Raw genomic sequence first — 72,089 nt, 5'->3', positions numbered from 1 at the left:
GCTTAAACGCTGTAATGTTTAATATAAAATAGATAAAGATTGGGTTAAAAACACATATTAGCTAGTCGGTAACGCCGGGGGAGAGAAAGTGTTACGAACAGCCTATCAAACTAATGGAAATGTCACGATGTTAGACATAAAGGAGATGTGATGCCTTTATCCTCGTTATGGGCTCGATGCAGTGTTATCTATTGCCCAGAATCTGGACCGAAGTCCTCGCATTTTCGTCGAGCCGTGCATATTATCGTATTAACACCTGTTGTTAGAGTTTTTAGATTGTGCTCATCTAAGGAAGAATTAAATGTCCAAAGTCAGCGTGATTTAGAAAAAAAACCAGTTTGCATATTTGATTAAATTTAATATCCAGTGATTTAATATCACATTAATGACAAACTACACCATTAGACATGCTTTAAAGTATATGCCACCTAACACTGGCACTATGGTTAAAACGAACATTAACTAAGACGTTAAATCATTCTTTCTCATTACTTTTTAAATTCTCCCTATGTCTCTATTACACTGGTACACATCGCGCCATCTGTCTGCAAGTTGCCCGACACATATGTCCAGAGGGTTTTAGAACACAGCAAACTTCCAAATAAATAAAATAAAATAATTACCATTTTTGCTTGAGAATTAATAGTAAACAAAACCTAATTCAATTCCTTTTAACAAGATCCCTTTGATCTATAAATTGAAGCAAATATGGGCGCCAACAATGTGTCATTGGTGTAAACTTCTCAAGGTCAGTAAAGGGTAATTTTGTCATGCTTCAGTCCATGTACAGGAACGCATGGTTTCGCATCAACGGTAGCGGTACATGTATATTTCAGATACATTCTGGTGTCCGCCAGGGTTGTGCATGTTACTCCCACTCTTTGCAGTTTATATTAATGACTTTAAGAAAATGTAACGATTTGACATGTGCAATTAATATTATGTCAATTCTTGCTTTACACAGATGGCATTGCTCTGATTGCTTCCCGCGTGCAGGGAATATTAGATGGTATTAACTAGCTGTTGGTCAAACTGTCGGCTTGTGGCTAAAGGTACACTTTCGTCCATTATATATCCGTAGATCAGTTATTTTCAATGAAGGTCAGGATAGTCTTGATGCTAACCATCCCATAAGTACCATGACTTATGATTTCATGACAATCTTGATGCAAACTTTGTCGCAAAGGAAATCGTCAAATCAGCCAGTAGTGCGATTGGTGTCCTTTCTGTAAATTTGTTGGTATTTTGGATTATGATGTTATAGTACTTTGTATTACAATTAAGCCTAGGATCAGCTATTTGTGGAACTAGAAGGGTTAACTGTATCGATGCTGTTCACAATAAGGCTTGAACATTGTTTAGGTGTAGGAAGCAAGAATCCAAATTTAGCCAACCGAGGTGACATGGGTTGGTCCTCAACATCACATAACTAAAAAAGAATAACATTTTTAGTGTTTCGACGTTCAGTGTATGTTATGGACCAAAGAAAGACACGTTGCGTCCTTTAAAGATGTTCCCTTACATCTGACAGTCAGAGATAGAGTTTAAGGGATCTTGAGCCGAGTTGCATATTGCAATGTTCGTTGTCATTCGATTACCAGGACTGGATTAATCAGTGATAGCCGACAATGGTAATACCGCCTGTTTAAGTGTGGAGACATACGGCAGTATTCCATTCACGAGTCTCAGCGAGTACATTCCGATTCCGCTTGACACTGAGTTGAATAGGTTTGCCCGCCCCAAAGAATGGGTAAACGTAACAATGATTTTTATTCTGATATAAGATATAATCTTTTGAAAGATATCATATTCACAGCCTAGAACCTTCAGTCGACAAGCAGGTATTTGTTATGAATAGTAACGCTTGTTTTAAACCCCGCCGCGTTCCCCCCGGAGTTATTTATTTACGAAAAAGGATAATAATGTCTTCTGTGACTCAATGTGTCATATTCTTTATCCTTTTTTAAATTATTGTTTTTCAAGGTTAATCGTGCCTCGTAGGCCGACAGGCAAGATGATTTACTTCATCGTGTTTTAATTGTGTATTTTATATAATGCAACACGTGGCACGTTTATAAATATATTTATTTTTCTTCCGTATACCCCGTGTATAGCATAGCCAAGTGACACATTCATGCAAATAAGATAACAGGAAACAATTTTTTTTCATCACCAGAAATATCAAAGAATCAATGTTTCTGGTTGTAAAACTGGCGGAAATATTACAATTAAGTTTGTTTTGTTTTTTATAACTTCGAGTCCGGTTTCAATGAAAATACGCAGTCATGCCGACTAAAATGTATTAAGCTTTATTGTGACATCTCCTCCCGCGTGACATTCGGGAATGAGAGCGAGACTTGATTGAATAACTAATGTTGTAACATTGTATCACAAATATAATCCAATGTTACAGAATAAATCACAATCGTTGTTGTTACTGTCAGTAAAGTTCAAATCGCCGATACCACTCCGTCCGAACTTATTCCTTGGAGAATTAATTTACTCCCAAGAAGTCAAGGGTTGACTAGCATATAGTCCCTGAAATATACTCATGATCTCGTATAAGGTTAAACAGAAATAATTCTATATAAAGAACCCTCGAGTATTAAGGAACCATATGACAAGGTTCGTTCATCCTGCAATCAGGCTGCTCATGTGTCAATAGAATGTCAAGACCATGCCCCAGCCCGGGATAGGTTAAAACAAGAATTGCAGATAGATCCGCTTTCTCCTAGATAGATCTCCTAAAGCCTAGAGATGCAATAGCGAAGACCAAACTAACTCTATTTCTGAGAGATGGACAGCTACTCGAACGTATATAAACAGAACAGCCAAGGATAAAAATGATATTATATCAATATAAGAAAATAGAAATCAAATCAATACAAAAACAGAAATTATGTGAATACCAACCTCACAATAGATGTGTACCCTACTCACACACAGGAGTCCCAAAGAGGGACAGGTCAGCCGAAATTGCTTAGGCAGAAGGCGCCTTCTCAAACACTTAATGCAACAACAACAACAACAACATTAAGGAACCCTCATGTTTCTTGAGTTATTTCCTAGATCTGAAAAGGGGATGCGTATTGAGTGCTAGAGCTGTAAAGGGGATGAGCGTAGGCTCATAGAGCTGAAAAGGGAATGAGTATGGGCTGCTAGCGCTGTGAAGGGGGTGAGTATGAGCTGCTAGAGCCGGGAAGGGGGTGGACTTAGTCTGTCATACAGACCCTGAAACAAATTTATCGAATACAGCCCATGCAAGTCTATAATGTTTGGCAAGTCTAGATTACTGCAGTATCTGAAAATGAAGAAAGTCTCTGGGCTCCTTTTTATTATTTTTTTATAACTATAAGTTAACAACTGATTTTTTTCTGTAAAATATGTTCATTTCAGAGACTAGATGTTAGTCTTTGGGTGAACGTAGGGGATGAATATAGGCTACTGGAGCTGAGAAGTGGATGAGAATAGGCTGCAAGAGATGAGAAGGGGATGGGTGCAGTGCTCTGCGGTCTGTTAGAGGTTCAGAGCTAAAAATATGTATAATGTACGCAATGGAAATATTTGAATAATGTTGATGTATTTGTTTCTGAAATGGGGAAAAATATGGTGAAAATGATTAACAAAACTCACCTCTGTTTTTGAGTGTTTCTTGATATGATAAATACTAACCGATATCTTCATCTCATTTATTACAGTTATAAGTATTATACAGAAAAGAGCAATGTACAGTCAATGCAAAGATGGGCGGCTCGTGTCTGTCCGGATCTGGGGGAACATCACAATGCGTCATATGAGAAACTTTAAAAAAAAAACACATTTCCTCGGTGCAATATACATCAAGTTACGTCGTTATTGCACCGTCTCCGAACCACTTAGTCACGTCATTATACATGTAACGGCTCTCTGTTCGCTTAATTTCTCATTTCAGTTTTAGCGATTCCTGATGACGGCGGGCCCGTGCCCACAAAGTACATTCATTTCCGCTGCGTCGAAAAACATATTTATGAATATAACTCTCATTTTTCTGAGCAATTTTCTGTCAGAGAGACACAAGTATCCTCCATTTTGGTCTAAATTAACTCAGGCGTCGGGCTCCTAAATTCGCAATGTATCTTGCGGTGGGGGGATAATTACACGCGCCGCTAATGCTCCGGAATATGGCATCGGTCCGGGGGATTACCAGTGTCTTTCCGGATATTAATTCGTTAAAACTCTACACGTTGTATACAAAGCAGTTATACGCTTTTAAAAGACGGATTGCTGTTGTAATTACCTCCCTCTGCAAGCATTACTTCCAGATTAACTCTCTTCCCTCGTAAATTAATACCCGCAGTGACAATGTAAGTAATGGGGAACGTCGGTCGCACCGAGGCATCTCCTGTTTTACGATACCTCGTTTTCATATTCAGATTCTACACGCTCGAATACGAGGACATCACAAAACATTTTTCTGGGTATTGTGACTATTAAATAACCAACTACACACTCATAAACATTAGGTATAACCAACCCATGACGTCATATGCACAGGTATTTCCTATAACTATAACTAGATGTATACGAAACATTCCTTCGCCGAAACAATTTAAGTAGGAAACAAAACAAATACCAAAAGGATTCACTTGTCAAATATATCTAGGTATTGTGACTATTAAATCATCAACTACACATTCATAAACATTATGACGTCACATGCATCGGTATTTTCTGTAACATGACTTACTTTAAACATCCAGGGGAAAAGATAGCACTGAATATCAGTAACATGCTATATGCTATAATATATACAGCTGGGTACACGACGACAGGCCGAGCCTTCAACCAATAGACTGTGAGAATTTACGATTAATTATGAGGTTTGAAAATAAAAATGTGTAAACATCTCTACTGTAAAGGTTTTATGTTAACAATGGTGATTTGGCTTCATTTAAAAATGGATTTATAACGGACCTTCTATTATGAAACCTAAATTCGACTTAAAACAACTCAGAATTGGAAACTACTGGAAAAATATAGCAACAACAAACAACATCTAGTGAAGCGTCGTTCTATTGAAGACGTTTGGGTTTTAACTTCGGGTTCCATTGGGTCAAATTCAAGGTCAGTACAACATTAACCGTTATGGTTTGCATGCCTGAATAATCGTTAATTGGTTGCGTTGTTAACATGAGCGGTCGGTAGACAGGAACTCAGTCATTTTCACACTGGTGGTCGCCATTTCCGTCTCGTCAAAATCTCGCAGCTGAATTGCGAGATAAGACGTGATCTCGTAACAATCGCTGTGGGGAGTTTATTTGATGTAGTTTTTATACAGCGCAACAGCTGTCACTGATCAAAAGATGATGGGAGACGATTATGAGCGAAGTAACGTAAAGACGTTGCTGTGTTTGATGTCGCTGGGTGATTAGATGGATTGACTGATAACGCGACGCTCTTGCTCAATGCCAGGAACGCCAACTCACTGAGAACTACGTTAATCACTATCTCCGATTAGTTACAATAGATGCCCTTTGTATTGTCCCGGTAAATGGTGCATCCCCAATTGGCATCCCCATGAGAAGGAAAAAGGATACACATATTTACTTATCTCAGTATACACGATTGTCTCTTGTACGAACAAATTACGAAATAAGAAGCATACGACTGAACAGAAACTGGTTCATTCAGTAAAAATATAACAAATAATGTATTCATCAAATGTGAAGAACTAAAAATAGTTTTTGTTTCAAACGATCTGGTTTTTTCCCCTGTCTGTATCAGTTATATACATTCACACCGTGGTTGTGTATTATTACGTTCATGGAATCTCCAGCGGAGTAAACCTGTTTATATTGGGTTAAACTTCACACACGAAGAGAATCCTGTTGCATCAGTCGGATAATGAACGCGTGAGTTTGGTTTGACGTCGCTTTGACCTGTTCTTCAGTTGTGTCACGGCATGTCGGAAAGAAAAACTATCAACCACAACAAAATACATCACTTGTTTTAATAGGCAACTACTGGTTATACACGGGATCTAATCCGAAATCCACCTCCGTCCACAGCCACCGATATATTTCACGATGTTATCTTATCATAGCAATAATTCTCCAATTTTTCCAAGCGGTGGTCCAGTCGCTCACGATACTAAATGTTTCAGAAGTCTACTTCAACTATTCAACACCACACATATACAAAACAGAGGTGTCTAGATTGCGATGATAAAAAATACACGTTCGATCAAAATCTATCTGACGATGACAAATACATACAGGATAATGCTACACAGTTATCTCCCCTAGGTAAATATGATTGATTGTAAACGAGCATGGCGACGGTTAGGTCCTATGATCTCGGGGGCCTCTTTCAACTATTGAAGTGGGTAGGGCGACAGCTAGGCAGGCCAAGTAAGCTGGAATGTAGGAAAGCTGCCAGCTGTAGTTGATATTGGTAGCTGGCACCATTACCTCATTACACCAACACCGGTGATAAGTGTTAGTTTTAAACGTTAGCAGTAAAGCTCTTTCTTCTTCATCTTCAGTGCAGTCAATCAGGAACGGTTTCAGAGACAGGCATGATTCTAATAATGAAGGACAAACCTCAAAATGTGTGATTTACCGTCATAAAACCAGTACAAGTAATTTCCGTTCCTTAATGGCTGACCTACATGGAATGCTATCTGACTACACGTGCCTGTGTGGGACTGTTAAATCATATATGTGTACTTGACCCCTCGCGGGCAGTTTTGGTGCGATCAGTGTTGGTGTTCAAAGTGAATGGGTTGGTTTGAATGGCTACAAGAATGGTATTCCGGATGTTGAGAATTGAACCCGGGTTTCCAACGTGACGAGCTATGTTTTCACAACACGACTACCCATTCTCATGTCGTATGTTTTATTATAGACAAAATGATACAATTTTAGTTAAAAAGTAAGCTCCTGGTACAGAAATAGGTAAATAGCTAGCTCCCAATAGATAGAAAGTTAAGTATCTAGCTCCAGAGAAATAGATACAGAATAAACTGCCTAAGTACATTTCCCGGCTGAGTGAAACGTTTTCTTTGGTCCCATCGAAATCCTTTATAAACTGTCATCACTAGAGTTCGGACTGCATAAGTATAAACATTCAGATAAGTAAAGTGTATTTCCTATGTTAAGCTAAGAGCTCGTAAAAATTGAACGATCATTTACACCCAGACCGCTGCCAGCGGCATCAGAGGTTCACAATCATTTCAACAACATAATACATATACATATAATTATAGAACAAATAGAAACTCATCTTTGCCTAGCATGCAGTCATATGTGCACTGATTCACCAAGGTAACAGTATATGTACAATTCAATAAGGGCAGAGGTATTGAGAGGTTAAAACACTGGCACGGGTATTTTACAAAATTGGGACACTTTTCTCAATGTTCCTAATCGCGAATTATTGAAAAGAAAATTCATGTTATACATATTGGGCTCAATGAAGTAAACGTTGCTTTCTTTCGTTAAAAACTATTTGTATGGTTAAAACTTATTTTTCTCCATCTCCCAGTTTCATTAGGTAGATTATCTTTACAATGTCTAAGCTTCAGTAAGACTCGCCATACATTTTCCCTTGGTAGTATTCAAACAGTAATGTTTATATGATACCCAGCATTGTACCTTTGGAAGGTTATCTCTTGCACTTATCCAACACTGTTGGTTAATGTCATTTAATTTTGCAAAACTTAATATGTTTTAAATAAATACGATTGTTTAAACCTTGTGAAAGCCATATATAAGTCCACGTTCGTCAAAAGTTCGTTTGACATATGTAATCCATTTATAAATAGGTTTGTCATTAAACTGTAACTTGTATACAAGAAGGATAGTTTAGATGATTTCCAGGGGAATAATGTTGTTCTCAAACATATCATTCTCATTTTAACTATGTTTGATAGATGAAGTCTTCCAAGTTCCAATGTACCATGAAATTTGTAACACATATACTTAATGATTTTAGAAAATGTAAATGACACTTTCCATAGTGTAGATGTTGTCAAATCCCCACGCCTCGCATCCGTAGAGAAGAACTGGCATTACCAAACTGTCGAAAACCTGAAATTGACACAGTTTTATTCTTTCCGGAACCATAGGCAGATTGGATAAGTAAAATAACCGACAAGTAAAGTCGTTTTTCTTGATCCCTTGAAATTTTACTTCAGTGGATTTCACTGTAGATAGTTGTATACCTAGCTATATATTTACAGAGAGAAAACTGGCATACTTTTGATAGGACCTGACAACACTATTTATGAGAACTTGGCCGAATTTACTCTATTGATTACAAGGGGGTAAACCGTGGTTGATCGCAAATGCCACGAGCAATTGTGTTGTGTTGTGAAAGTTGAAATGCATTTAATAGTTGATATACTTTTCCCAGGATGACGTAAAAGTGACATTTTGTTTATTACAAATCTACTTCAACTACATTCGTGACCGATTTGCACAGACAACGGAACCAAAGAATTCTTATAACAGTCAACTCATGATGCATTCCCTATTAATCTCCACTGTGCCAAAGCACTTCAGGTTCCTTTACGCAAAAGATGGAAAAGTCCGAAACAAATAAGATCGTTGTTTATAAAACATAACCAATGAAATAACAAGGCTTCATTTCGAGAGGGTTCAGTGATGAAATATTAGCTTTAGATGAGCTGAAGATCGACATGTGTCAAACCACGCTATCCACACAGCAACTCTCGGTCAGTATTGAGTAGGAATACTTGACCCTTTGTTTCTCTGCGACCACTAATGACCACTTGGATTAGACCCTTACGCCGGCGTTGTTCATTCATAACACTCGGCATCGTCATGGCTGTACATGTCCTAATTAATCATTGTAATACTTGAGCGTCATATGGTAGACCTGAACTGAGCACTTGAGCTGTAACGTAGACGTGAACAGGCACTTAGCCGTATAAACAGGCGCACAGACTTGTTCAGCGCATAGCCCGGGAACCAGTGAACTTACGATTTTACCTAGATACATTTGACAATGTATTTTGGTAATGTAATAAAGGTGTTTCGTATAAGAGGTTTACAGACCTGCGTCATGTTAATACATGCATCCTAATTTTACCCTTAGCTGGAGTCATTTGTGGTGAGTCTTTCAATTATAATACCACACTTTGCATTTCAAACGCTAACGTTCTAAGCCAAATTTAATGAATTTCCGTGTTCAACTATAGTGATATTAACCGTCTCCATAAACAACTTTCATCCGAATAATGTCATCAAAACAGACTTACGCTTTTACTCCTTAATTGCTGTTTTCACCTGCTTTCTAGTCAGAATATATGTAAATAAACTACATGGAAATCAAAATAAATGTTGAGTAGGAGAATTATTGTATAGGTGTCTCCAGTGAAACATATGTGTTTGGCATGCTTAATTTACTTTGACAATATCTCTCACCGAAACTGACACTGAGAAAGCGGATGCAGAATTCCATAACTGTTCATCTGTTGAACCTTTAAGACAGCTTCAAAATCAGAAAAATCTTCTCTTTATTCCGACAAGGTAAAAAGCTTAGCGCATTCTGGCGACATGAGGCCTACATCGACGTGAAAATGAGCTACCCTTGTTCGCAGATGAACTTGGTCGACCCCACTTATGGTTGTCGTAATTTTCAATCAGAGATGGCGAAGGACCCGGTGTAAACAAATATAATTACGACGTCTGCCGCCAGTCAACAAAAATCTAGATAAAAAACATGAAGATAATCTTAAAACATCTGCAGAAATAACTAGCAGTTGCCATGGGTGTTAAACAGTTAGATTTGTCTGTTTTAACATTGTCTTCAAATGGGGCCATTTCATAGCCGAGGGAGGTAACGGGAGTGTTCACGGTTTTAACATATTGCCAGATAGACTTGCAACCAATAGGCCCATCACATTCAGGTGTACCTGGATTCATAACTGCGGAACAAGTTATTACATAGCTCCACCAGTCAGCATACTGCTTGTGTTCAGCCTACATGGGGCAATTGTCACGTTGCATGACGTGAACCAACCATCTATTCCACACAATGATTGACTTGCCACTGCAATACAAGCAGGCGATTCACTCGGATGTCCCAATGCCGCCGATCTATCATTGCCCATATTCTTCTTATGTTATTAATTGTTTATTTTTCATTTTAAATTCTTTAATTATTTGCAAATATTTACCAATATAAGATCCTTGGGATCCTTGGGATAATTAGGATAATGACGTCATCTTAAATATTGTTTTATCCCTACATATACATTAATGTTACACATATATATAAATCTATATTACCCTCACATATCAATCTATGTTCCCCTCACATTTAACTCTTTGTTACAATTGTATTTAAATCTATGTTCCCCTCACATATTAATCTATGTCACCCTTACATATAAATATGTTCCCTTTACATTGAAATCCTTGTCACCCTTACACATAAATGCATCTCCCTCCCCCTCCTACATATACATCCATGTTACACCTGTATATATATATGTCACCCTTACATTTATCTTTATTATACCCTTGTATTTAAATATATCTTCCCCTTACATTTAAATCTATGTTCCCCTTGTATTTAAATATATCTTCCCCTTACATTTAAATCTATGTTCCCCTTGTATTTAAATATATCTTCCCCTTACATTTAAATCTATGTTCCCCTTGTATTTAAATATATCTTCCCCTTACATTTAAATCTATGTTCCCCTTGTATTTAAATATATCACCCCCTTACATTTAAATCTATGTTCCCCTTGTATTTAAATATATCTTCCCCTTACATTTAAATCTATGTTCCCCTTGTATTTAGATATATCTTCCCCTTACATTTAAATCTATGTCCCTCTTGCATTTATATCTGTGTCACCCTTACATCTAAATCTGTTATATGAATCTTTCACTCTCCGAAATTAATGGAGGAAATAAAGATAATTCATTCATTCATTCATTCATTCATTCATTCATTCATTCATTCATTCTTACATATATATGTATGTTACCCCTACATACAAATGAGTGTTCATCTTACATATCAATATATGTACTCCTTAAATGTTAGTTCGTGTTCACCTTACATTTAGATCGATTCTCCCCTTACATACAAGTTTTTGTCCACCTTACGTATAAGTCTTTGTTTAACTTACATATATGTATATGTGTTCATCTTCGGTCTCGGGGAAAATAAACTTACATAAAGGGTACATGAATCATAAATCATAAATCCTACAGGGTGCGTGTGTTGATATACTCGCTATGTCAGTTTACGTTCCCCGAGCACTAAATTCATTTATATTCGTCTTACGAAGACCATCATACATGGTACATCAACCCATCCTCCCATGGGATCGGTGGGCAACGAATCTATCCTACCGTTCACCTAATTATAGTGCATGTATGTCTTATGCATGCATGCTTAGGTCCGAATCGGTAAGAATACCACATTTAGTTTTCTGTCGTTTGCTATAAATGCTTAACTTTGAGTTATTCCCCATAGGTCTATTTCATTCGGAAAGTATCCTTAACATCTGGAGAATGGCGTCTTACATAATTAATGTATGGTTGGTATGTTGTAAATGTAATGCCACCAGTTTGGCAATTGACCGGGCAACAGAAATGTACCTTACATGTGAGAAAAGGCACATTGCACATAATAGAATGGGTTTCAACCATCAGCATCCAACATCCATGTTTTTTGTTTTGTTTTTTTGTTTAACGCCGCACTCAGTAATATTCCATCTATATGACGGCGGTCTGTAAATAATCGCGTCTGGACCAGACAATCCAGTGATTAATATCTTGAGCATCGATCCACGCAGTTGGGATGCGATGACACGCCCCAACCATGTCAGCGAGCCTGACCACCCGATCCCGTTAGATAGATCGAAGAAATATTTACAAAAGAAAGTATACAGTTGAAAATTGGACTTGACCTAAACATTACAAACGTTATCAACACGTCACTAGGCTGAAAACAGTCCCTCGAAACACTGCAAAATTAAGGTCCAAAAACCCAACTGTGATACCCATATCAAATACATCACCATCGAATAACCAACAATTTCTTGTTTGTTTCATTCTTAGCCACCATCAAACACGGATGTATTCTTTTTCTTGTCCGGCTGTATATTTGTATGATTCTCTGCTTTGTTTGTTGCTGTCAAAAGGACCCTCAGGCCAAGGATTCCATAGTGGTGAATATTCGCAACAATGTATTTGCAACAATTAATGTATCTATATGTAAGGCTGACATAGATTTCAATGTAAGGGTAACATAGAGTTGTATGTAGGAGTGACATAGATTTAAATGTAAGGGGAACATAGATTTGTATGCAGGGGTGACATACATGTAGATTTAATTGCAAGGGGAACACAGATTTATATGTAAGGGGAATATAGATTTGTCTGTAGTGGAACAAAGAGTAATAGGTTAGGGGAACGCACATTTATATTTAAGGGTGACATAGATGTATATATGAGGGTGACATAGATTCAAATGTAAGGGTGACATAGATTTATATGTAAGGGTGACATAGATCTATATGTTGGGATAACACAGATTTAATTGTGAGGGTGACATATATATGTAAGGGAAACATGGATGTATATTTAGGGGTAACATGTAGTTATATGTAAGGGTCACATATCTATATGGAGAAAATAGTTTTCTATATAAGAGGAACACAGAGGAACATACATTTATGTATGAGGGTACCATAGCTTTACAGGTGAGGGAAACGTGGATTCATATGTAGGCATAACGTGGATTTAAATGTGAGGGGAACATAGTTTTATAATCATAAGGAAAATTAGATTACATGAAACCCCCCAACCACATATGTATGGGAAACAGTTTTATAGCTCAGGATACTATAGAATCATATGCAGGGGCAGTAACATTGATTTATAATGGGAACACAAGCTTTACATGTAAGGATAACATTGAATTATTGTGTGCAGGTAACATGGGTTTATATGGAAGGGGAACTTATGTTTATATGTAGGGGAAATATAAATTTATATGGAAGGGGAACGCGGCCTTATATATTGGAAGGGTGGATGTGGCTGCAGTTGATGTTACATTCGGTGATGGGGGCTATTGTGAATGAAATAGATGTGGCATACAGTGAGAGTGTGCAGTAGATGTGGCATACAGTAAGGTGGCTGTTGTCGTAGATAAGGGTGTTGTTGTTGAAAATGTGAGGGTTGTTATTGTGGATGACGGAGGAGGTAGTTGCTATCGTAGTTTAGGGTGTTGTTGTCGTAGATGAGGGTGATGTTGTTAGCGTTGTTGAGGGGATAAAAATTGTTGTCGCAGATGTGGGTGTTGTTGGATATGGGGGTGTTGTTGTCGTGGTTGAGGGTGTTGTTGTTGTCGTAGATGGATGCGATGTTGAGGTTGTCGTAGTCCAGGCTGTTGTCGTAGATGAGGGTGATGTTGATGTCGTGGTTGAGGGATTTTTGTGTTAGATGAGGGTGCTATTGGATATGGGGGTGTTGCTGTCGTGGTTTAGGGGTTTGTTTTCGTAGATAAGAGGGTTGTTGGTGTCGTAAATGTGACATACAATGAGGAGGTTGTTGTTGTCGAGATGAGGGTGTTGTTGAGGTTGTCGTAGTTCAGGCTGTTCTCGTAGATGAGGATGACGTAGTTGTTGTAGATGACGGGGTGTTATCGTAGATGAGGATGTGAGTGTGTTGTACACGAGGTTGTTGTTGTATATGAGGGGGTTGTTGTTGTAAGATGAGGGTGTGGTTGGTGTAGATGAGGGTGTTGATGTAGATGAGATGGTTGTTGTCGTAGATGACAGTGTTTTTGTTGTTGTGGATGAGGGTGTTGGTTGTGTTGGTGGGGGTGTTGTCGTTGATGCAGGGATTGTTGTTGTAGATGGGGGTGTTGTAGTAGTGGATGAGGTGGTTGTCCTTGTCATAGATGATAGCGTGGTTGGTTTAGATGAGGGTGTTGTTGTTGTCGTAGATGATGGTATGGTTGTTGTTGAGGGGGTTGTTGTTGTTGTAGATGAGAGGGTTGTTGTCGAAGATGAGGGGATTGTTGTGTCGAAGATGAAGGGGTTGTTGTTGTCGTGAATGAGGGGGTTGTTTGAGTTGTAGATGTAGCGTGTATACAGAACAAACCAAATGGGTGTTATGTTTTCATATTGCTTTGAGGCATGATATCATTAATCAGAACAGAACATAATACCTGGTATCAATTATGTATGTTCTACCAGAAGTCAAAGAAAAAATAACATCGATGCAGTTTCCGTGCAAGCGAATTCCTATCAACAAAGTAAATATACATATACATATAGTCAATACGAAACAGAAATAATAACAGATAAAGTTCCACTTTTCCCACGTGGCGTTGGCTGCACCCTATCTCATACACACACGTGGCGTGTTTACTATTGGCTTGATGAAACAGATCCTGAAACAGTCTCCTCCCAGACCGTTATCCAGGCACCAAGGAACCGACATGTCTCTCACCTTCACCGCACACTCTCCACAAACCACGCCTTAGTACATCCAACCCCCACCCCTACCCCAGACCCTTCTCTTTACTCGTGCTCTGTTGCTTCCAGGGTCTCCTTCAATCATTTCCCTGTCCATTATTTCATTCTTGTCTCAGTTCTACACTACGCTAGATATCAAGTGTGCGCTGTGTTATATGTTTCATCCCAACCTTATTTTCACGTACAAGACCCGTGGTACCATACTCCCTGATGATATGTACAAGACAGGCCATTGGTACCACCTTTCCTTCCCTGATGACATAAACAAGACAGACCCATGGTACCACCTTTCCTTCCCTGATGACATAAACAGGACAGACCCATGGTACCACCGTTCCTTCCCTGGTGACATAAACAAGACAGACCCATGGTACCACCTTTCCTTCCCTGATGACATAAACAGGACAGACCCATGGTACCACCGTTCCTTCCCTGATGACATAAACAAGACAGACCTATGGTACCACCTTTCCTTCCCTAATGATATGTACACGACAGACCCATGGTACCACCTTTCCTTACGTGATGATCTGTACAAGACAGACCCGTGGTACCACCTTTCCTTAGGTGATGATCTGTACAAGACAGACCCATGGTACCACCTTTCCTTCCCTAATGATATGTACAAGACAGACCCATGGTACCATATGCCCTTCCCTAATGATATGTACAAGACAGACCCGTGGTACCACCTTTCCTTCCCTAATGATATGTACAAGACAGGCCCGTGGTACCACCGTTCCTTCCCTAATGATATGTACAAGACAGACCTATGGTACCATGTGCCCTTCCCTGATGATATGTACAAGACAGACCCATGGTACCACCTTTCCTTCCCTAATGATATGTACACGACAGACCTATGGTACCATGTTCCCTTCCCTGATGATATGTACAAGACAGACCCATGGTACCACGTTTCTTTCCCTAATGATATGTACAAGACAGACCCGTTGTACCATGTTTCCTTCCTTAATGATATGTACACGACAGACCCATGGTACCACCTTTCCTTACGTGATGATCTGTACAAGACAGACCCGTGGTACCACCTTTCCTTAGGTGATGATCTGTACAAGACAGACCCATGGTACCACCTTTCCTTTCTTGATGATATGAAACGAAAGACCCATGGTACCACCTATAGGTCCTTCCCTGATGACATAAACAAGACAGACCTGTGGTACCACCTTTCCTTATGTGATGATCTCCTCAAGACAGACCGTGTACCTCCTTTCCTTATGTGATGATCTGTACAAGACAGACCCGTGGTTCCACCTTTCCTTATGTGGTGATCTGTACAAGACAGACCCGTGGTACCACCTATCCTTCCTTGATGATCTGTACAAGACAGACCCGTGGTACCACCTATCCCTCCTTGATGATATCTACAAGACAGACCCATGGTACCATGTTTCCTTCCCTAATGATATGTACAAGACAGACCCGTGGTTCCACCTTTCCGTATGTGATGATCTGTACAAGACAGACCCGTGGTACCACCTTTCCTTCTCTGATGACATGTACAAGACAGACCCGTATACCTCCTTGCCTTATGTGATGATCTCTACAAGACAGACCCGTGGTACCACCTTCTCTGATGATCTGTACAAGACGCATCCGTCATTCCATATCACCTTCCCTGATGATATGTACAAGACAGACCCGTTGTACCACGTTCCTTCTCCCTCAGATTGTCCATAGATTAGACAGACCCTGTGGTCCAGCTCTCCAGAAGCCTAGGATGATCTGTACAAGACAGGCCGCTGGGTATTTATTCTCCTCCGCGACAGACTGATCAGAAGGCAGGTTCATGTCGCCATGTTGTTTAGACGGGGGAAGCCGCCAGAGGGCGTTCTATACAACTACTCAGGCGTGTTTGGACCCAATCTCGTCAGTTTGGAGTTGCCACTTCGCTCGTAATTGAGGAGAATTTTGATACTTTTGATTTGATTTCTTTTCTTCTTCGGAGCATAAACTAAACGAGGTAGGAAATTGAAAAGATTTTTACCAATGACTTGGTCACGAAAAGAAGTCGTAGTCACTTTTGTACTTCTCTGTATATTTGTGAGACACCCCATGTCCTCATCTGTTGTATAGTTCCGCCGGCAAAATTAGGTAAGATAAATCATAGCAGGTAAAAGATAATTGATTAACCGAATCTATTTCCGAGCCACCAGCATCGACAACTTCAGAACAGGACTATTGGCCTTTGTACTAAGATACACCCAAGGAGATTGAGGTTAGTAGAGTTCTTCAGCAACACATGCTTGTCGTAAGAGGCGATTAATGCTTGTCGTAAGAGGCGACTAACGGATTCGGGTGGTCAGGCTTGCTGACTTGATTAATGCATGTAATCGTATCCCAAAAGCGTGGATCGATGCTCATGATATCAACCATTGGATTGTCTGCTCCAGACTCGATTATTTACAGACCGCCGTCATATAGCTAGAATAGTGTTAAGTGCGGCGTTAAACAACACACAAACGAAACAACCAACCAACAAACAAACAAAGTGACACAGACCATGTTTCGGGCATTACTGGACAGTCGAATGCATTTTCGAATAAATGACGCATATTTATACGCTAGGAAGAAGAAATATATTAGAATAGCCTGATATATGATCAACAGAAAATTTGTAATTTCAAAACTTAGATAACTCTACTGCACTTGCTTTATACTGTTGTAAATTGGTTGTTTATATATGTTGAGCCCAACATATAGATATGCATAAATATATATGTCTGAATATTTCACATTTCAGTAGCTGAACGGAAATTCCAGAAAGATACCTCGAGGACTTTTTATCAGCCTTGGCCAAAAGAGGAAGATAATTAATGAAGATTTAATTAGAAATAGGAATATCAACCACTTCAGTGTCAAGTCAACTCGGCCACAGTGAGAGAACGGCATGATAAACAAACCCACACTCGATAAGAGATGTGTATTTTGACAAATATCACTAATGCAATAATGACAAAGGACGGTGGCAAGAATGTCCATTGATACGTCTACAGCTGGTATATGTTAACAAATATCTGATTGTAGTCTTGCCCTGCAATACACAACATGTGTGAATAAAACATTGTTTCTCATTTTGTATTTCTGACCGAATATATAAAGTTTGGTTGCCATAATTTCGTGCTTGTATCTGTTCCTTTAAGTAATGATACCAGGACAGAACATACCCAGGTACATCCTTCCAGCGGGACTACTTCAATGTGAATTATGTGGCCACAATGACGACCTGGTCTTGGTAGGTTGTTGTGACCTTGCCTTTCGTATAACGCATTTTGACTGCGACGTGTGCCGATGCTCAACCTACAGCACAACTGTAACATCAACTCAATACACGTCACGGAAGTATTGGTGTCTACGACAAATAAACATCTGTCGCTTAATCATCCGACATCGCATTACTTATATTATTGCCGATCAGATGCAACGGTTGTGATCTCCATTGACAAAGTATAGGGATGTGTCAATGTTGTCAGTAATCTCACCAGTTATCCCGCCTCTGTTGGCCGTGACCCACAGGTGAAGAGGCCGCCCTCCCGTCGACATTATACTGTACTGTTATTGCGTTTGGTTATGGTGTAAACTAAACCTTAGATACATACATCTCTGAAAACAGAGCCAGGGTGCCGGTGTATTGCCTGGCCAAATGTCTCCACAGTTAAAGAGTTAACCATTAGCGGGATAACACCGGGATTCTGTGAATGAAACGGTAAATATTCTTGAAGATTGCCACAGCTCGGAGAGTGTCATATAGTGAGCGCCCCTCAACATGAAGTGGAGGGGCTTAAAAACTTATTGAAATAACGCACGGACAAATTCTCATTGCATGATAACATAAGCCTGGTGGCGGGCGGTAGTGAGAGGGAAAGAAGGGCTTTATGTACGAATGTTGTGATAAGAGTGATTTAATACCAGAGTCATTAAACACTGACTTGAAATAATCTTCACATGAAGCGGTTTCTAACTATTTTATGAGCTGTATTAAGTACACCACTTTTAGATATTAATTTTTGAAGAGGAAAAAAGCGACCGACTTGCCGCTTGGTTGGAAAACCGGTAAAGATAGACGACGGATAATATTGAAATTGTTTCTTGTGATAGTCTTCGACATTTTGCTGCATTAATAGGAAGGACTTACTTACTTCCAGGATGAAGTACGTAAACACTTGTGTCTCAAGTAGCACTCTTCCAAGTACGAAGTACAAATTGGAAGAGGAACATCATTGTATTATATATTACGTGATATAATCACATTACATGGCAGAACGAATTCGTAAACATCTCCATTAACATATTTTTAACCTAAAGTAAAAATCAACGCTCAAAATTTGTTTTACAGAGCAGGGTATTTTTTTGGTGAACACCTGGTGTTATCACTGATTTTCCGTGATCTATTGATGTACTTTTCACAGCTAATTTGCCCAATAGAATCTGTTTCGTCGGGAATTCGAACTGATAATTTTCTAGTGTTGACATCTTAATTATCAACTATGACATTTGATTAATCACCCTGAACGTAATTTAACTTGCTTTACAAATTTTATGATAATAATAATAATAATAATAATAATAATAATAATAATAATAATAATAATAATATTTACAATGCGCTTTTTCATTCAGGAAGTAAACCGCCACAGCGCGACATTATTCAATATTTCATTACGTTCGATTCTTCGAAAACAGTTGTCAAGGCAAGTCTGGCTCTGATTAAATATATGATAATACAAGAAATCCCTTTTTTCTGCCAGGAGAATATATGTTTTCTAATGAAGCTATTCAGGATAAATATTTATACCATGATTTCGAAGGTGCTCACTTTCTTTACGACGTCCGTCTAAACATGCGTTAATGTCACATACATACATACATGCACGCACGCACGCACGCACGCACGCACGCACACACACACACACATACATACATACATACATTCGATCATTACTAAGGTCGGCCGAGATGGTCGGGGTGAATCCTGCCCGCCGTCTTTTTAAAACGTGTGATGGGAATTTTCATTACCTATGTCATTTAAAGTCATTTAGGTGGGCGGAAGGGGCCAAAATGTTTAATTTAAATGAGGAGCATTAATTGAATTTTTATCGGTGGCGCAAAAAGTTAAAACACGGAGACAAGCGGCTCATCCCCGAGTTTGAGAGTTTGGCATCAAAGGCGTGGAAAGTAGCTTCATTACCAGGTTCTTGAGAACTAGATAATTACTCTATAACATCAAACAAGCGTGACTTCCTACATCTGTTGTGCCTGTATAGAAGCGATGCTTAAAGACACCATTGGTCGTTGCTTCCCACTTGACGGATATATTCTCGCTCACGTCAAACATTTTGTTGTCCCCTACTTAGAAGCTAAGCAGCTAATGTGCATATTTCACAGAGGGAACCCGCTAATTCTGTAGTCATCTCCGATTGCGACTGATTAATACTCCCTTGGTGCGGATAATACCGACGCAGGGAGGTCATTCGACCAGAAAGTCCCTGCCTAGAACGACCAGAGTGGTGGAAGCATGACTACCAAAGCGCGGCCACTGTTCCCCAACACATTGACGCTGTGCCCCCCGACGTACACTGATTTCAAAGCCTCGCAAGTGTTTCATGTTGGGGCCTGGTTTCCGAGGGGGTAATTCGTCGCCCGAGGGGGTCGGTGTGAGGAAAGGGGAGGGGTGATATTTTTCTGCCCCTCTCCCGTTTCAAAACTCCAAAAGCTGACACACAAGGTTTCGGGGCATGAAACACGCAGCGACGGCTTATTCTCATAGGAAAATATAACATAATTTACTTTATGTGTATTTCGTTATTAATCATAGTTTGCCTGTATCAAGGGAAAATAAATTGACTAGAGTTTGAAGTCTTGTAACTACGCCCCACGTTGTGATACTCGTAATGAAAAGTATATTAAAGTAACTTTTCCCACAGGAAAATATACACGATTGTGGGGGTAAACAAAGTTGTGATTGTGAAGATAAGCGTCAAAGAGTCATAGATCTAGAAACTGCTAATAATCTAATCAGCACGGTCCGCGAACTGGATTAATCAACATCGGGGTGTAAACGACTTGTTTTTAGCTATCCAACAATGACTTGAATTTTTACACACACACACACACACACGAATTTTGTAGTGAAAACCAAGCACACAATTACAAAAAGAAATATCCCCCAAAATAATCATGATCTCAGAGCTATTTGTTCAGTATTTCTATTCAGTATAGCGTGTATATTTCTTATTCGATAAAGTAATAACATTGAATAACTGTAAACTGACAGCCAGTCACTGTACTCATGTGTATGCACGTGGTAGTGTGTATCATGTTCATTGAGGTGAATTTAGTTTTGTATTTTGAAAGAGCAGATAGATAGAGATGTTCGCCATGTGTGAGTTACAAACATTGCCGGATATAGCCATGCTCATGTGCAGTTGGTGATACGCTAGCCGACCGTAGCTGTCAGCAACTAGTGATGGGACCATGTTCTTATAACTAATTGTAGTATGCCAAGTAGCAAAATCAGATGCTGGTGACTCAGAAGTTGTACACACGGTTTAAAGTTTTAATGGTACATATTTCAAGTGAGTTTTCCATTCCACAGCGGTCACAGGGCGCTGGCATGCTGCTTTATAGAGCCTTTGTAGCTGTCATGCAAACATAGTTTCACGAGGTGCAAAAATGGGATGTTTTATTTAGTGACAAATAGTGACTTAAACATCACGTGACCTGGTCGCGTCACTGTAACATCAACACTTACCCTCGTCACTATAACACTAACATTGACCCTCGTCACTATATAACAATAAGATTGACCCTAGTCACTATAACACAAACATTGACCCTCGTCACTATATAACAATAAGATTGACCCTAGTCACTATAACACAAACATTGACCCTCGTCACTATATAACAATAAGATTGACCCTAGTCACTATAACACAAACATTGACCCTCGTCACTATATAACAATAAGATTGACCCTAGTCACTATAACACTAACATTGACCCTCGTCACTATATAACAATAAGATTGACCCTAGTCAATATAACACAAACATTGACCCTCGTCACTATATAACAATAAGATTGACCCTAGTCAATATAACACAAACATTGACCCTCGTCACTATATAACAATAAGATTGACCCTAGTCACTATAACACAAACATTGACCCTCGTCACTATATAACAATAAGATTGACCCTAGTCACTATAACACAAACATTGACCCTCGTCACTATATAACAATAAGATTGACCCTAGTCACTATAACACAAACATTGACCCGCAAGTCATCACTAAAACACCAACACCAAGCCTCTTCAAGTTTTCATTCATCACGTAATTTGGTTGTCGCGGGAGTAGTGGATGTCGGTGGTGCCAATGAAGAAGTTGTCATGACATTGCGAGTTACTAGCACGGGCAATATTTATAGAGAGTGAATATGGTTTTACGCCGCTTTTAACAATATTCCAGCAATATCACGGCAGGTGGACACCACAAATGGGCTTCACACATTGCACCCATGTGGGGAATCGAACCCGGGTCTTCGGCGTGACGAGCGAACACTTTAACTACTAGACTACCTCACCGCCCCGCAATATTTATAATTAATAGAGATTATGCCTGCATTGACATGTGTGTGCGTGTCGCATTGTACATCGTGTGGCTTAATGTAAGCTGACAGAAAACAGCCTGCGCCAATAACTACAAACCGTATCCGACACTGAGAATCTCAAGCAAAAACATAATAATCATTTTACAAAAATAGAAAAAAAACCGACTCCTGTTTATAGTTGTAAAACAAATATAATCTTTGTGGGTGCTGCATTATTACGACTAACGAGGTCTGCCCGTTAATTAACTGTAGACAATATATATATATATATATATAATTGTCTGAACATGCAAGTTCAAATATGCAACCAAACAGTGTCTGTAATGTTTTTCCACAACCCCGAAATAAAGAGGTCCGATATGACGAAGACGGAGCGGGGACGGGCAAACTAGAATTTATGTCTAGAATCTATGAATTCTTCGTCTCTATGGTGGGATATCAGAGCGTACACGATGTGTCGTTACAAGATAATGATATGTCGCAAGAATGAAGGATAAGGAACAAGGATGAAGCGTGAGTGCAGATATAGAATATATCTTATTTCTTTATTCTCGAAAAACAGCAGACTAGACGTATACTTCGTTGTGTAGCTCAAGGTTTTCATACACTATGAAAAAGTAACCTAACACTGTCGTGAACAATTGCATAATTAAAAATCCATTTACACAACCTTGCAATAATATTTTAAAACACGCCAAATGCATTAGCTCTGAGGTTATTATTATTTTGAAGTAATGACAAATTATGTCCTATGGACATTATTTCCCCATGTTTAATTTCTATCTTAACTACGGGTATTGTGAATCACATACAGCAAGATCACTCGTTAGCCGAGATTCCAGCACATTCAAACGCTCTATGACCGCAGAGTGTACCCTGGCTTTAGGGACATTGTGCAAAGCTGGAAAACGGTGCTGTAACTGGGTGGTAGAACTAAACCCACTGGGATAACTACATCCTGCGTCAGAGGGATGCATCGCTTGCCCTCACCAGTATAGTGTCTGTGTCATCGCTCACTTGAGAGGCACGCGAGTCAATTGTTGTTGCTCTATTCTAAAACCCGGACTTTTCGCGTTGTTTAAGAGGTTTGAGAGTGGATGTGTAGGGCCTTCTATCTACATGGACTTCCTGGTGCGATGTGCCAGCCGCGGGACTGACACTTCAACAGCCCCCCCCCCCCCCCCCCGCCTCTCTCACCACTACAATGTCCCAGAAACAAGTCCCCATCTTCTATAATCAAACGCAACAATTGGTTCAGAACTCAGATCCATCCGCGCACATCCGTTCATGTGGGTTTTGTAATGCGCATATGATATAGACGTTATGCAATCCCTTCATTCAGTGGGCCAGTGTAATATGTCAATATAAGTTGAGTTGACAACACAGGAAAATAGGTTTTGTGACGAATATAGGATCAGATGTTTCATTTGGTAATGAAAACTCAATTTGAGTGACATTACAGCAGGGTATCGCAATATGTGTTTACATTTATTCGCTGTTGCTATTCACGCCGAGGTAAATTATTCAGTCAGAAATAGAATATGACATATACGTACACAATATTTGTACACTTTTGTGACGCCCTGACATATTATTGTGTGGGATGAGAACGAGGTACAATGCCATAGTGCGAGCAAGGGACATGTGGACTACGTTTTTTTCATCACATGTTAATGAAGAAACCAATGTTCTTATTTTGTTCTTTTGATCGGGCAATCCTTGGCGAAGCACGTGATGTATACATGTTTGACCGGTTCCGTGTTTTAGCCCTTGTCCAAATGGAGAAGTGTGGAAAACGATGTTTCGAAAAATGTGAACATTCATCATATATTACATGTTGTCAACACGAAAAGAACACACAATATTACTATCTGTACAATCTATCTATCTGACAAAACCCCGATAATCTTCAAATGAAGATATATTTTACATCAACTTCAGACTTTTATTCCCAAGATATCACAACATGAAGGTTACATGAGCCAGCACAACCGTTTAAATTCAAATATTAGCAGAGGAAAACTGGCGTAGTGTTCGGCCTGCCGGTGGCGGTAATTAACGACCACTTCTATCATCGAGTAGTGGTCATTAAAAGGCGCTAATCACAACGGTCAACTGTTGCTTGACCACAACGCTAATGGAGGCATTGTCTCACTGATCAGCGCACAAGCTCTGGTGCCGGTCGCGTGACTTCCCATGGCGCCTCCTACTGGCGAGACTTGGCGGTTCAAAGGCAATCATCAATTTTATGTGGCATAAGTACATTTAGATATGGTTGGTGGTGTGGCTATCTGTCAGGGGTCGTTGGTATGGACAAGGTGACCAGTGTGGGTGTCGTCCACATAACCTGTCAGTTTAATCTGATGGGAACATAGATCTGCAATGAGAGCATCCATTCTTACTTCATGGGACTGCAACTCTCGGGTTCAGGGTTGGTAAAAAAAGGGCAGACTTTGAAAGTTCATTTTGCATATGAAAACGTACACAAACAGGTAGTTCAAGAGGCATTGCCAATTTGAAGGGACGGGGCCAAGATTGCAAAACATGCCATTTTCGGTTAATTGCTGTTCGACATAAATATATATTGAATATGTTTGCATTACTCACAAATGCTGATAACACAACAACCTACATGTACTTTCATGACCTATCAACTTGAAAATAATAAACATCTCGTGAAGATCCGGGTTAGAACAGGTCTTCAGCAATCCATGCTTCTCGTAAGATTCGACTAACGGGATCGGTGGTCAGGCTCGCTGACTTGGTTGATGCATGTAATCGTATCCCGATTGCGTAGATCGTTCCTCCTGATGTCAATCACTGGGTTGTCTGGTTCAGACTCGGTTAAAAAATACAAAATCGTTCTATGATGTTCAGATTAAGTTATATTACATTTTTCAAATGCGAATGAATTTAAGCATGAGTCATGGGTAATTCACAACGGCCAACGTATAGCATGGAACCTTATTAGCCGACCAGATATCATAGAATGTCAGCTTTCAATCATTTGAACATGCCCGAAATCATTAAAACAGTATTCAGACTTTGTAATTTCCATTTCTAGCTGGCTGAATCGGGCTCTATTAAAAATAATACCTGTACCTTGAGGAATGTGATTTGATTTCAGATATCAGCATTTGTAAATAAGCCAGTGACAAGGTCCCCACCGGAAAGGATATCGGCCACAGAACGATCGGTAAACAGAGAAACCATCTATTGCTAACCCAGTTAAAGGAGGATCAATATTGACCTGGTCAAGTCATGCCACCCAGCGTTTGGGCACACACAAGGTGTGATGGTCTGACAGTGTAACGCACTCTGACAGCACGGATATAACACACCCTAATTCCACCCTCTGTCACACCCAGCCATGGTTACCACGAAGCGTTCACCACGACCATCAAGTCCAAGGATGACACATGGTCAAAGCCATTGCTTTGCTCCCCCACGGCTGAATGCTGAATGTTGAACGATGTGCACTCTTCAAAAAAAAGGAAACGCACAGGTAGATTTATAGTATTTTTATTGTACCTAATAAAGAGTCGATATATATAATTTAATATTATAGATACAAATATGAAATTTTGTAGCTCGCTAGTCACATGTTGACGTTGTACAAAGGCATTGAAAACTCTTCATTTTCATGTCACATAAGGCCACAAGATTGCGCTGAACTCAGTATCTCGTGTGACCTCCCTGGGCAGCAATCAAGGCTCTGCATCTCCTCGGCTCTGACTGGATAGGAGTACGAAGTCTGGACCATTCTGCTTGTAACGCGTTGGCCAGTTGTGGGAGTGAAGTGTCTGCAGCATGTTCTGACGTTGACTTACACGTCGATCGAGTTTATCCCAGAGGTGTTCGATTGGGTTGAGATCTGGAGATCCCGACAGCCAGGGCAGAACGTTGAGGTTGGCATTATGAGGGTAGTCTACCGTGACACGAGCTGTGTGCGGTGAAGCGTTGTCCCGTTGGAACAGCTCCCTCTGGCGGTCAATGATTGGAAGAAGGTGAGGTTGAGGAATTTGATTGTCAAATTTTCCTGAACCGCAACCAAGTCAGATCTCGTGGGTAGGATATAGCCCCCCACACCATGACACTACCGCCACCGAAATTGTCGAATTCACGTACACAATGTGGGGCAAAACGCTCATTTCGACGACAATAAATACGTTGTCTTCCAACTCGCCACACTCGTCTCCAGTTTCTCAAATTCCAAGGCTGTAAAGTATGGTGCCAACATAAGCGTCGTTGTCGATGGATCTGTTGCAAAACAGGAACGATAACTGGTCTCCTGGGTCGGATGCCAGCCTCGCGAATATGGTTCATGACAGTCTGGTCCGATATCCTCCTCAAACCATGGATGCGTTCTGCAGTCTCCGTAGCTGGGGCATTGCGATGCCGTAGGTGGAACAGTCGAATGTAGCGATCCTGTGCAGGGGCGGTAACTCTTGGTCGGCCGGTTCTCGGACGGTCTGCAGTGGAATTGAACTGTGTATTGGTCCCAAAGGCGGTAAATAATGCTGTGGTGGACGTTGAAGTGGCGTGCAACAGAAGACTGCGACTCCCCTCTTTGGATACGTCCTATGTTACAGCGCTAAGTCGAAAAATGTTGACAATTGAATGACAAATTATTGGCTTATGTTTGCCTTTTTATAGCCACTACCACGAGTTACGAATGCCATAACTTGCGTTTGCATTTTGCTTTACTGTTTTCCTCCATGACATTTTTAACAAATGTGAAAACAATGCCGTTTAAGACATTGCAAATCGACAATGGCTGCGTTTTGACACACCGTTTGTCAAATATCAGGCCACCAACATTTTCCAATAACATAGATCCAATTTATATACCGTTTTTTTGTGTAGTCAGGTTAAATGAACTACATACTACCCGTGCGTTTCTTTTTTTGAAGAGTGTATGTTATTGAACGTATTATTATGTTAACGATAACAACGCCTACTTGGGAAGGTTAACAGTGATGACTCGGGGAGGCTCTATACTTGATCTGTCATCTGTATGAGTCTGGTGAAGGCAATCCAACTCGCTGGAGCACCGACCCCGTGAAATCGGTGTGATAACACAATGACAACGTCGGTAAGCCACCGCCAACAAATGGGTGTGCAAAGACTACAACATTGAGACAATGTTTAACACCAAGTCAATGTGTTTAAACTGTGATGCCGTGTAACCCCTCAACACCACAAACAACAACATCATCACACAACAGCAGACTTGTTCGACAGGATATGTCATATGCCTTGACCACGCCAGTACTGTTTCGATTACATGGTATTTGTTGTGTCGCGATATTTGTAGTGAAACGAGTACATGGCATTTGTAGCGTCACGATTACTTGGTATTATTAGTGTCGAGATTACATGGTATTTATAGTGTCACGATTACATGGTATTTGTTGTGTCGATATTACATGGTATTTATAGAGCCACGAATACAAGGTATTTGTAGTGTCACGATAATATGGTATTTGTAGCGTCACGATTACATGGTAATTGTTGTGTCGATATTACATGGTATTTATAGTGTCACGAATACATGGTATTTGTAGTGTCACGATAATATAGTATTTGTAGCGTCACGATTACATGGTATTTGTTGTGTCGAGATTACATGGTATTTATAGTGCCACGATTACATGGTATCTGTAGTGTCACGGTTACATGGTATTTGTTGTGTCGAGGTTACATGGCATATGTAGTGTCACGATTGCATCGTATTTATCGTGTCGCCATTACATGGTATAAGAAGTGTCAAGATTACATGGTATTTATGGTGTCGCGATTACATGGTATCTGTAGCGTCACGATTACATGGTATTCATTATGTCCAGATTACATGGTATTGATAGTGTCCCAAATACATGGCATTTGTAGTGTCACGATCACATGGCATTTGTAGTGTAACGATTACATGGTATTTTTATGTCGAGATATGCCGTGACCACACCAGTGATACTGTTTCGATTACATGGTATTTGCAGTGTCACGATTACATGGTATTTGTAGTGTCCATATTACATGGTATTGATAGTGTCCCAATTACATGGTATTTGAAATGTCGAGATTACATGGTATTTGTTGTGTCACGTTTACATGGTATTTATAGTGTCACAATTACATTGCATTTGTAGTGTCACGCTTTCATTGTATTAGTAGTGTCACGATTACATGGCATTTGTAATATCACGATCACATGGCATTTGTAGTGTCACGGTTACATGGTATTCTTATGTCGCGATATTTATGGTGTCACGCTTACATGGCATTTGTAGCGACTAGATTACCTGGTATTTGCAGTGTCACGATTACATTGTATTTGTTGTGTCGTCATTACATGGTATTTGTAGCGTCATGATTACATGGTATTCATAGTGTTGCGATATTTGTAGTGTCACGATTACATGGCATTTGTTGTGTCGCCATTACATGGTATTTATAGTGTCACAATTACATGGTATTTGTAGTGTCGAGATTTCATGGCATTTGTTGTGTCGCCATTACATGATATTTATAGTGTCACAATTACATGGTATTTGTAGCGTCATGATTACATGGTATTTGTAGTGCCACAATTACATGGTATTTGTAGTGTCACAATTACATGGTATTTGTTGTGTCGCCATTGCACAGTATTTGTGGTGCCACGTTTACATGGTATTTATAGTGTCGCGATTACATGGTATTTGTAGTGTCGAGATTACATGGCATTTGTTGTGTCGCCATTACATGGTATTTGTAGTGTCACGATTATATGGTATTTATAGTGTCACAATTACATGGTATTTGTAGCGTCATGATTACATGGTATTTGTAGTGCCACAATTACATGGTATTTGTAGTGTCACAATTACATGGTATTTGTAGCGTCATGATTACATGGTATTTGTAGTGCCACAATTACATGGTATTTGTAGTGTCACAATTACATGGTATTTGTTGTGTCGCCATTGCACGGTATTTGTAGTGCCACGATTACATGGTATTCATAGTGTCGCGATTACATGGTATTTGTAGTGTTGAGATTACATGGCATTTGTAGTGTCACAATTACATGATATTTTTGTGTCGCCATTGCACAGTATTCGTAGTGCCACGATTACATGGTATTTATAGTGGAGCGATTACATGGTATTTGTAGTGTCGAGATTACATGGCATTTGTAGTGTCACAACTACATGGTATTTGTAGCGTCACGATTACATGACATTTGTTGTGTTGCGCTTAAATTGGTATTTGTAGTATCTTGATCACATGGTATTTGTTGTGTCACAATGACATGGTATTTTAGCGTCATGATTACATAGTATTTGTAGTGTCATGATTACATGGTATTTATAGTGTCGCGATTACATGGTTTTGTGGTGTCGAGATTACATGGCATTTGTAGTGTCACAATTACATGGTATTTGTAGTGTCACAATTACATGGTATTTGTAGTGTCGCGATTACATGGTATTTGTAGTGTCGAGATTACTTGATTATTTGTTGTGTTGCGCTTAAATTGGTATTTGTAGTATCTTAATCACATGGTATTTGTTGTGTCGCGATTACATGGTATGTGTTGTGTCGCTGTTGAAGGTGTTTGTAGTGTCACGATTGCCTGGTATTTGGTGTGTCGATATTACATGATATTTGCAGTGTCACGATTACATGGTATTTGTAGTTTCACCATTACATGGTACTTGTAGTGGAGCAATTACGTGGTATTTGTTGTGTGGAGATTACATGGTATCTGTAGTGGAGCGATTACATGGTATTTGTAGTGTCGAGTCTATATGGTATTTGTTTTGTGGAGATAACCTTAGTATTTGTAGTGGAGCGATTACAGGTGCTTTTCAAGATGGGCTTAAGCTCGCTTTCTTCACGTACGAAGATTTCGCTATGCTTGTCCGACCCAAAGAAAAACCCATGACATGGGATGTGTTCCTTGGTGAGTGAGTGAGTAAAAGAGTTGCATTTAACACCACTTTGAACAGTAGTTCAGTTTTATCACGGCGTGTCAGCTTCAGGCGGGTACATGTTCGTGAACTTGATGTGGAAGCTGAATATCATTCTCTCGTACATTGTATGAATATGACAATTGAAGCATAAGATACATATACTATATATGTGCGAACAAGACATTTTTCACAGAAAATGTCATTGCCAACATGCAATGATAAAACAAAGATATGTCTACATCCTGTCTGCACTCTTAGAAGCAGACCAGTTCAATAACACATCTTTTGATTACAAGTTCTGCCTACGTTATGCTATTCATAATGTCAACGTTATGGTCGTGAATACTGTATTTCTCAGTAGGTGTTATCAGTCGTAGAAAATGGTAGAAGGAGGTCACAGGAGTATGTTTGCTTCATTTAATCCAGCTTCTCTTAAACTTCTCCTAATCAATCTCTTCCCACGGCTGCACCTCACTTGGTGGACCTGCCGGAGCAAAGTGCAGTTACTTGAATTGATGTCATCATCTTATGTCTGCACTCCAAACGTCAAGTTGAGCTTTTGACTCTTGCTTGAAACGTCTTGCTCTATGGCTTCGAGAGTAGATAGTCTGAGGAGACACCGCTAGGTGGCACTTCGATACTCTCGTTCTACCTACATACAAGAGATGGTAAGATGTGTTTGTTTGGGGCGATATGACTTTTGAGATTTCCTCTTGAGTGGAAAAAATGCCTAATGTGCAGTAGATTTAAGTTAGCATTTCTCAATGAATATCTTAAAGGCTGTACTCCTCAGGTTAATGTGACTAGGGCTGAACGTTTGTCTTTAATGTGATGCCATTTTTGATACTCACAAAGATGTGTTATGTTAGTTGATGTTTAAAGCTGCAAAAAGGAAATGTACATACTTTGTATATAATCATTTTTAAATTGATTGCATGTCGATGTACAATTATCCTTACGATCAAGCACATGAGGAGGTTGTCAACACCAGCAACATACGATAAACACCTTTCTTCAAAGTCCCGGATGTCTGCAAGCCCCACCCACAGGTTATTGTCACATGGTTTGAAAATATCACTGTAACTATCACTGTACCTATAACTGTAACATGTTAACTTTATTATGAAACCTACTTTATCTTTTCCATATTAACTACTTCATTAATATGCATAACAGGACAGACGAGAATCCCGCGTGTCTCCTCCTCTTTTGGTCGGTTCTCCATATGAATACAATGTACGAGGCTCATTTTTGGTGTGCCACGTATTGATGTATAGATGGAATATTGCTAAAGACTGCGTACTACCACGCCCACGTGCCCGCCCAGTGACTGGTACGCTCGAGCTGGTCACACTACAACAATGAGTGTTTACCTATAAACCTGCCCCGGAGCAGTGTTCTGGAAGTTACAGAATAATCTAAAGAGATCCAAGATTAGCATCATGACGAGTTTCATATTATTTTTAAAATTGTTTACATCAAGTATGAGTACAGCCGAATATATTTAGTTATCTTAAACATCTCATTTGTATTACATTGTTTACTTTACAACGTGTATTTTATTTATGAAAGTGGAACTTAATATCAAACTTGGATTTATTCTGTAACATTTCAGTTACTGAAGGAATTAATCGCTGCTTAAACTGACAGCCAACATTGTGTTGTAACAAAACTTACATTCATGGTGACAATTGCAGAGCAAGACCAGGACACGTGAACGAGGTAGGATAAAGCTCACTGGGGCCAACATGATCTGCATTAATTAAGAACTGCATAAAACCTAGAAGTTGATGAGTTCAAATACACGAAAAATAGATTTCATCACTTGCAGCTGTCGCACACAAAATGTATTGGTAAGGGTAAAATGTGTCAAAAAGGCTGATTTTAGTTTCCAACGGTTTTTTTCTCTCTAAAATGTTAACACGAGCCAGCCTTTGACTCATCTTAGTTTTCATATGAGATATAGTTAGAAAAAGTGGAAACGTAATCGTAAAAATAGCACATTGGGTCACAGACAGCACTCATTTATCCATACTTATCAGATGTCCAAAACTTGCAAGTGTGAGAAAGAAAGAACACCAGTTGTTAGCCATTTGAACAGTTTTCCTGGTCGCCCCACGGGACAAGATCTCTACACCCAGAATGTATTGACGCCATTACGAGGTCGCCCCACGGGATAACATCTCTACACCCAGAACGTATTGACGCCATCACCTCGTCTCCTCACTGGACAACATCTCTACACCCAGAATGTATTGACGCCATTACGAGGTCGCCCCACGGGATAACATCTCTACACCCAGAACGTATTGACGCCATCACCTCGTCTCCTCACTGGACAAGATCTCTACACCCAGAACGTATTGACGCCATTACGTGGTCGCCCCACGGGACAACATCTCTACACCCAGGACGTATTGACGCCATCACCTCGTCTCCTCACTGGACAACATCTCTACACCCAGAACGTATTGACGCCATTACGTGGTCGCCCCACGGGACAACATCTCTACACCCAGGACGTATTGACGCCATCACCTCGTCTCCTCACTGGACAAGATCTCTACACCCAGAACGTATTGACGCCATTACGTGGTCGCCTCACTGGCCACAGTCACTGAAAAAATCTGTTTAGAGCTCTTTTAAATTCTTTTTCCAAAGCAAATTATTTTTGCTATCTGTTTTTTTTCTTTTCTTAGTGTAGTTCTCCTGGAGACAAAGATTTGTAAAGACGGTGACGTTACGTTTTTCCATCTTCACCTGAACGGCTGTGATATATTCTGAAGCAACTGAAGGGCAATAAAATATTATAAATAAATTAAGAAAAATATTAACTCGATAATATTTCTTTCGGATAGGTGGCAAAATCAAGATTTCTAAATAATATGTGATTTATTTTGTGCTGCACAAATACACACTATATAAAGTCTGTATACGGTAAAATACTACAAGATTTTAAATCGATAGAATTCAATCCCAGATGTGAACTCCTCACAGTGCCATCCCGCAAACATCTACCACGAACTCCCCACGACCACTGAAGTCGTAACGGAAACCAATTTAAAGTCTTTTGGCGGTGATAAATGTGTCAAAGAAAAACACACGACCTGCTTGATTTATGCTGAAGCAATTGATAAACGGCAATTGTATGGGGAGAGTGAAGAAATCACCCTGAAATGGGAGGAATAGGGGAGAGAAAGAGGAGGCCAGGAGGAGATGAAACGGGTAAACTTTCCGGGAGCAGACGATACACTGGGCGTCGGAAGGGGGACTGGGGAAAGACGATGGGAGGTTGAGAAAAACCACTAACCTTCACGGTGGGAGGTAAATGGGCAGTAGAAGGTACACAGCGCTGTATGTGGAGCTCAATTGTTCGGTTTATCAAGAAATGTGTTCGAGGCCGTCTCGGCGAGGTTTTAGGGAACTGACTTCGCGCTTCTCGGATTTATCAAAGTCATTAGACAGAGTAATTACACAGGCTGCCTGGTCAGCTTAGACAAAGTAGCGCCACTTTGAAAACACATAAAGGTCATTGTTAGCTTCGTCTGTGTTTCCACTGATAATATATTAATGTTGATATCACCCCAAACCTTTATCACTTTATTACGATTGCAGGAAGTATTTGGTGAAAGATACAAGGCTTCCATCCTTTGGATAGTTCACATGCAGTGACATACAATGTCAATGAAAGTATCAAAATTGATCATATTAATATTATGAGTGTCTTAAAATAATACGAGGAAATATTTGTAACATGCACGGAAAGATCCTATATTGAAACAGTGCAATAGGAATTTTAGAGAATGCCATTAGATTTGTATTCGAAGTTTTTAAATTTCCATTTAAACACAGTTTTATCAATATTTTAAATATTCCCCATTTGCATTTGAGGGATTGTGGACAATTTAGCGACGTATGTGAAAGACAGAGCAGACACTGACATGGCATACAAGGAAGAAATTACTAACATCGTGATCGACAATAATTGGCCAAACTGTCGGCATATAGCCAGCGTGTAACGGAGACAAGAAATAGAGTTCATGCATATTCATGAGATGGTCACTAACTTAGCAAGTCCTTGAGACTTGTTGGCTGTTTACACACACTGTAGGAGGTCTCACGCCGCTCTCTGAGAGCGACGTGCTGATTGGCTGAAGCCAGGAGTACGTGGGTTTGTCATTGCAAGATTCGTTCCCGATAAGTGATCGTCCTGCACGATATCACAGCCGTCGGTTGCCGCTTACAAACATCACAGAGACTGTGTGTGCATCCAAAAGACTAACAACTCCTCGGATATTGTAAAATGTATTCCAATTATTCTAACTTTTCCGTTAAGACTCTGCTTAGCGAAAATCACTTGGACTATCAGGCGATGAATTTCCCAATGCCGACTGCTAATTTTCCTTTCGAGACGCAAAGATCTTGCGATCAACTGCAGATGAATAATTACGCTTCTTGTATCTATGGAAGTCCTGCATCTCCGACTCTTGATCATATCCAGCCGACATACACCACCCTGCCGTGCGGCTCCCCCGGGACTGCCCTGGGTGCCGGGCCACCCCCATCAGCAAAAGACTTCGAGACTGTCATCCACACCCCGCCAACACCTTGCATAGACGACGACAGCGTCGACACAAAACGTAAGTAAGAGAGGGCTCTGAGAGATTAAGAGATACTTAAGATTCTACTTAGCCGCTTCTAGTAGAAATCCACATCTCCTTGTGTGTGTTCATTTCATATGATATGATTCAATTCATTTGGATGAGCTGAAGAGGTTCTTAGGTAGAGAGGGTAAAGATGTGTGCAGTTGAGTTGTGGGTTCTGCTTACTTGTGTGTTCTGCGTGTTGCCTGATGTATACTCCCGCTAGTGTCTACTCTCAACGTCAGGAATGTCGTCTGCTGGAATTAAGTAGATGCAGCGATATAACCAGATGCACTTCATGTTTACAGCACCTTTGTCTAGAATAACACACTATAACACACTATAACACACTATAACACACTGTTCAGTGGACTCATACCAGGAGTTCACCTCACGGATGTTACACGACCAGCACAATCTCTCAACACGTGGGTCTCCCCGACCGGATTATCCGGTCGTACATCCAGTGTTGTCAGACCTGGACCAGTGGTGAGCAACGCTTTGTTGACACGATTCTTTTAGTATTTCCTCTCCAGACATTTGTAATACTGTATCATATGATTGTCACAATATGAACCCTGTCTTTCACAAATTCTCTTGAACATCCTGGTTCAAGAATGTATGTCGTGTTACAGGATTAAACGTATTGTTTGCAAACTATTACTAACATATACTGTGTTGCTTTAACTTTGCATAACAGAATTTCCAGTGATAATCTGGACAAGGGTAGAGGTTTAAGTTAGACCTAGCTGATGTTTCTGCAGTTGTGTTTCAAAGATGTCATTTGTACACATCGCTTTACTTCACGCTTCCGAAGAAACACGTCAGTGCGCACCAACAATACGTCAGTTTATATAAATATTCTGATTCATACAATTACCGCGTGAGTTGCTTCCTCCTCTTTTACATCTTGTCTCACTCATTATTTCCTACAATGTATCACACGCGAATAGTTAACCATTTACGAGCAGAACGGTGAAATCATCGCTGACAATGCCATTATGTCTTTGTGACGTGTAAATACTTATACTTACTACTTCTATATCATCTGGAATAACGCAACAGAGTTCCATGTGAATACGCATAACTCTACACACGTTTATTTGTTTTATTTGTGAAAATGTAGATTTTACGATAACAGAATCCCATAAATTCTTTTGCATACAATTACGCTGTACAGTTGACTGCGGGGACTTTCATTCAGCGAAAGGGGGTAAAAACTAAGAAAATATGAGCAGGTTCTTACGTAGATTGTTTATGCCCACTACATCTCATTAACTGCAAACAATATTTCCATATGTCTTTGGTTACTTTTCACACCCTTGGGAAAAGCCACGCTCTCCGACGCTATGAAATGAAATTTAATTTGTTTCTCCGGCGAAGGCAATAGAAGGTAGGTCTTGAAACATAGCAGACGACCCAGTATCTGGATGATTATCGCTTCTCTGAGCCAAAAATGAAGGAACTATCTGATGGTGGAACTTCAAACAGACTGATCGTTCTTATCCTACAATTATATTCTCAACATATCGTCTGTGTATGGAACGAACCCTTCTCTGCATTTCTGCCACCCAGAGACTAAGTTTATATACAAAGCTGTTAGAACTATCGTCTGCTCCCCGGGACGCAGACGACACAAAACCTGTTCGCACCATTATCCGTATTAAACGGATTCCGCGAATGATATGTAAGGTTTTCGGAGGAGCCATAACCCCAATGTGTATTTGCCTCTATCAACAATCCAATTAGCCAAATTCACAATAATATCCCCCTTCGTAACCCGGCCAGCATTTAATTAATGTCCACAAGGAATACTCGTCAGGAGCCGAAGACTGGGGAAGGGTTTCCTACCCACATCGGTCCCTTCCTGCGTCGGTAGATCTAAATTGGGCGGTCCCCCACGCTAGGGGCTGATTATTATTCCTGTCATGGTTTATAGCCCCTAAGGATCTGTTCATTAATTTATAATACACAGATCCGGGGATGATAGCGATGAAGCAATGGGTTTCTTGACTACTTATCGTGAGTTATTGCTTTCAAAGACCACCGTCCGTACAGCGTCTAACTTGACAGGATGGACTGTGTCTTCCGTCTTATCCAGAATACCATCTAGTGGTATAACGACTTCATGCCCTGTGACCAAAGCTTGGCAGGGATGCACTGGAATCGTCATGTTTCGGAAACTTTTTAACCATTCTTACTTCCCTGTCCTTTTTTTTTATATTTGCGCATCTGTGAAATAATTGGACTGGAAATTATAAATGCATCTGCAAATTTCTCAAATTTCTTTAATGATTGAAATAACTGCTAATTCTTAAAAAAACGTATCTTATGTGAATACGAGCCAAGACAAGTGAAGAAATGTTGTAGCGTTGATCCACACTGGCGGAATATCATACCACCTTCCGATCTAAACGTTCAAATGAGATGACGTTTTCCTTTCGTCCTTTACAAGGAAACAGTTGGCCGATATATATTGGCTAAGTCATTGTGGATCATATTCTCTGTTCATAATCTAGTATTGTCAAAGATCATTGACAAATGTTGGCTCGGAGCTTGGTCGGGTCTTTCTTCTCTCACGAGGACACTTTCATATCTATTTTACATTCGGAAACGCCTCATTTCAAATTAGAACCCAGACCGTAAGAAATATTATTTGCTGACTTTTAGATCAAACTGAGCATTGTTGAATTTTGTATCCAAACATATCCAGGAACGTATGAATATGAATATTTACAGACCACTGTCATAGACCTGGAAAATTGCTGAGTGCGGTGTTCAACAACAAACAAATGACTTGCACGGCGACAAAAAAAATGAATATTGGTTTGTCAAAACTTATACATCTAAATAGCAAAATATGAGTAAATGATATACATTTCTTATCATAAAATGATATTATTACTGCGACTTATAAATATGACTTGGTGCCTTCTTTCTATTTCCTTCATCAGTGGATTAAAAAGTTAAAAAAGAAATATACAGACCATCCATTATTTCCTGACAGTAGAATTTGATGTTCGGGTACACGTAGATGGGTCGCGGCAGCATCGACAAAATAACAACATTGGTTATAATAATGATAATACCTATATTTTCACGTGTATATTATTTTAACTTTAAGATAATCCACTTAAGTGTCATAACAAAGAATACAACAAAAAATAATAGCCTACAAGTAAAACATTTAGTACATAAAATTTGGTTAAATACGTGTAATTTGTAAGAAATTGTAATTGTGAGGCACAGCGCGCCTCTTCGAATTTTCCCCGAGCGCGCGTGCTTCTCGTGCAGCACGCACTTGCAGTAATTTACATTAAGACGTGTGTGGCATCTGAGCACACGGCGATCGTTTCACCAGACACACATACAAATGGTAGGAATTTTGAAAGGGCGAAACGGCCTTACTTTTGTTTATATCAAACTTGTAAATACAATGTGAATTACTATGTAAACGATTGTCCTTTAATTTTCTTTCAAAACAAATTCAAAGATTTAGACACTCTTGTTCGTTTTGGAACATACTATCATTATTAATTCCTTTTATTACCAATCGCCTTCGTATACACTGCCGTATCGCTAGTAAGTTATTATAAACCTTAAAAAATAAATATTGAAATACGTGTTCATTTATGAAATAGGAACAAGTGATGAATGTTTTAAATGCACGTATATATACGTTATGATATAATACAGCGTTGAACATAAAATGTTTACAACATATTTTTGAATAAAACAAATATTACCAAAATACATCAAACGCATAGCTTAGAAGAAATTACGACGGATTAAAATCAATGAGACGATATATGCGTTTCCAGGTAAAGTGTACATACAATATTCAATAACATGCAGGCCTGTGTGCGTTTGGTTTAAATACAGAGTCGCTTTGAAATAAGACATGGTTAATTCTTGTGACAAAACTGTGAAAGTGACACGGGCTAAAACAATGAGTCTTTACATGCACGTATGAAAAAAGTTTTTGGAATGAGCTTTTAACCAGCTACCGGGGGCTGATATCTGCTTTTGACACGTTCATGGTCATTTAAATGGTCGGTATTTCGAAAGGCATCCAAATTGACATAAAATAACTTTTATTACCCATAGCACTGTGAGATCTGCAAAACATTGACAGACTATATATATATGTTTTAAAATTAATTATTATTTTGAATATTACTTCCAATAGACATCTTAACAATATGTTATTTGGGGGCTACTGTCTCATACAACCTGTGCCTCATGACACTGAATTCCTCATTACTGATGTGACACAGGCAGGTTACTGTTCCATACACTGCCATTCCATGTCATATACTTGTTCCGTTTAGTTTCAACAATTCATTTCGACAAATTAAAGGATTAGTTTGTTACTAACATTTAAATGGAAATCAACGAAAGGTATTCTAAATGAGCATCGTCTAGTGTATACACTCATTCCTCCCGTATAACTTTCTACAATAAAACTTCAAAACAATTTCACCTCAGCGCCTGCCCCGTTCCACTAGAGAAAGCCCCAAGTGAACGTCAACCTTCCTCCAATCAGTGTTTGCACCGAGTTACATTCTAGAAGACCAAGCTATATGTCATCCCATTAAAGTTAGAAGCAGAAAGAAATTGGTGCCGTATGTTCTAACGTCATGGGTTAGTTGGCGCATTTTTATGGCTGGGAGCTACGCAACTTACACGAGAAACGGATCAGCAATTATGATCTTATTTTGATCGCCTTTCCTACTTAATTTGATGGATAGCTACGCCGAAATTGGGAACAGATTTTAGCTTCCGTGAAAAATATCCAGCGTTAATATAGGAACTATTTTAGAATATTTCTTTCGTCTTTATACAGAGGAAGTGTTCACATCTTGGAAGCACCGCCATGTACTTGATTAGGATTGACGAAGTTTGAATTTATGACTGACAACTGTGAAATATGCATGGCAGGTATCGACATGAGAAAAATATATATACCAAATTGATATATCAATGTGCATCGTAGTTCTTTGCGATATTGACAGCTGATGGTACATAAAACATTTACCGAATTAATTGTAATATAGTATATTATAATATGATACCTTATCCAGTATATTATATCGGATCTACATACATCATTGAAACAGCTACCTGTTGAAGACGCCAACGAGGATGTCCCTTTCAGTTGACATGAAATTGACATGAAATGAACACGTGTCAGCGCTATTGTGTGGTTTCCTGTGTGCCTCTGTGTAGTAGAGCTATGCAGGAGGAAATGTACTAATAAAGCACGAATTACACCATTTCAAATTGTCAGACTTACCTGTACCAGGAAAACGTTTTTTTCCAGAATACAAACGGGCGAGATGAATCGATTACACTGAATCAGTTTCTAAATTTGTTAATTACATTTGATCTAAGGATGCTAAAAGACAAATTTCTGTAAGCGCTTTCAGAAATACCGTTCGGATACAGGTGTATTAATAATGTATTAAATGTTATTTTCTATCAATGAATTTGTAAGGGTTTATTAAAACTATTAGCCCAATAAATAAACAAACCCTATTTTAAACTTACTTTGAATGGTCAATGAAATATGTGACTAACTTGTCTCTAGATTGTCGCTAAGACTGGCGAATGTAATACACTCGAATGTTCTTGCCAGAATGTTTATATAGATCAATATTTTCTTACGCCGGTATACTATTATCTGGTAAATTATCAATCACTGAACACAAGCTCCCCTTTGTTTTGCTTATTGGGTACGTCAGTGCTGGCTCATGCATCCCCTTCACTAATCACATTTTGTCTGCCGTTGAGCACATTTCCAATTTAGATATATGCCGTGTCAACCTTGTTTAGAATTAAAACGTTTTGATTATAGTTGAAGTTTAAAAACGTTTCAATTACGCCTTAACAAGCACAACATGCAATAAAACCATCAGGAAGTTTAAACCTTGATTTTATGAGAAACGTTTGGCGCTGGTTTTAGAATTCAACCAGAATAAAATGTGTGTTTTTTCTGTAGCAATAACGGGATGTGACTTTTGTTCCAGCACGGTCGCGATGAAAATCTACAAATTAAATTCCTCTTTATATTCTAATCAATTTAATTAATTGCATCTATAAAGTTCTACATTTAATGAACTCATTTTTTCGCAGCAGGAAATTTCAATAAGACGCTCAACAACATATTTACAATGCACGTAGCATAGATAGATGTGTCTGGGTGTGTTCAGCTACATTTGTAGAAGATATTCGAACAACAATCATACTCCAAGGTGACGTCTCGAATGCGTTATTTACTAAACCTGTTTAAAGAAGGGAATATGAAAATAATAGGAATTTACATTTATTTGCATCATTGCAGGTACTTTAGTGTATTGCTAAACTATTAAATTGTATATAAAGGCATTCTTGCTCGTGATATAAACACCCCTCGTCACCAACGTGCGCGTCCTCACCGCCGTAAACCCACCGTAAGCTCGTTTATGATTCTGACAGCTCTGTTGATAACAATCGTGGATATTACAGGGTTATCGTGCCCGTGAAATCGACAGTGCGTGAGGTGGCTATATTTAACATATTCGTGAGATAACTTCTGCTTTCGAGTGGTATCTAGTATCCTATGTAACCCCAATTCATCAAACTAACCCCCAGTATATACAATATTAAACTGTTTGATAAATGGTACGGCTTGGAATGCCCGCGGTACATACAGCCAGATACTGGGACCCGCAATTATTTTTCAGTTAGCAGCCCACTGATAATTTTAATAGATATTTAATAACTTTATATGTGCGTATCTATTGACAATTATGTGGTGATGTTGCAATCTATATAACATCGCCATGCTGAAATTCTAATTTGGAATTAGGTATCGGGTACTTCGAGAATATTGTATAATTAAATCACATGACTCGCGACGCTCGCTTCCCTTAATTGAAATCGACATTACACAGGGCCGCCTATGTGTCAACACTCTTGTCAATTTCACAAGTCAAGTGATTTACAAATAAACTTTGCACGTGCAAATAACCCCGCGAGTAGGGGGATAATCACCAGATAAATCACGTGCATGGTAACACCTTGGAAAGGGAGAATGAGGGTCGCTAATGTGTTGGACGGTAGGGTGTATGGGTGGTGGGGTTTGGAGTTAGGGTGGGGATGAGATGGTGATGGTGAAGGGGTTTATTCTTACTGACATAAATAATATTGTATCATAGTAAGTGATGCTTCCCACAATCATGGTTTTAGATGATATTTTCGTCCCACAACCACTAAAGTGATAAGTTGAAATGATTTCCGTTAGTAAGCTATTACTATAAACTGACCTGGACATCACACGCCATGTTTGTGTCACGCCCTTTGCCCTTATATCACCAAAAGTCGATATTTGTCCGAAATATTGCCACGCGATGATAAATCATAACTTAATCGCTGTAAGATGACAATGACGACCTCTCCGAGGTTATAGCTGACACTTGTACCAGTCGTCAATATCCCACAACAACCAACTCTTTTATTTACACATATCTGAAGCCCTATATCCAAACTAAAGCTCTATATCCAAACTAAAGCTATTTAGTAAAGACGGCTATATCTACGTTACTAGTGTCAGCCCTTGACACAATGTGTTTCTAATTGACCCCTGTAAGTGCCGTGTCACAATGTTTGATGTTCACAGAGGCCGGCCCGGCAACCGCCGCCTACCCCGGGTAGGCAACACCCCCTAAAACACACAGTCAGAACAGGTGTAATCCTTCAAGTGGCCGCCCAAACCGTTCAATCAGGGATTAGGGGTCTGTACTACTTGCACAACTACTTCAGAGTAATGGAGCTATCGATGACTTGACATGATCATATGTAAATGTTGGGAAGGCGCTATCTTGTGTGGCCTCACCGTGACTACATGGCATCCTTTTTACAAACTGTGCATTGTTGCACTTTTCTAGCAATTAATTAATCTTTAAATTATCATCTTTTCAGTACAAAACGCAAAAATAATTGTAACAGTGTTTACAGAATATGCATAGCGACTGCACGTAACGACATTTCACTTCAATGTTTTTTTTCTACCTATCGAAAATCAGTCAGACTATTTGAAAAGTCAATGTATTCGAGCATAAAGATTTATATGAAATGTTAAGAAGTAGAAAGCGGGCAAAATCCCATCGCGTCATGTGTATAAACCGCCACCGCCCGGGACAAGGAAGAAAGCAACAAAACCAGCATTTTCGTTTTCGGAAAATTCGAACGGTTTTACTAGCGTTGCTTTGTGGTTTCTCCCGTAGTCAGTGACGCAAGTCTTGGACCTTCAAGTCTGCGCCGAATGTGACCAGTAGCATTTTCTCCCGGAATGTATCCTGATTTCTGTAGCGAGTCTCTGTGTACACGTGGGTGAAGATAAACGGATGTAACGCGCTTATGCGACAACAGTTTGAACAATAAAATAATTGCGTTGTAATTTAATTGTGACCAAGTGTGTCCAGTGTTATGACGGAATTTCCATGAAACAAATAAATTGAATTACTTTTCGAATTGTGTTGTGAAAGGCAAGCAGTTGAGCACAACATTGCATAAATATGTAACAAAGTATAAAAGGAAACGGAGGCCATGAGATAAGAATATTGTGAATGAATCATTCAAAACAATGCATAATGTGCTCTTATATAGTCAGTTGCTAACAATGATGTCAACGGGTAATACATTATATAATGTCCGGTTAAGCAAATGTAGCATTATGTAATTGATAATTCAAGAACGTTGTTCAGCGGTGACGGCAATATATATCGAAGTACATTTTCCTAAAAAGGGAAATAATATTTGATCGTGTGAGATAGAATTTATGAGATGAACAATCAAAATGATGTCCAAATGTGGATAGTATCCTTCCCAATCCCTGTAACAATACACATCATGTAACACTACTTAGATCACGTTCAGATGAAACCGGTCGATTTACATGGCACCGTAGCCTCATCCCACGCCAAGACCAGTGGAATACACTCTAGTGAAATAGTCTGAGAGTAGTTCCTGTAGTTCTCCAAGTCTGTTTGATCAGTGTGAAATAGACATATAGCGGAACTGGTGAACCTACCTGTCCCGGCAAACGTTGGGACTATTGGGCGTTGCTCGACGACAAAAAACTAAAATGTCTGCTTATTTTATTTCTAATTGAGTTGTATTGGATAACTGTAGAAATGGGACGATTGACACTTGCGAATTAGTTAAAGTATCAAAGGATGTACATAGCATCGAGAAGAGCATCACACGCTGATATATGCTGGGTTAGGGCGTATGAATTGTACTGCGTGGCCACCTCTGAGATCATTGCTTACAGTTTAAAGGACGTGTCTTGACACGCTTATATCTAGTCGGAGTGTTTCCAAGTGTAGGAAATATTCCCACATCAGCTACACCCACATCAGCTACACCCACATCAGCTACACCTACATCAGCTACACCCACATCAGCTACACCCACATCAGCTACACCCACATCAGCTACACCTACATCAGCTACACCCACATCAGCTACACCCACATCAGCTACACCCACATCAGCTACACCTACATCAGCTACACCCACATCAGCTACACCCACATCAGCTACACCTACATCAGCTACACCCACATCAGCTACACAAGTGCCACGTTTTCAATCAAAATGGGTTTGATTGACATCTACACAGGTTTTACTGATGATAAGTATTCTGCCATGTAAGTCTTCTGCAGCAACGTTTTAGTCTGCGATGAGAACTGTGTTAAGTGTTTTTATCAGAATGTATTGATTCTGGTTATTGTGATCGGTGGCATTGTGCTCAGTGTACAGCCACATCGGCACTGAATCCGACATGCTCATTTACACACGATTGTAACTGCGGCCTACAACCTGATACGTGTATGGTTGTAACTGTGGCCTACAATATGATACGTGTATGGTTGTAGCTGCGGCCTACAACCTGGTACGTGTATGGTTGTAACTGTGGCCTACAACCTGATACGTGTATGGTTGTAACTGTGGCCTACAACCTGATACGTGTATGGTTGTAGCTGCGGCCTACAACCTGATACGTGTATGGTTGTAACTGTGGCCTACAACCTGATACGTGTATGGTTGTAACTGTGGCCTACAACCTGATACGTGTATGGTTGTAGCTGCGGCCTACAACCTGATACGTGTATGGTTGTAACTGTGGCCTACAACCTGATACGTGTATGGTTGTAACTGCGGCCTACAACCTGGTGTATGGTACTGCAATATGTTATGTGCATGTTTCATTGTTTACATCTCACATCAATTACAGAACATCTTATGACAGGAAGGTTGCAAACACATGCAGATCTTATGACAGGATATATACCTAGACATTGTCTTAGTACACAGAGAGTTATCAACAATACATTGTTTCCTATCAGTGTGTATGTGTGTGTCGGTGGTGATTCACAGGAGCGATGGATGGCGGGGCTGTATGGCACGGCATCGCACCGCCATCCGCCGGACAGTGGCCAGGATACGGTCACCAGCCTGGAGGTGGCAGACACAGGCAAACCTTCTAAACAGCGAATAGTTGAAATATTTCTCATGGGGAAATAAATAGGTTGTGGTTTGAGCAGTATTTCGAAAACGGGAAACCGCGAAACTGTTTTCAAATCCGTCCGTACCACCCACACCACGCTACAAAACCACGATAACGTTCCAGGTCACGTTAGGGTGTTAGGGGTATGTACAAGGCAGTGTTAGAAATAAGCGCCTGCCCGTACGCCCGTGGCAGGTAGATCTTGTGTCGGGCCCGTAGTTTCATTTTTGTATGGGTCCTTATGGCCTGCAATCTGGCATTTCTTGTTCAAACACTGGTACTATGGCGTTACTGCAGTAGGGTATGAATGATGTCAGGTCATCCCTTCTGTTACCCTTTTGGCGGACACCTGGAGACATATAATTGTCACGATAATGCTGCCTTTTCCGCCTTATTGAATCGGTTTGGTCAGATATTCGAGACTGATATTCACTGGGTTTTGTATTTACTTCAGGGTCAGATAATCTATTGTGACATTCCCCACACCGACCAATATCCTTACGACTGGGCTCAATCCTACTGTTCTATACCCGAATGCTGATAAATGTTATAAGCAGTGTGAAACCAACCTCACACACTCATCACATACTTGCATATTTCAAATGATAAATAAAACACATTGACGATCTTTATCCGGTTCAAGCATACCCGTATTCTCACAAGCCAGAACGAGTGAGATTCTCGCTGCAGGCATCCAGACTACAGTAGTGTTAGGGCAGTCTGTATTGTCTGCTCTGTACGAGAGAACAAGAGTGGCTGAGTATCGATATCGACACACGGGGTTCGAATACACACCAATACACATCAAGTCAATCAAGTGATCTCCAGATTAGGACATTGCAAAAAATAGTTTGACGGGTTTTTTCACACATTTCACTGTTAACACCGAAAGTACAAAGTTCATGCGGTAACGCGAGCACCTTGCATCCAGTTTTACATCTACATAACAGACAGTCAGCGTTCAGCGTGGGGATGTTAGTTAACAGACGTACTGGGGGGATGAATGACAAGATCCTACACGACTACATTGGCCCTCAGTTTCCCCCATGTCTGTTTCCGAGGGGCGCTTATATCACGTCAAATGGTAGTATATTCACGAAGGAATCACCTCTCAGTGGGCGCAGCCCAATAACAGCAATACTGGTGACGATTAGGATAAATATCGATACTGCTGAAACTAATGACATAAACTGAGGGGTAAATGAAAGTAAACCGAGTTTGTTATTTATGTAATTGAAAGAACTGTTGTTAAATCTAATTATGTTCATTTAAACATCACTCATTCCTGCAACGGTTGGCAAAAAGTAAGCTGTGGCTGGTTATTTTGTGTAAACATAAATTGGTTCAATGACGACTGGGATAAGAAATGAATTTGCATTATTTGAAATATTAATTTATGCCGGAAAAAAGCAACCTTAGTGAATTTTAAAGATAAGATGTCTTAGATACCCATCAGCAGCTATGTATTATGCGATTTAAAAAAAAATCAGTTTAAATTTAAGTTTTAACTTAAATTATATTTAAAAAAATAAAAATACGTAGAAGTGTTTTGTAAATGCTGGCTGAGCGCTACTACAGTTCATTTTAAAAAATGTAATATTGATTATGATATTTTATTTGAAAATCATACATATGATAAAATCAACCGAGATGTAAAGTTTCTTTTTCCTCTTAGTTTTAATTTTAATCTGTAAATAATATGAAAAGAGAACAATAGTATTTATGTTTGAAATTAATTTCAATGCGCCGAAATTAATTTCGGTACGAAACCTAAAATTCAAAAACATAAATTTACACTTTTGTTTCTATTTCAAACATAAATATAGGCGTTGCCCTCGCATTGACAAACGTTTGCTTCCGGAAGCTATTGGCTTACAATGGTGTTAATCTCCGTTTCGGACGTTAGTGAACGTTGTCATAGTGCTCATAATTGTATCTCTGTCGTGTAATTGTCTAGTAATTTCATATTTCAAGTACCCGATCCGCTTTCATTAAAATGTACCAAATATAGAGATGGCTAACCCCTGGCGGGAACTTGACTTCATATGATCTTCAAGAGACATTGCAAGTGTCACGTGGCCAGTCCAGACAGACTTTGAGATATAGAACGTTTCTATGTATTCTTTGTTGGTGTAAGGTTAAATCAGATATCTAAACAATATAAATATGAGGGATAACCACAGATTAAAACATTAGGATTATGTCACGCTATTGTTGTTGCAGTTGATTTTGAGTCAGGAATTCACTGGCCATTCTGAACGTGCAATTTAACAAGTAAAACTGACGCTACAGATCATAATTCAATTAACTCGCTCTTTGGGGATTTCCTGATTTCTTCATGACAAAACACCCGTGTATGTGCGATCAGCAGCTGCTGGACTGTGTGCCGAACAGTTTAACCCTATATGATAGAGTATAAGAAGAATGGCGTAGATATGTGGTAGCTATGTAATCAAGAGCTCCCCTAATCACGTAGTTCCTCCCACGTGGATGGCAGTACGCATGTGTGTGTAGCGTGTACATTGCAGATCTCAGTACGCATGTGTGTGTCAGATCGCAGTACACATGTGTGTGTAGCGTGTACATTGCAGATCGCAGTCACCATATCGCGCACACTGCCCTGATTATACTCGCTGTCAAATGTGTACACGAAACGGAATCCTTGTTGGCAATAAGCTCCAGTAGTATCCTCTAGTTACTTTTTAACTTAACTCTCCTTTATTATGTATGTTGACGCCACCTCATTTGTTCATTCCACGTTGTAGTGCGGTGTGACTTGGTTAGGATAAGATTTGTGGATGAACAACTTCTGTACTACAATAAGGAGCGACGTTTTGGTGTAGGTTCTAACACTGCTATCAAGCAAGTTAGTACCTACAACAAAACGTCGCTCCTAATTGTAATAGAGAAGTTTTTCTTCCATAAATCTTATCCTTACTTAGTACTCCAACTTCTAAATGTCCCTCAAAGAAATCTGTTTCATAGGTGTTTCACTTGAAGTTGTCCCACAGCTCCCATGTATTGTCGTCTTCCCACACCCAATACGTCTGTGCGTACACCCAAGTCACAGTCACATTATAACTTGTTTCATACACAACCATTTATTACATGTTAGTAAAATGACCTCTGATCTCATATGTCAACGGAATACCGTTATCTATGCTGTACCGCTGCCCAGTTTCCCCTATAGTGGGGGCAATATTTCTTATCTTGTTTTCGTCTTGGTAAAGGGGCGAGGTGAGACTCGAAAGGGCTAATGAACCGATTTCCGTTTCCGCTATATCCTATTACGCAGGGTTCGTATAGGCCCGTCTGTTCTCATGCAACTCTTGTATTGAAATATACTTGGTAAAACATTTAGACTTCTTTCTTCGAAGCAGGTGTAAAAATGATAGAGAATCTATTAAATTGAGCATTCCGTGTTGAAGACCTCTCACAATTCCACGCTTTATTGGGTGTACTTCCGCTTTGAGGGCGAGGAGTAATTATAGCCCATGGTTTACATAAGCTAGCGCTGCATGTGGGGACAACGTGGTCCATACGACCGCTGCTGACGCTGGGAGAAGGCGTCACTGTGTTCACGGCGTATATACCAGACTCTGCATCAACATCACCACTGGCCCTGATAATGATAAACATATACTGATGATAGTTATGATGCTTATGTTGAATGTGTCAGTGGTGATGGTGGTTGGTAGGATGTTGTAGGTATTGAGTGGCAGTAGTGATGTGGTCGGTAGGATGTTGTTGGTTTGAGTGGCAGTGGTGGTGTTAAGTCAGGGAGTGTGTGAGATGGTGATGTCGTTGACGGCGAGGATGGTAGTGGTGGTGTTAAGTCAGGGAGTGTGGGTGATGGTGATGTCGTTGACGGCGAGGATGGAAGTGGTGGTGTTAAGTCAGGGAGTGTGTGAGATGGTGATGTCGTTGACGGCGAGGATGGTAGTGGTGGTGTTCAGTCAGGGAGTGTGGGTGATGGTGATGTCGTTGACGGCGAGGATGGTAGTGGTGGTGTTAAGTCAGGGAGTGTGTGAGATGGTGATGTCGTTGACGGCGAGGATGGTAGTGGTGGTGTTTAGTCAGGGAGTGTGTGAGATGGTGATGTCGTTGACGGCGAGGATGGTAGTGGTGGTGTTCAGTTTTGGAATATTCCAGCAATATCACGGCAGATGACGCAAGAAATTGGCTTCAAACTTTGTACCGCTGTAAATTGGCTTCAAACTTTGTACCGCTGTGGGTAATCGAACCCGGGGCTTTGGCGTGGGTGTGTGCGTGATGGTGATGGTATGGATGGTAATATTGACAATGTGGCACCAAAGGCTGCATTGATGTTGGTAGTGTTGATGCCGGTATTGTTGATGATGAAGATTATAATGAAGGGTAGATGGCTGTGGTGGTTAGGAAAGCGGTGGTTGTGTAGTGTGTGGCAAGTAGTCTGTGGTTGCACAGATGGTAGTGCTGGTGATGTCGGTGACGATGGTGCTCACAGATGACAACGTTAATGATGGTTGGTTATATTGGTTAAGGGGATAATTTCAGGACGGTCCTGTTTGAATCGAAATGTTAACATTACAAATGTGACAGTACAAGACTAATATTGATGTCTTTCTGCTTACAGCGACACTGCCGTGCACCGTCACCCAGTCCGGCTCCCCCGCCACGGCATCAACCCCTCCACGCCCCGAGGGTGAGAAAACGAAGACCCCCTCAACAAGCTCCGACTCTTCAGGAGAATGTCAACTTCTTAAACAAAGACAAAAGAGGAAACCCCGCGTGTTGTTTTCCCAGGCGCAGGTCTACGAGTTGGAAAGGCGGTTCAAACAGCAGAGGTATCTCTCCGCCCCGGAAAGAGAACAATTAGCTTCCATGTTGAAACTGACATCAACCCAAGTTAAAATCTGGTTTCAGAACAGACGATACAAATGCAAAAGACAACGACAGGATAAGAGTTTGGAACTATCAGCCATGCAGCCCCCAAGGAGGGTGGCTGTACCGGTACTCGTGAGGGATGGGAAACCGTGCATGGGACAGAATATGACTCCTCCCTATTCTGCTCCGTACAATGTTAATCCCTTTGCCTATTCTTCTCCCAGTTATAACACAGTCCCCAACCACATGGCCCAGGTGAACCAAATACAACAGAATGGATATGTCCAGCAGCCAATACACCAAGGCATTAGGGCATGGTAGGGACGGGGTCGTCTCAAAAGTAATGACACGTAATACGGTACCCTAAGGGGGTCACTACCTACTCAGGTAATTCAAAGCTTGAATCCAGCCCGAGGTTTGTTTGGCTGCACTATTGTACATAAACTCCACACAGCGCCTTTGTGATGGAGTGTAGAGCTCGGGTCTGGCACTTCGGGCCATGCAAAAGTAATGACACACCGCAGACAATCAGCACCTTCGACAGGACTGTTCGACACTCGGATCCTTGAATCCATTTCGGGTTGCCGTCGATAACAAATGCAGAATGTGCCGAGGAGGCCGGATGTGTTGCTTTAACAGACAAATTTGTCTTTAAGAGAAATGTCATCTGAATTGTCAGACACGGAACAACTGGACTGCGAGGGGACATAAATCCGTTATCATGTATGTCAATATTAAAGCAGTGTTTACGTTGCAAGTTTGTAATCTGTTGGTCCACGGTTTGCACTGTGTCCTTCTGACTAGTACATGTACTTCGAGACAACTAGACAGCATAGAACCAAATCTACTTGTGATGTACATGTTAGCTGTTTAGATCTCAATAGCAACTACAGGGTATTTATGTCTATCTTGAGTAATAATTCTAAACTACTTTCACCATTCAGCGAGAAAAATATTGACGAAGACTCGTTTCACAATGTGTGAACAAGATGTACATGTTTGTGTATTATAGCTCATTATCATCTCATCTGAATAAATGTTTATTTATCACGTGTGTGTCTTTGACTTTTATTCTGATTCATGTAGTCAATGTTAAAACAACATTTAGGTTATGGACCACTGATCAGGTGATTCAGAAACCCGCACAAAAATGGCATTTCCAATTTGACATTGTTTACAACATCTGAAGGATTCGTGGACATTGTTCACAACATTTGATAGATTCGCGGACATTTTTCAGAATATGTGATAGATTCGTGGTCATTGTTGACAACATCTGAAGGATTCGTGGACATTGTTGACAACATCGGACTGTTTCGTGATAGATTCGAGAAGGTGGATGTCTTAGTGGGTGGATATGGCGTTTGTGTTAGTTGTAACGGGGTGGCTATGATGCTGTGTTAGTGGGTTCGATATGGTGGTTGGTTCGACGTGGCGTTGTGTAGTTGGGTTCGATGTGGCGTTGTGTAGTTGGGTTCGACGTGGCGTTGTGTCGGTGGGTTCGATGTGGCGTTGTGTAGTTGGGTTCGATGTGCCGAAGTGTCGGTGGGTTCGATGTGGCGTTGTGTAGTTGGGTTCGATGTGGCGAAGTGTCGGTGGGTTCGACGTGGCGTTGTATAGTTGGGTTCGATGTAGCGAAGTGTCGGTGGGTTCGATGTGGCGTCGTGTAGTTGGGTTCGATGTGGCGAAGTGTCGGTGGGTTCGATGTGGCTTTGTGTAGTTGGGTTCAATATGGCGTAGTGTCGGTGGGTTCGATGTGGCTTAGTGTCGATGGGTTCAATATGGCGTAGTGTCGGTGGGTTCGATGTAGCGAAGTGTCGATGGGTTCAATATGGCGTAGTGTAGTTAGGTTCGATGTAGCGAAGTGTCGGTGGGTTCGATGGGGCGTTGTGTAGTTGGGTCCGATGTGGCGTTGTGTAGTTGGGTTCGTTGTGGCGTTCTGGCGTTGTGTAGTTGGGTTCGATGTGGCGAAGTGTCGGTGGGTTCGATGTGGCGTTGTGTCGGTGGGCTCGATGTGGCGTTGTGTTGTGTGTTCGATGTGGCGTAGTGTCGGTAGGTTTGATGTGGCGTAGTGTCGGTGGGTTCGATGTGGCTTTGTGTCCTTGGTTCGATGTGGCGTTGTGTCGGTGGGTTCGATGTGGCGTTATGTTGGTGGGTTTGATGTGGCGAAGTATGGGTGGGTTCGATGTGGCGTTGTTTTGGTGGGATCGATGTGGCGTTGTGTCGCTGGGTTCGATGTGGCTTTGTGTTGGTGGGTTCGATGTGGCGTTATGTTGGTGGGTTTGATGTGGCGTTGAGTTGTGGGTTTGATGTGGTGTAGTGTCGATGTGGCGTTGTATTGGTGGGTTTGATGTGGCGTAGTGTCGGTGGGTTCGATGTGGCTTTGTGTCGATGGGTTCGATGTGGCGTTTTGACGATGTGGCGTTGTGTTGTGGGTTTGATGTGGCGTAGTGTCGGTGGGTTTGATGTGGCGTTGTGTCGGTGGGTTTAATATGGCATTGTGTAGTTTGGTTCGATGTGGCGTAGTATGGGTTGGTTCGTGGTTCGATGTGGCGTTGTGTAGTTGGGTTCAATATGGTGTTGTATAAGAAGGTTCGATGTGTCATTGTGTCGATAGGTTCGATTTGGCGTTGTGTCGATGTGGTGTTGTGTCGATGTGGCGTTGTGTCGATGGGTCCGATGTGGTGTTGTGTTGGTGGGTTCGATGTGGCGTTGTGTTGGTGGGTTCGATTTGGCGTTGTGTTGTGTGTTCGATGGGTGATTGTGTAGTTGGGTTCAATATGGCGTTTAGTCGGTGGGTTCGATGTGGCGTAGTGTCGGTGGGTTCGATGTGGCTTTGTGTCGATGGGTTCGATGTTGCGTTGTGGCGATGTGGCGTTGTGTTGTGGGTTTGATGTGGCGTTGTGTAGTTGGGTTCAATATGGCGTTGTGTAAGAAGGTTCGATGTGGCATTGTGTCGATAGGTTCGATTTGGCGTTGTGTCGATGTGGTGTTGTGTCGATGTGGCGTTGTGTCGATGGGTCCGATGTGGCGTTGTGTTGTGGGTTCGATGTGGCGTTGTATCAGTGGGTTCGATGTGGCGTTGTGTTGGTGGATTCGATGTGGCGTTGTGTTGTGTGTTCGATGGGTGATTGTGTAGTTGGGTTCAATATGGCGTTTAGTCGGTGGGTTCGATGTGGCGTAGTGTCGGTGGGTTCGATGTGGCTTTGTGTCGATGGGTTCGATGTGGCGTTGTGGCGATGTGGCGTTGTGTTGTTGGTTTGATGTGGCGTAGTGTCGGTGAGTTCGATTCGGCGTTGTGTTGGTGGGTTCGATGTGACATTGTGTAGTTGGGTTCGATTTGGCGTTGTGTCGGTGAGTTCGATTAGGCGTTGTGTTGGTGGGTTCGATGTGACATTGTGTAGTTGGGTTCGATGTGGTTTTGTGTAGTTTGGTTCAATATGGCGTAGTGTCGGTGGGTTCGATGTTGCGTAGTGTCCGTGGGTTCAATATGGCGTTGTGTAAGTAGGTTCGATGTGGCATTATGTCGATGGGTTCGATGTGGCGTAGTATTGGTGGGTTTCATGTGGCTTTGTGTCGATGGGTTCGATGTGGCGTTGTGTCGATGGGTTCGATGTGGCGTTGTGTTGGTGGGTTTGATGTGGCGTTGTGTTGGTGGGTTCCATGTAGCGTTGTGTTGGTGGGTTCGATGTGGCATTATGTTGGTGAGTTTGATGTGGCGAAGTGTGGGTGGGTTCGATGTGGCGAAGTGTCGATGTGGCGTTGTGTCGATGGGTTCGATGTGGCGTTGTGTCGATGTGGCGTTGTGTCGATGGGTTCGATGTGGCGTTGTGTTGGTGGGTTTGATGTGGCGTTGTGTTGGTTGGTTTGATGTGGCGTTGTGTTGGTGGGTTCGAGGTGGCGTTATGTTGGTGGGTTTGATGTGGCGTTGTGTTGGTGGGTATGATGTGGCGTTGTGTTGTGGGTTCGATAGGACATTGTGTAGTTGAGTTCAATATGACGTTTTGTCGGTGGTTCGATGTGGCGTTGTGTTGGTGAGTGGGTTCGATGTGGCGAAGTGTCGATGTGGCGTTGTGTTGTGGGTTTGATGTGGCGTAGTGTCGGTGGGTTCGATGTGTCGATGTGGTGGTGTGTTCGATGTGGCGTAGTGTCGGTAGGTTCTATGTGGCGTTGTGTCGGTGGGTTTGATGTAGCGTTGTGTCGGTGGTTCGATGTGGCGTTGTGTAGTTGGGTTCAATATGGCGTTGTGTAAGTAGGTTCGATGTAGCATTGTGTAGTTGGGTTTGATGGGGCGTTGTGTTGGTGGGTTCGATGTAGCGTTGTGTCGATGGGTTCGATGTGGCTTTGTGTCGGTGGGTTTGATGTGGCGTTGTGTTGGTGGGTATGATGTGGCGTTGTGTTGTGGGTTCGATAGGACATTGTGTAGTTGAGTTCAATATGACGTTTTGTCGGTGGTTCGATGTGGCGTTGTGTTGGTGGGTGCGATGGGGCGTTGTGTCGGTGGGTTCGATGTGGCGTTGTGTAGTTGAGTTAAATACGGTGTAGTGTCGATGGGTTCGATGTGGCGTTGTGTTGGTTGGTTCGATGTGGTGTTCTGTCGGTGGGTTCGATGGGGCGTTGTGTAGTTTGGTTTGATGTGGCGTAGTGTCGGCGTAGAATAGACATGGCTTTGTGAGTAAGGTCGACATATAATTTGTAGCAGCTTCATGGTTGAGCGTTAGTAGAATCGACATTGTGTTAGAAGAGTCGGTATGAAGTTGTATTAGTAGTAGTTAGTAAGAGGGAGAAACCGTTTCACATAATTCAATATCTCAGAAAATCATTGTTTGGCAGCAGAGCAGATTGCAAACATGGAAGTGATACATCACAGGACCTCCAGGTGTCTTCCTTCTTGTGAAACATGAAAGCGATATTTCACAGGACCTTCACGTGTCTTCCTTCTTGTGAAACATGAAAGTGATACATCACAGGACCTTCACGTGTCTTCCTTCTTGTGAAACATGAAAGTGATACATCACATGACCTTCACCTGTCTTCCTTCTTGTGAAACATGAAAGTGATACATCACAGGACCTTCCGGTGTCTCCCTTCTTGTGAAACATGAAAGTGATACATCACAGGACCTCCACCTGTCTTCCTTCTTGTGAAACATGAAAGCAATATTTCACAGGACCTTCAGGTGTCTCCCTTCTTGTGGAACATGAAAGTGATACATCACAAGACCTCCACCTGTCTTCCTTCTTGTGAAACATGAAAGTGATACATCACAGGACCTTCACCTGTCTTCCTTCTTGTGAAACATGAAAGTGATACATCACAGAACCTTCAGGTGTCTCCCTTCTTGTGAAACATGAAAGTGATACATCACAGAACCTTCAGGTGTCTTCCTTCTTGTGAAACATAAACGTGATACATCACATGACCTTCAGGTGTCTTCCTTGTTGTGAAACATGAAAGTGATACATCACAGGACCTTCACATGTCTTCCTTCTTGTGAAACATAAAAGTGATACATCACAGGACCTTCACATGTCTTCCTTCTTGTGAAACTTGAAATAATAAAAGTACATCAACATTAAATACTCGTGCATTCATTGTGATCCGAGGAATCAGCTGGCCTTTAATTTTACTTTCTAGATATGGCCGTCGATAGAAATAGACATGGAACATATATCAAACGGCTGTCGGAACCAGGGCGTGACTGCACGAGTTCCGCGTGCTGTTTGTTTATTGCAGATCATAATGCTGTACAAGGACACTGGGTCAAAGTCCACACTCCGGTTAAAACTTGAAGACTCATAGTCGTGGACTCATCGCTAGGAAATGTGGCAAGAAAAGCCTTCCACGCTGTAGAGGTTGTGGAAGTGGCCACAGGCAACCACGTTCTCACATCAGCGGTTGTTATTCACACGAGGTTGTGTCAAAACACAAATACATACTCATCATAATGAGTAGACAGTTGTCACTACAACTTGTCTGCAGCAGTTGTGAATTTATGAACGCCATCGACTCTACAGCGCGGACAACGGCCACAGACGGTGAGGGTACGAGCCTACACAAGTAAAGCCAGAATTTAACTGAGAATTAGGGCGCTGTCCATCCAAGCTATATGTATGTACGCATGTGTGGCCGACCCGATCCCAATCATCTTGCAGATTCATCATGGGTTGAGAAAAGGTCAAAGGTTCAAATCAAAGTTCATTGAACAGCATCAGACAGCTGATTTGGGGCCATGGTATGACGAAGGTTGTGTCAAGGGCGGTGGTTTCTGTGTGGCCTACTGAACTAGGTGTGCAGTCCACACCACCATCATTTCCATCACAACTCTGCTGTACTAAAGTCTTTAACCGAGCTGATGAGAGTTACCCACAATTGTGACGTTGATGAAAACATGTCCTTTTATTACACCAGAATACCTTGATCTAATATAGATAAAACTACTTTTCATGTGATCAAAATCCGACATCAAATGGACCAAAACTACCGCGTTTACAGCAAAGACAGGATAGTTTGTGGATGAGAACTTCTTTATTCAATTATGAAGCGACTTTTCGGTATAGATCCTGTCAAGCTTTTGCCACACCCCTTTCACAAAGCGACAAGGATCTATACCGAAAAGTCGCTTCATAATTGAACAAAGAAGTTGTCATCCATGAAATATATTGTCTTTACTCTTAATTACAAACTTCTAAAAACTCCAATCAAGCTGTTCACAAGTTTACAATAACTTCACTTAATACATGTAACTATTAATCCCTAAACGTATTGAATACGACATATAATTATATTTCTTAGTTATCAGGTCCACCTGTCTCCCCTCCCTGCCGTTCCCCAGTCAGATCTACCAAGGAGGTGCCTCACTGTTAAGTCTACGCTCCATCCTAAGACCCCCATTCCGCCGCGACAACAGGAGCGATGAGACGTTCCCCAACACTATTAGTAATGGTGCACATTGCATCTCGGGTCGGAGATAACATAAATACTTTCTCGCATTGTAGACACAGTGGCGGTTCTCCGCTAGAATTGTTGCTGTTCGTCTCGCCCTCCTTCCGAATCCTATCTGTCTCTTTCTCTGGTTTGTTTCACAGCTTCCCCCGATATTCTCTCGGCATAGTCCGGTTTTCCGACTCTCGCCCCAAGCGGGCCTGTAGCTCCGTGTATTACCTCGCCGTAATTACTACAAACAACACAGATTACTGGTGCAGCGTTGATGTTTATTTGAGTTGCGAAGCTGAGTCCATGCGCCACCTAGCGAGGAAGGAGACAATCAGCGTTCTTCAGCATAAAGCAGATACTGGCATGGAAACGTTATAAAGTGTGCGTTCACGTATCACAGGTACAATAAACTGCCATTCTTCGATTTGTACTACAAGTTCTAGTAAATACGTTTCCTTGTTTTTTCTGGTAACAGTGCTAATTATCCTGCAATAAACATTGTTCCCTGCATCAAACTATTCCTGCCATTTGCCTCATCATCCCAGGACTACGTGGTAAATACTGTTTGTGGTTCCTCACTTCCAAGAAGAAATATTATTCGTCCATGATACTTCATTTCCCAGGTTCATATGGTAACTGTTTAACATTTCTGTCATATATAACACGTAAGTGGCATGGTCTAGTTACAACTGTTGATGTTGCATTCTCTCCAAGCGCAGGGATCACGAAATATATTGTCATGATCGGTTGTCAGAAGAAACATCAGCTTTGAAAAATGACTGCCAGAGATGGAACTCCCAAACACACTCGAAATACTGGCGTTCACCGTTAACAAATCGCCACATTCTAGCAAGGCGCCAATGGTATTCAGAGCCTAAAAACTGGGGGAATCGCCGATGGTCTCGTGAAATGTTTCCAGATGAGTCCAGCTTCACTCTGGAGTTTCTGGATAAGCGTGGACGTCTCTACGAACGGACGTCATGCAAACGTCAACGTAAGGCAACGTGACAGATTCGGAGATGGGATCACTTTGACAGCCACAACGCAACTGCATATTGTCCTTGGAAGGGACACTGGATAGTACTACCGATTGTAACTGCGTAACTACGGATCGTATCTGACTGTCTTCAGCAGCAACACATCGCCAGAATGCAATGGCCAGCTATAAGTCCTGACCTTCCCCAGAGAACGTTAAAGGCAGCCAGCAACGTTAGCGGAACTTAGGTACTGCCAGAGGAGTGGACAAGACTCCCTCAAATTGTCATTGTGAGATTGATTCGGACCATCTCAAACGTTCAATGTTTTTATTACACATTCCTGTGGTCTGCCTTGGTTGTTTGCAATTGGTTTTGTTTGTATTCGAATCTACCACGCAATCCATTGTGGTCAAGCTTCTCTTCGGGTCGAAACATAATGTGACAAGTCCAAAGGTGGTCATGGCTGGGTTCACCTGCTATTCAGACACACGAAATCAAAGTGGTGTGGTGAGGTGAGGTGAAATGGGGTTTAACGTCGCGTCCAAGATTATTGCACTTATATAGCGACGTGCATGTACGTGTGTACGTGCCCCTTAATGCCGAGCGCCAGACAGGGTAACAGCAAGTTCCATCTTTCAACGTATTTTGATAAAACGCGGCCGGGGATCGAACCACGGACCTTCCGGTCTCCGGTCGGACGCTCCACCACTAGGGCACGGAGGTGGTACGAAATGAAGGACAAGGCGCAATCACACGGCATTCTTTATATTGATTGTTTAACGCCGCAATATTCCAGCTAGATAACGGCAGTCTGTACATAATCGAGTCTGGACCAGACAATCCAGTGATTTAAATCGATCATCATAAGCATCGATCAACGCAGTTGGGATACGATGGCATGCATCAACCAAGTTAGCGAGTCTGACCATCCGATACCGTTTGTCGCCTTTTACGACAAGCATGGGTTGCTGAAGATCTGTACTACCCCAGATCTTCACGGGTTGGCAGTCTTTATAGGGTAATGACCATGCATAGTAATATACGGCAGTCTTTATAAGTTAATGACCATGCATAGTAATATACGGCAGTCTTTATAGCGTTATGACCATGCATAGTAATAATATACGGCAGTCTTTATAGGGTAATGACCATGTATAGTAATATACGGCAGTCTTTTTAAAGTAATGACCATGCATATTAATATACGGCAGTCTTTATAAGGTAATGACCATGCATAGTAATATACGGCAGTCTTTAAAAGGTAATGACCATGCATAGTAATATACGGCAGTCTTTATAAGGTAATGACCATGCATAGTAATATACGGCAGTCTTTATAAGGTAATGACCATGCATAGTAATATACGGCAGTCTTTATAGGGTAATGAACATGCATAGTAATATACGGCAGTCTTTATAAGGTAATGAACATGCATAGTAATATACGGCAGTCTTTATAAGGTAATGACCATGCATAGTAATATACGGCAGTCTTTTTAAGGTAATGACCATGCATAGTAATATACAGCAGTCTTTTTAAGGTAATGAACATGCATAGTAATATACGGCAGTCTTTATAAGTTAATGACCATGCATAGTAATATACGGCAGTCTTTTTAAGTTAATGACCATGCATAGTAATATACGGCAGTCTTTATAGGGTAATGAACATGCATAGTAATATACGGCAGTCTTTATAAGGTAATGACCATGCATAGTAATATACGGCAGTCTTTTTAAGGTAAAGAACATGCATAGTAATATACGGCAGTCTTTATAAGTTAATGACCATGCATATTAATATACGGCAGTCTTTATAAGGTAATGACCATGCATAGTAATATACAGCAGTCTTTTTAAGGTAATGACCATGCATAGTAATATACGGCAGTCTTTTTAAGGTAATGAACATGCATAGTAATATACGGCAGTCTTTATAAGGTAATGACCATGCATAGTAATATACGGCAGTCTTTATAAGGTAATGACCATGCATAGTAATATACGGCAGTCTTTTTAAGGTAATGAACATGCATAGTAATATACGGCAGTCTTTATAAGTTAATGACCATGCATAGTAATATACGGCAGTCTTTTTAAGTTAATGACCATGCATAGTAATATACGGCAGTCTTTATAAGTTAATGACCATGCATAGTAATATACGGCAGTCTTTATAAGGTAATGACCATGCATAGTAATATACGGCAGTCTTTATAAGGTAATGAACATGCATAGTAATATACGGCAGTCTTTATAGGGTAATGAACATGCATAGTAATATACGGCAGTCTTTATAGGGTAATGACCATGCATAGTAATATACGGCAGTCTTTATAAGGTAATGACCATGCATAGTAATATAAGGCAGTCTTTATAAGGTAATGACCATGCATAGTAATATACGGCAGTCTTTATAAGGTAATGAACATGCATAGTAATATACGGCAGTCTTTATAGGGTAATGAACATGCATAGTAATATACGGCAGTCTTTATAGGGTAATGACCATGCATAGTAATATACGGCAGTCTTTATAGGGTAATGACCATGCATAGTAATATACGGCAGTCTTTATAGGGTAATGACCATGCATAGTAATATACGGCAGTCTTTATAAGGTAATGACCATGCATAGTGATATACGGCAGTCTTTATAAGGTAATGACCATGCATAGTAATATACGGCAGTCTTTATAGGGTAATGAACATGCATAGTAATATACGGCAGTCTTTATAAGGTAATGAACATGCATAGTAATATACGGCAGTCTTTATAGGGTAATGACCATGCATAGTAATATACAGCAGTCTTTTTAAGGTAATGACCATGCATAGTAATATACGGCAGTCTTTTTAAGGTAATGAACATGCATAGTAATATACGGCAGTCTTTATAAGGTAATGACCATGCATAGTAATATACGGCAGTCTTTATAAGGTAATGACCATGCATAGTAATATACGGCAGTCTTTTTAAGGTAATGAACATGCATAGTAATATACGGCAGTCTTTATAAGTTAATGACCATGCATAGTAATATACGGCAGTCTTTTTAAGTTAATGACCATGCATAGTAATATACGGCAGTCTTTATAAGTTAATGACCATGCATAGTAATATACGGCAGTCTTTATAAGGTAATGACCATGCATAGTAATATACGGCAGTCTTTATAAGGTAATGAACATGCATAGTAATATACGGCAGTCTTTATAGGGTAATGAACATGCATAGTAATATACGGCAGTCTTTATAGGGTAATGACCATGCATAGTAATATACGGCAGTCTTTATAAGGTAATGACCATGCATAGTAATATAAGGCAGTCTTTATAAGGTAATGACCATGCATAGTAATATACGGCAGTCTTTATAAGGTAATGAACATGCATAGTAATATACGGCAGTCTTTATAGGGTAATGAACATGCATAGTAATATACGGCAGTCTTTATAGGGTAATGACCATGCATAGTAATATACGGCAGTCTTTATAGGGTAATGACCATGCATAGTAATATACGGCAGTCTTTATAGGGTAATGACCATGCATAGTAATATACGGCAGTCTTTATAAGGTAATGACCATGCATAGTGATATACGGCAGTCTTTATAAGGTAATGACCATGCATAGTAATATACGGCAGTCTTTATAGGGTAATGAACATGCATAGTAATATACGGCAGTCTTTATAAGGTAATGAACATGCATAGTAATATACGGCAGTCTTTATAGGGTAATGACCATGCATAGTAATATACGGCAGTCTTTATAGGGTAATGACCATGCATAGTAATATACGGCAGTCTTTATAGGGTAATGAACATGCATAGTAATATACGGCAGTCTTTATAAGGTAATGAACATGCATAGTAATATACGGCAGTCTTTATAGGATAATGAACATGCATAGTAATATACGGCAGTCTTTATAAGGTAATGAACATGCATAGTAATATACGGCAGTCTTTTTAAGGTAAAGAACATGCATAGTAATATACGGCAGTCTTTATAAGTTAATGACCATGCATAGTAATATACGGCAGTCTTTATAAGGTAATGACCATGCATAGTAATATACGGCAGTCTTTTTAAGGTAATGACCATGCATAGTAATATACGGCAGTCTTTTTAAGGTAATGAACATGCATAGTAATATACGGCAGTCTTTATAAGTTAATGACCATGCATAGTAATATACGGCAGTCTTTTTAAGTTAATGACCATGCATAGTAATATACGGCAGTCTTTATAAGTTAATGACCATGCATAGTAATATACGGCAGTCTTTATAGGGTAATGACCATGCATAGTAATATACGGCAGTCTTTATAAGGTAATGACCATGCATAGTAATATACGGCAGTCTTTATAGGGTAATGACCATGCATAGTAATATACGGCAGTCTTTATAAGGTAATGACCATGCATAGTAATATACGGCAGTCTTTATAAGGTAATGAACATGCATAGTAATATACGGCAGTCTTTATAAGGTAATGAACATGCATAGTAATATACGGCAGTCTTTATAGGGTAATGACCATGCATAGTAATATACGGCAGTCTTTTTAAGGTAATGAACATGCATAGTAATATACGGCAGTCTTTATAGGGTAATGAACATGCATAGTAATATACGCCAGTCTTTATAGGGTAATGACCATGCATAGTAATATACGGCAGTCTTTTTAAGGTAATGACCATGCATAGTAATATACGACAGTCTTTTTTATGTTAATGAAAATACATAGTGATACACGGTAGTAGTTATTAGTTAATGAAAATACATAGTTATATACGGCAGTCTTTATAAGGTAATGACCATGCATAGTAATATACGGCAGTCTTTTTAAGGTAATGACCATGCATAGTAATATACGGCAGTCTTTATAAGGTAATGACCATGCATAGTAATATACGGCAGTCTTTATAATGTAATGAACATGCATAGTAATATACGGCAGTCTTTTTTAAGTTAATGAACATACATAGTGATACACTGTAGTATTTATTAGTTAATGAAAATACATAGTAATTATACGGCAGTCTTTATACTAGATTAGGGTAATGGCCATGCATAGTAATAGACGGTGGTCTTTATAGGGTAATGGCCATGCATAGTAATATACGGCAGTCTATATACGGTAATGAACATACATAGTAATATACGACAGTCTTTATAGGGTAATGGTCATGCACGGTAATATACGGCAGTCTTTATAGGGTAATGGTCATGCACGGTAATATACGGCAGTCTTTATAATGTAATGAACATGCATAGTAATATGCGGCAGTCTTTATAAAGTAATGAACATGCATAGTAATATACGACAGTCTTTATAGGGTAATGAACATGCATAGTAATACACGGCAGTCTTTATAGGGTAATGAACATGCATAGTAATACACGGTAGTCTTTATACTATATTAGGATAATGGCCATGCATAGTAATATACGGCAGTCTTTATATGGTAATGGCCATGCATAGTAATACACGGTAGTCTTTATTGGGTAATGAACATGCATAGTAATATACGGCAGTCTTTATACTATATTAGGATAATGGCCATGCATAGTAATATACGGCAGTCTTTATAGGGTAATGAACATGCATAGTAATATACGACAGTCTTTATAGGGTAATGAACATGCATAGTAATATACGGCAGTCTTTATAAGCTAATGAACATGCATAGTAATATACGGCAGTCTTTATAGGGTAATGGCCATGGATAGTAATATACGGCAGTCTTTATAAGGTAATGACCATGCATAGTAATATACGACAGTCTTTATAATGTAATGAACGTGCATAGTAATATACGGCAGTCTTTATAATGTAATGAACATGCATAGTAATATACGGCAGTCTTTATAGGGTAATGGCCATGCATAGTAATATACGACAGTCTTTATAAGGTAATGAACATGCATAGTAATATACGGCAGTCTTTATAAGGTAATGGACATGCATAGTAATATGCGGCAGTTTTTATAGGGTAATGAACATGCATAGTAATATACGACAGTCTTTATAGGGTAATGGCCATGCGTTGTAATATACGGCAGTCTTTATAGGGTAATGAACATGCATAGTAATACACGGCAGTCTTTATAGGGTAATGAACATGCATAGTAATATACGGCAGTCTTTATAAGGTAATGAACATGCATAGTAATATACGACAGTCTTTATAGGGTAATGGCCATGCATAGTAATATACGACAGTCTTTAGAGGGTAATGGCCATGCATAGTAATATACGGCAGTTTTTATAGGGTAATGAACATGCATAGTAATATACGGCAGTCTTTATAGGGTAATGAACATGCATAGTAATATACGGCAGTCTTTATACTATATTAGGATAATGGCCATGCATAGTAATATACGGCAGTCTTTATAAGGTAATGAACATGCATAGTAATATACGGCAGTCTTTATAGGGTAATGAACATGCATAGTAATATACGGCAGTCTTTATAGGGTAATGAACATGCATAGTAATATACGGCAGTCTATATACGGTAATGAACATGCATAGTAATATACGGCAGTCTTTATAGGGTAATGAACATGCATAGTAATATACGGCAGTCTATATACGGTAATGAACATACATAATGATACACGGCTGTCTTTATAGGGTAATGGCTATGCATAGTAATAGACAGTAAATGTCCCATTGCTTGCCTCCAGGGCCTTTTTAGCAGCATATTTGCGTCATATCGGTCCCATTTCCAGTCAATTGTTTGCGTGATCCAGTCTCAATTATTTTGAAACCTCTGTTATATATTGAAACACTGCAGACTGTTGCGTTACAAAACATTTACACACCGTCTCATACAGAGATACACATTTTTCTCACAGTTCCTCTTTACGAATACATATATATTTTTATTCCCGCAGCTTCTAACAGGTTTCCGAAATGGAAGGGATTTGCCCTACCTTCCTTCTTGTCGGAATCCGTGCTGTCAGTAGGAATTGAATGTGTTTCAAGAACAACGGTTTCTTGAGAAAGTAGCACAATTTATTCAATTTTCTCGCAAATATGATACTTTACGAACCGTTTACATAAATGATCTCGAGTTGAGGTACCATTTAAAAAGACAAATAAGCAAGGTTGTTGAGAACAGGATAAAGTATGTCTTTGAAGAAAAGAGAATAAAATAGATTTCCAAATGAGGACCGTAGGGTCGTCTTCTCGAATGCTTTGTGTCGGCACGCGTCAGGACGATGGTTGTTTTATCCAGGCGATGAGTGGCGGCTCCTGACAATAACAACCTGACAGCGTGTTTTGACATCGACATCCCTACCTCCACACACCGACAATGCTGTGTGGAGCCCAAGCCTTCATTCATAAACAAGCATATTACACGCGAATCACGTTACAACGTTGACAGTAACTTGTCTGGATCGTGCGCCACTGTAATAGCCTTTGTAGCTTTGGGGGTTAAGTAAATATATGGTAAATATAAACAACACTATCCAGGACTACAAAATAGTTCAGTTCTCAATTATTTTGTTCTTCCTTCATCATATTGACACATCCTCTGTCTTCTTCCAAGTCATGGTGTGCCTGTGGGTGGTCCGGGAAGTTGGGCTGGGACGGGTAACTCGGGTACCCGGTCGGGTGGGTACTGAGTAGGACCCGGGTAACCAGAGGACTACCCGGACCCGTGTGTAGTCATGTGATATAGTTTAATGACAAAAATTATCTAGAACTCTATGGTCAGAATACAAGTCATTAATGTTCGCATTTCTTTCTGACTATGCACCATTCTTTCTGACTTTTCATATGGTTGAATGAAAATAAAACTTAAGTCAACTTCAGTGTATGCATGACCAGATCGTTTAATACATGTATCTAAATACGTTTTGCAAGTGCTGTGGTGAAACAATTCCCAATCGGACATTTTGTATCTCTTGAGGCCTGCAGTGGGTACCCGGGTAGGATCGGGTAATAGGGGGTGGGTACCCGGGTAGTAAATTTGGACTCGCCCCAGCCCTACCGAGAAGACAGTCGCTCAGTGAAACATGCTTGTAAGAACACTCAAGGCGTTCTGCATTGTCCATGCTGTCAGCCACTGATTTGCCTCGCCAAGAATAGGTTACATGCGGTCGCCTTGATATATATGGAATAGTCACTCACTCGTTCCGTTATATCTGAACCAGGCAGTGAGAGGGTGAGTTTTGTTTACGACACTTTAAACAGTAATTCTGTTATAACACTGCACAAAAGGGGCTGACTCAACATGGCTCATAATCCTAGATTTCTGTTACGTCTGAGCACGCAACTCTGCATAGCGAATTGCTGTGCTTTGGACGACTGGGAACTAGGGTCAATGTATATTTGTTATATCCGAACCAAGGAAAAAGGGCATATGTTTATTCGTTACATCAGAAACGGGGGACTAGGGTCTATGTTCATTAGTTATATCCGAACCAGGGAACTGGGGTCTATGTTAAGTCGTTATATCCGAACCTGGGAACCGGGGTCTATGTTCATTCGTTATATCCGAACGAGGGAACTGGGGTCTATGTTTAGTCGTTATATCCGAGCCAGGGAATTGGGGTCTATGTTTAGTCATTATATCCGAAGTCGACTGTAACCGTCCTGGGCTGAGGGGCGGATTTCATCTTCATCTGCAGGTTGTTCTTCTAACCAGGATAACGAGTTACTGCCAGCTGGAAATGTTCCTCCAGAGTATAAAGCGGTATTCGTGTGATATATCAGCTTTATGCCAATTAAACAGTCCGATCTATTTTTTCGTAATTAGTTCATCTATAGTCCAATGTACGTGATCGTCTGTAAAGAATGTCCGGCTCAGTGGAGTAAAGTTCGAACCTAGAACACCAACCTTTCGAAACTTCGAAACTTTTCCTCATTACTCCAGTGTCTGATATTTTGAAATGACAACAAAGTAATGAATGAATCTTATTTTGCAAGTTCAAAGTGCACAAATAGGAAGTTCTTATTCAGTCTGTGCGTGACGTGAATGCAAGAGTAGTAGCGGAAGTCGATGTTAACAGTGATCTCCAGTGACGAGTTGGAAAATCAGTTTTCAGGACTGAAAACCAAATTGAAAAGTTCCCGACGACTGAATTAGTTCGATTCACACTTACTTGTACACGAATAGATAGCGGATATATATATATATAAATACACACACACACACACACACACACACACTGAAAGTAAGCTTCAGCGTGTAACAATGCGTGTGAGTGTTTCGTGTTATGGTAAGACGAGTCATGCCGAGGTTTGTGTTCTCTTCACACCGTCGTGTGTTTGTTTGGCTCTCGGGAGAAGATCAAGCTCACAGAGATTTGAGTAAACTGAGAAGTGCTTGAACTCGCGTGCTAGTTATCTAACAAATAAACAACTACAACGACAGGGACTTATATTACATAGCGACTTTGTTCGCAATGTGTCCCCGTTCACTCAGCAGTGAATGGGTACCCGGTAGGAAGGGATGGTAATTCGGCTGTTAACCCACAAGTGCCTCACAAGCAGCTTGGGCTGTATACCCCCCCACAGAGCTGAGAACGAAAATGATATCGAGTGCACACTGATCCATTGACCTGGGTAAAATGATAGCGCTTTGAGCATACACATTGTGTAAGGAATTTAGCGCAATATAATATTGATTAATTATTATAAATCCCTGAAGTTACTGTGTATGCGACAGTGTGCATCCCTAACACGTGGCCGTCACATTGGTTGGACAGCCATACACGTGCCCCACGCTCAAAAAGGCATGGCTCTTGTGACGAGTGTCAAGTGAAACATATTTCTTCTATGGATCATACGGTAGTGTTAATTTTATTTAATACATAGCACAATACAGCTGCCAATGATTCCTAATCCGTGGCACTGTTCGCAGGGTGGTAGGCCACACCCACTAGACCACACTTGACTATTTTACCAATTTTCTAAAATATCAATTCATTTTATGTACGTGGTATCAATAAATTAATTACTGATTTCACCAATTTGATTTTTTAATGGGAAAAAGCATTTATTGACATCACAAATTCGAGTTTTAGATATCAAAGAAGGAATTTGTTAGAAACGAAAAGAAAATATAGGCGTCAGTAAATCATTTTAAGATATCTGAAAATCGATTTTGTAAAAAAGTCAATAAATATTCTACCCCATTAAGGGGCGGTCGGGTAGCCTAGTGGTTAAAGCGTTCGCTCGTCACGCGGAAGACCTGGGTTCGATTCCCGACATGGGTACAATGTGTGAAGCCCATTTCTGGCGTCCCCCGCCGTGATATTGCTGGAATATTTCTAAAAGCGGCGTAAAACCGTACTCACTCACTCACTATCCAATTAAAAATCAATTTGGTGAAATCAGTAATTATATGCTGGACAATTATCATATTGATATCGGCAATCGATGTTTCAAACTAATTGGAATTCTCGATATCAATAAATCTATAATGGAATGTAAATGCATTATTGAAATAAACTACAGAACAAATGTTACTACATGGCCACCTCTGTAATTATACAGTGAACGACACCAAAATTGCTATAAAGACGTATATTAATTAAAGAATCCGTATCAAACTGAAATTACGGGAACGTTTGACAAATACGACAGAGTTTTCGACAATGAATAAATGACGGTGAATGTGCAGGGGTGATAGCTTGAATGTAGAAATTGATAATCTGGGATTGACATTTTGGTAGAATTCATAGGAATATTTAGCAGACGGCCCCGCTGTAACTCGAGATGTATACACAACAGTTGCAATGATGACATCCACATATGTGTTAAATACGACCCCACGGAGGTGAAATCCCCACTTGTGAGGCGAGTCTATGCCCAAGTCATATACAAATGCCATACTGAAACTATAGCTTTTTTCCCCCCGAGCGGTGTATGGAGGCTCACAGCCCAGCCGGCGCTGCTATTTGAATTTCCCCCCAGCTGCCCGCGTCAGGTGCACAGAGTGTCATCTCCAGCAATACTGGACGTTTGTACTTGTAATTAGTCGGCGGAAGCCCACGTGGATCTCATGGCAAAGGGCTAAATTTGATAGGCATTTCATGTCGGATGAAATCTACACGTGTACATTTCACGACGGTCTACATATACGGAGGTGTCTGTTTTTGTTGAAATATAATAAATCAAATATCCTCACATTGCCATTCTAAAATGTTAAAGGGTATTCATACGCCTATTTAATAACTGAATTAACCTGACAGCGTATATGAGCATGACAATAAAAGGTTGTGATGGTGATTCATTAGAACACGCTCGTGATATACTCGCAGTCGTACAGTAGACTCTGCTTAGGACAGAGATTTCTTATGAAAATCCAATGGGTTTTGTATGAAGCAGAATTGTAGACATGAATGTAATGTTTGGTTTATACAAAATATACATAGATGTCTTACACGTGAAGATTAGTTATAAATCTCTCTATATATATATATGTTTCCCCGTAGGATCTGGTAGAACGTTATGTATCATATGTTGTCTTTCCCGCGCTCAAGTTTAGTTTAGACCTGTTTTTTTTATAACATTTGCAAAGTTAATATTTAACTTAAAATAAAACTGCACGTGCGTCTGAGCGTAGTAACAGGACTGCCTACACATGCTCGGCGTGCTGGAAACCAGTTAACTTCATTGAGATGGGTACGAATGACATCACACAAAACACTCATTGGTGTCGGCAACCTGAGAAACAGAGTCCATAGACTTTCACAGATGAATGGAATTCTTTTCCCATGACCTTAACGATCAAACGCGAACAGTTCTTTCTTTTTAACCTGTCCTAAACACTACTGCTATTTGCTCAATGACTCTCATATCTACACATTAACACTTCAGCTGATGTTCAGGTTATCGACACATGCCGAGATTTCATTCATACACGGCCTCATCCCAACCATATTATGCTGATAGGAACAAGGCCATGCTGCTACCACCATCAAAACCATGAATGAGAGTTTACTCTACAAAATTCCCATGCATGAGTCGCTTGCTATCAGAGCGAGGCTCTATATCACGAGATCATAGCGTGTCGAGACGAGATTTTATTACATAGATTAAAGGGGAGACTTGTCCACCCACTGTCAAGGGGCGATTACAAAGTATGCACAAAGTTGCTACCCGCTAAATAAATCACCTTCCAATTGCCCAGCATATAACACACCACGACCTGACGTTTGATGTAACGTAATTCTTACGTTTCACGCAAGCGGCGTCACGCTGCGCGCACAATCAGCCTCATTCTGGGGTTCCGTGATTTTTTTACTGATCCCGGGTCAAAGGTTAAAGGGCATTTGCGACGCTAGACCACAGTCTTCTTTTAAGTGTGATAAGTTTTTATGTTGTAATTTGGGATCTAACAGATTAGGATTGATATCACTTTACAAATATTGGTCGCCCTCGGTTTAAACAGATTTGTGTACTTCTAAGTGATGCAAATCTACCACGTGTGGAGTACGGCGACAGCGACAACCTGTCCGTTAGGAAACTTTACTGTTTACATGTTTACTGAATGTCAACATTCAGAGGGTTGGACACTATATAGAACTGACATTTATATATTGATGCAAAACATTAAACATGACAATGTGCTTTAATCATTAAAATGGTGCCGCCTCATTGTTTTACCATGGGGTTAAGTAATATATTTGCATGGAGTGGGTTGAGGGTGAGTGAGTGTCGAGTTGCAGACAGAGTGACAGATCGAAATGTCGAAATAGTGATTGGGTGGTGTAAAGATTTTGTGTATGCATGAAGTAGGGAAAGAGTGTTTGAATGAGGAAAAGATTTAGTGATGGATGAGGGAAAAAATGTGGCATGGATGAGGGAAAGAGTGTGTGTTATGGATAAGTGAAAGTGTGTGTTATGGATTAGTGAAAGACTGTGTGTTATGCATGAGATAAAGTGTGTGTTATGGATAAGTGAAAGACTGTGTGTTATGGATGAGATAAAGTGTGTGTTATGGATGAGATGAAGTGTGTGTTATGGATGAGATAAAGTGTGTGTTATGGATGAGATAAAGTGTGTGTTATGGATGAGATAACGTGTGTGTTATGGATGAGATAACGTGTGTGCTATGGATGAGATAAAATGTGTGTGTGTTATTAATGAGGGAAAGTGTGTGTTATGAATGAGGGAAAGAGTGTGTGTTATGGATAAGTGAAAGTGTGTGTTATGGATAAGTGAAAGACTGTGTGTTATGGATGAGATAAAGTGTGTGTTATGCATGAGATAAAGTGTGTGTTATGGATAAGTGAAAGACTGTGTGTTCTGGATGAGATAAAGTGTGTGTTATGGATTAGATGAAGTGTGTGTTTTGGATGAGATAACGTGTGTGTTATGGATGAGATAACGTGTGTGCTATGGTTGAGATAAAATGTGTGTGTGTTATGAATGAGGGAAAGTGTGTGGTATGAATGAGGGAAAGAGTATGTGTTATGGATGAGAGAAAGAGTGTGTGTTGTGGATGAAGAAAAAGGTGTGTGTTATGAATGTGGGACAGAATGTGTTATGGATGAAGGAAATATTGTGTTATGGATGAGGGAAAGAGTGTGTGTTTTGAATGAGGGAAAGCGTATGTGTTATGGACGAGAGAAAGAGTCTGTGTTGTGGATGAAGGAAAAAGTGTCTGTTATGAATGAGGGAAAGAGTGTGTTATAAATGAGAGAAAGGTTGTGTGTTATGGATGAGGGAAGAGGGAGTGTTATAAATGAGGGAAAGTGTGTGCTATAGATGAGAGAAAGATTGTGTGTTATGGATGAGGGAAAGAGTGTGTGTTATGGATGAGGGAAAGAGTGTGTGTTATGGATGAGGGAAAGGGTGAGTGTTATGGATGAGGGAAAGAGTGTGTGTTATGGACGAGGAAAAGGGTGTGTGTTATGGATGAGGGAAAGTGTGTGTGTTATGGATGAGGGAAAGGGTGTGTGTTATGGATGAGGGAAAGGGTGAGATAACGTGTGTGCTATGGATGAGATAAAATGTGTGT

At 40.4% G+C, this 72,089-nt stretch overlaps 1 protein-coding gene across 1 annotated transcript; it reads left to right on the top strand.

The window, feature by feature from the left end:
* The first annotated feature begins 34,275 nt into the window (after window positions 1-34,275).
* LOC139452258 (homeobox protein Nkx-2.5-like) lies at window positions 34,276-51,201 on the top strand. Its single transcript, XM_071233656.1, has 2 exons — window positions 34,276-34,749; window positions 49,923-51,201. Exons 1-2 carry the CDS (start codon window positions 34,413-34,415, stop codon window positions 50,492-50,494), a joined length of 909 nt encoding a protein of 302 aa, XP_071089757.1. The 5' UTR covers window positions 34,276-34,412; the 3' UTR covers window positions 50,495-51,201.
* The last annotated feature ends 20,888 nt before the right edge of the window (window positions 51,202-72,089 follow it).

Source organism: Haliotis cracherodii, unplaced genomic scaffold, assembly GCF_022045235.1.
Source record: "Haliotis cracherodii isolate W230 unplaced genomic scaffold, xgHalCrac1.p SCAF_9, whole genome shotgun sequence".
Lineage (NCBI taxonomy): Eukaryota > Metazoa > Mollusca > Gastropoda > Lepetellida > Haliotidae > Haliotis > Haliotis cracherodii.
This window is presented reverse-complemented; position numbering and strand designations above follow the sequence as displayed.

What these genes read in the sequence shown, in the direction of transcription:
- LOC139452258 (XM_071233656.1), top strand. Translation starts at nt 34,413, where the DNA reads ATGTATTCCAATTATTCTAACTTTTCCGTTAAGACTCTGCTTAGCGAA. An exon ending in CGACAGCGTCGACACAAAAC is followed by an intron (nt 34,750 to 49,922) that starts GTAAGTAAGAGA and finishes TTCTGCTTACAG; the next exon opens with CGACACTGCCGTGCACCGTC.